The sequence below is a fragment of the Lissotriton helveticus genome, chromosome 6, assembly GCF_964261635.1.
Source record: "Lissotriton helveticus chromosome 6, aLisHel1.1, whole genome shotgun sequence".
Lineage (NCBI taxonomy): Eukaryota > Metazoa > Chordata > Amphibia > Caudata > Salamandridae > Lissotriton > Lissotriton helveticus.
In genome coordinates, this window is record NC_136067.1 from 682,847,758 (window position 1) to 682,919,846 (window position 72,089).

The following is a 72,089-nucleotide window of genomic DNA, read 5'->3' on the forward strand; positions in this document are numbered from 1 at the left end:
TGATGTCATCATTTTCCTCTGTACCAGCCTTGTTGATGTTCTTACTGGCTAGGAAGTCTTCTTTCCTTGTCATCGGCCGCTTCCTGCTTCCCCGCTGGAGGGCTGTGTCCGGCGCTGCAACCTCCTCCACCTTTCTCAGACTTGGGTTCAGGCGGTGATGCTTCCTGCGGAGTCGCCTGTTTTGGCATTGGTCCGTCTGTTTCTCTGCTTCTTCCTTCTCTTTTGCTTATTTCTGGCGCAGAGATTGGGACCTGACCTGACTCCATTTCTCTGTGATCACATGTCCTACTCACTGCTATCTAGGGAGCGCAACATTACTGGGCTCTTGGAGCTGACCACAGGTCCTTGTCGAGCACTATTTTGCGCTCCTGGTGAGCAAAACAGATACCAGCACACTGGTATCCCACCTCCTGCTTTGTTAGAAGTTAGTTGGGCCTTTTCTGAAATTTGGATACATTTGCATAACATGCTAATTTACTTCGACTCAAAGTCCCTAAATTTATCAAAATTACTTCCACTAATAGTGGTTTCAAAATGATAAGAACATATACTACACTTGATTTTAGCCAAAAGGCCAGGTCAAGGCTGAGGCTCCTGGTGTGGTGGATGAAGGTGTAAACACCTCCCTCAGGGGTACATCTCTGGGCTCCTAGGGCTGCTGGGATGGGCCTTCCACGGACCTGGCTGAAGATATAAGGTTGGAGGGAACCCGGAGCTTACCTCGCAGGAGCTCCATTTTGGCGGTGACATGTTCAGCAGTGACCTGTGTCATTAGATGTGCATCAGATGCCAAAGAAGCCCAAGAGAAGTTGAAGCAACAACTATGAGGTAAGGCCCCAGTCCACAATCTCACCTCCCTCCGACCTGCTCGAAAATTCCTGGCTCTTTAACATCTAGAGATAAAGATACGTTGGTGCGGTTGAAGAGACAGACTGCTGAAAGCTGCAGTGTGGGAGCTTGGCACTTGTTCCTGGCATCCGCAGTCTCCCTGTGGCAGAATGGACAGAGCCAAATCCTGTGCCTTTTTCGATATCTAAAAGGGTACAAGGCTTGTTTCTCGCTCGTGGTGCATTGCCGCTTGTCATTGCAGCAGTTGGACTCAATGACGTTAGAGCAGATGCAGTCTTCTTTGTTTAATTTACAAGCACCTATTGAAGGCATGACACGTCCGATATTATCAGCCTTACAAGGGACCAACATACGCCCATTCAGAGGTGGTGGTCAAGGCCACCTTCTCTAAAATGTCAGAAGCTACTAGGGCTTTTGATTTTTTGGAGTGGGGAATCTTGTGAGGGGGGAAGAAAAATAATGTGCTGTTTTTAGTGGAAGAGTTTAGGAAATGAGAATTCAATGAGGCTGAGAGATCCATTGAATGTGTACAGGAGTTCTCAAGTCGAGGTATTTTTGTTGTTTCCTTCTCTAGTGAATCTGTTGGTAGAATGTTCCAAAAGAATGCTATGCTGCCCTATCCCCTCTTTTTTCATAGCCACAATGGATCCATTAGTCTGTATTTTACCGGATAACCACGCACATCATGGACTACAATTAACATATGGTCCCCTGATACTTTCCCTGTATGCAGATGATATATTACTCTTCATTTGGCACACACAGGATAACCGCCCCCCATTAATGCGAGCAAAATCACGATACATGGAACTATCAGGACTCCGTGTCAAGTGGAGGAAGTCAGAACTTTTTCTGTTGACGGACACCTCTAGCATACCACCCTCTGACCTCCCCTAGCAATGGGCTGCATAGGGCACTAAATCTCTCAGTGTGCGCATACACAGGGACAGGGACCGGGACCAGATTCTGCAACGTAATTACAGCCCGGCCGTGGCCTCTCTCACAGCTCAAGTGGACCAATGGATTAAACTACCCCTTTCCATGGCAGGACTTATAGCTATAATCAAAATGGTAGTTCTCCCCAGGTTCCTATACTTATTCACGGTCACCCCATCCCACTCCCGCAGACATTCTTCCCCATCTTGCGCAGCACTCTACAATGCTTGGTATGTGCGGGGGGTCACCCACAAATTCGCTGGGACATCTCGTGCTCCCCTATGATCGAGGGGGATTCGGGATTTTTGCTTCTATTATCATGCCGCCCAGTGCCATTGCACTTATTGGTGGTACAACCCTGATGCAGGCATCAGGGCTGTACAACTAGGACTACTCCATTCACAGATACTACCCAAGGGAAAACCACTGGAGATCCGAAACATCTAGACTGTCCACGACATGCTGGGCTTGGTGCAGAATGTCAAGATTAATGGGTGGGGGCCTTTTATACTCTGGAGATCTTCCCCTTCCCTACAACCCATGGCTCCCCCTAACTAAGGAGACACTGGCAATACGCATGCTAGACCGTTATTCATTGCATATAATGGGGGATCTATTTCCAAATGGACATGTCCTACACTTAACTGACACCATACCAGCACAATATATTTTTTTAGATGGCTCTGTTCGTCTTTAAGAGACTACACAACTTTGCATTCCCTCATGCCCAGATACCCATTACCACCGGATGACTTTCCATCCCTGCACATATTGAGCAGGGTTGCAGACAGTAGCCATATGGCATCTAGACTTGCCCATTCCTGCATGGTGCCACCGCACGAGCACTGAGCAAGTGGGAGGGAGAATTAGGGATGCAGCTCACGGACCAAATATGGAGCAACTGCTGCAACCAAACAAGAAAATGTTAATTAACCAGAGGCACAAGCTATTGCACTTTAAATACTTGCATAGGTATTACTTCTCTCCAGGCAACATGATCAAATTTGACCCCTCCAGATACGATCGATGTAAAAAAACGCGACGCCCCCTAGACGGATTTCGCATACCTAACCTGGACGTGTCCAGTAGTGGCCACCTACTGGACGGCTGTATACTCCCACATTTAAACTATGTCCGCCAATGACATGTCCCCAGACCCTGTAACTACCCTCCATGGGATACACCCAAAACATCCTGCACCCAATACCGTATCTGGTTTCTCTGGTGCTAATACTGGGTAAAAGGACATTACCCTACATTGTGGTAGCGCCAGGCCACCCACTATATCAGACTGGCTAAATTGCATGAGCCATTGCAAAGGCATGGAGGAGGAATATGCCAATCTGCAACCTCCTGCATCCCACCCTATCGATATCTGGGCACCCTTCCGTGCATATCTCCAAACCTTAACATTAGGCATTTCTACTCAGTCCTCTTCCCCTGAACCACCACGAGAGACATACTCCCCACATACCTCTTAACAGACTCTCTGGAAGATACCACAGCACTGCATTAACCAGGTTAATTGTACAGTTTACAGAGCTGGCAAATATATTATATGTCAACCATATGTCTGTCTATTTTCATGGGATAATGCTGTGAATGGCTGAGATTTTGCAAAGTATAAATAATCGAGAGACACCCTTCAACCAACAGGAACTGGGTAGAAGAAGCGTAACAAACAAGATTCCTATTGGTATTTTTGTTATACTGTTGAACTTTAGTCTAATCATGAAAAAATTATGAAAACATTATTTTTTAATTCTCCGTTAAGTTATGTCAATCAAACACAATCTTCTTGTTATTAGTAGAACCACAAAGGCACTGAAATTTGAAAAAAGTCACTGTACTTTATTATATTAAAAAACAATACGCTTAAAATTGTATTCACAAATACATCTATGACTGCTATTCTCACTGGGGATAACAAAACATACGTTTTCCTTTATTTACCTTTTCCCCCACCAGTCAAAGGATTGTTAATACAATGCCTAATGCACATATACAATTGTTCAAAAAAACATTTATCATTATTGTAGTTGTATACTACACTAGTAACACACAAATATTGCACATTCAATTATCACACCATTAAATTAAATCCAGAGGTTTTTACGTCGACGCGTTTCGGTGGACCGGCAGATAGCCCCACCTTCCTCAGGACAAATTAAAACACAACAATCTGTGGATAAAAAACAGGTATAAGAAACAAGTATAAAAATACATATATGGATACAGGCTTTCTCATAATTTTCAGTGCATTTTTTTACCCTTAATCACACCCACCCTCTTATTCAGGTGCGTGCTATTTGTGGTCCTACTTATTATTAAATCCTTTATACATGATGTGTTTATAATTAAAAAAAAAAACAACCCTATTCACAATTGTGTCCACTTACTGGGCAATGTCTCCTATATCGGGCCCTGGTTTTAGGTTCATTAGGCTGTTTGCCTGGGTTAAAACCAAAATTTATCTATTCAGTTTATAGAAGGTTACATACCTTTAAAGACCAATAGCCATTCGTCGTTGTGCTGGTCTATGTGACTCAATTACGAGATAAACAGTATGATTAAAACCAATCCCTAGGGAGGACAAAAAGTATTATTTAATATTGTCCTAATTAGTCATTTACCAAAACATAAAGATTTTTACTGCAAAAACTCACCCTTCAATTTTGTCGGGGGTACATATATTCCATTACACTATGCAGCTCCTGACTTTTGTTTTTGATTTACAGGTCGCTGTATATCCCTGAGTGATATTCTGCTTTCTGTGGAATGATGTAAACCAATTTTTAGTCATATTATTCCTTTGCCCTATTTCTCTAACTGTATTCAGTGTTTAAAGGGCGCTTACCTTTTGCTTATCTTTATCTTGATTATTGTTTATATTATGCCACTTTGTCCATACTTCGTGTTAATTCAATTGTCCACGTCTTTTAATCTGTTGGGACATATTACATCGTCTTTATTATCTCAATTTCTTTGCATCTTAACTTTTTATATCAAGTTATTGTTAATAGCGGCTATCTTTTAAGTGAACCCTCGCTCTTATTCTGTTTACAATTACGTAATGATTGCTTTCTCAATGTATTTATTTAAAGTTTATATGCCTGCTACAAATCATCCGGGGTGTTCTCACTGTGGGCATTTGTCTCCCGAGCTTACGATTTACTCTATGTCTATGCACCCCCTCCTTTACAATTTCACGAAACAAGTACTTCTAACATACACGCGAGAAGTTTCTTCTCTCATGCCATTACTGGACAGGTATTTAAGAATTCAGTACCAATTGTACGTTTTTAAGGTTAACGTCTCTGTGAGTAATTGTCTCCCGTTGCCCTATCTACACTCACCCTCCTTTACAATTACGATGGTGTGGTATTTCACAAACCGAAGCGCAATAATCGCTTACCTCAAGTACGCTGTGCTCTTTGCGCAAAAGCAACCGTGCTCTCAGGGGTCAAAACAACCGGCGGGGGTTGAACTCTGCGTTTTTCGTTGGCATGAGAGAAGAATCTTCTAGCGTGTATGTTAGAAGTACTTGTTTTGTGAAATTGTAAAGGAGGGGGTGCATAGACAGAGTAAATCGTAAGCTCGGGAGACAAATGCCCACAGTGAGAACACCCCGGATGATATGTAGCAGGCATATGAACTTTAAATAAATACATACAGAAAGCAATCATTACGTAATTGTAAACAGAATAAGAGCGAGGGTTAACTTAAAAGATAGCCGCTATTAACAATAACTTGATATAAAAAATTAAGATGCAAAGAAATTGAGATAATAAAGACGATTTAATATGTCCCAACAGATTAAAAGACATGGACAATTGAATTAACACGAAGTATGGACAAAGTGGCATAATATAAACAATAATCAAGATAAAGATAAGCAAAAGGTAAGCGCCCTTTAACCACTGAATACAGGTAGAGAAATAGGGCAAAGGAATAATATGACTTAAAATTGGATTACATCATTCCACAGAAAGCAGAATATCACTCAGAGATATACAGCGACCTGTAAATCAAAAACAAAAGGGGCAGCATAGTGTAATGGAATATATGTACCCCCGACAAAATTGAAGGGTGAGTTTTTGCAGTAAAAATCTTTATGTTTTGGTAAATGACTAATTAGGACAATATTAAATAATACTTTTTGTCCTCCCTAGGGATTGGTTTTAATCATACTGTTTATCACGTAATTGAGTCACATAGACCAGCACAATGACGAATGGCTATTGGTCTTTAAAGGTATGAAACCTTATATAAACTGAATAGATAAATTTTGGTTTTAACCCAGGCAAACAGCCTAATGAACCTAAAACCAGGGCCCGATATAGGAGACATTGCCCAGTAAGTGGACACAATTGTGAATAGGGTTGTGTTTTTTTTTAAATTATAAACACATCATGTATAAAGGATTTAATAATAAGTAGGACCACAAATAGCACGCACCTAAATAAGAGGGTGGGTGTGATTAAGAGTAAAAAAATGCACTGAAAATTATGAGAAAGCCTGTATCCATGTATGTATTTTAAACTTGTTTTTAATACCTGTTTTTTATCCACAGATTGTTGTGTTTTAATTTGTCCTGAGGAAGGTGGGGCTATATGCCGGTCCACCGAAACGCGTCGACATAAAAACCTCTGGTTTTATTTTAATGGTGTGATAATTGAATGTGCAATATTTGTGTGTTACTAGTGTAGTATACAACTACAATAATGATAAATGTTTTTTTGAACAATTGTATATGTGCATTAGGCATTGTATTAACAATCCTTTGACTGGTGGGGGAAGAGGTAAATAAAGGAAAACATAGGCTTTGTTATCCCCAGTGAGAATAGCAGTCATAGATGTATTTGTGAATACAATTTTAAGCGTATTGTTTTTTAATATAATAAAGTACAGTGACTTTTTTCAGACATTGAGATTTTGCAAAGACAATACATTTTTTTTTAAGTAGTAGTCCTGGGAAGGATATTAAAAAAGCAACGGATTGACATACAGGCTGCACTGCGCTCCTCCACTGAGACAGCATGGAAGAGAGACCTGCAAGAAAGGGCTTTAGTGGCGTAACTGCATATTGAGATAGCCAGATTGAACTACAGAGCAGTAGAAGAGATATATGGTTGGGCAGAGATGACTAGAAAGCTAACAGAGTCTTAGGAAATAGAGGGCTCTCCACCCTTTGGCCCACACAGAAGTTGAGTAGATTATATTAGAAACAACTTTACATGGGCCCAGTCAGTCTTAATAATGTCATATTAGAGAATGCCATGGGATGAATACCCCAAAAGGTACTGCGTCTATCTACATGAATAACAAACTGGAGCTATGGAATAATCATCAAACTTCTCCCCACCTGTTCTTGAATATGTGATAATGAAAGGATGCATACATATAATGTTGGCATAAATTCATTTGAAAGGTTTATCATGCAATGTTAAAGTTTATAAATGCGGATAAGAAAAAAAAGAAAAGAATGCTACACTGCATAGATCTAACTAGACACTAAACGGACTCACCCCGACACACGTTTGCCCCAAAAGAAGTGGTGTTAGCAGTGTATATGTACAATCTGTTTACCAATCCCCGCATGATTTACATGTTGTTCAGTTATTATTGCTCAATCATAAAAGGGAGGTCAGAACATTAAAACTGTGGCATGTGGGAAGGCAAGAGGAAATACGTAGTGACATTTAAAGCTGACCCAATTAAATAGATGGGTTGGATACCCCATCTTACCTGTTACCACTAGGATTCCGAGGAGAGTAACAAGTGTGCACCACAAACCACAGAAATAAGTGACAGCCAGGTAATTGGCCTGGAGACGACTCTTAATCTATAACTCACTATCCATAATCAATTCAGACTGTGTAGTATGGAAATGATGGCTTGTTGGTGTAGAAATCTTCCCCAGAATAGTAGATATGGCTTACTCTCTGTTTTTTATCATCATGTCCGTAACAATTGATTCCTGAAATGTGAAGGGCATGGGTAAGGAGTTAAGGTGGGATATGGAACTCGATTACTGCAATGGTTGCGAGCGAATGTAATCTATTTGCAATAATGCCACCTAGGCTTCCAGCAAAATTACAAAACCTTGTGTGAAGTATGGCAACATGAGCCATCTATATGGTCAAAAGGATTTAATAAAAATTATGGGGTTGTGGTCTTATCCAAAAACAAACCATGGCAATTATTGGATGAGAAGGTTCTCTGCCCAGGGAAGGTCATATTGCTCTCGCTATTAATGGATGGTAGCCCTTTGAGGTTATGTAATGTTTATGCATCCACTACAAAACCTGAACTTGAACAATTATTTCAACCAACTTTCAAAAGGTGCTATCCCGCTTCTCTTAGTAAGAGATTTTAACTGCGTCACACACAAAGATAGGCAAGCCGTTCAGGTTGTGTACACTTTGTGATATACAAAGGAATAATATCCCTCCTGGTACTGGCTTTATCTGTGAGACAGATCATGGTCAAACTAGGTCCCATTTGAACTATTTTTGCCTCAAAACCATTTTGTGCTGAGAGGAGCTTGGTCCACCCTGGTACCGTTTCTGATCACAATCTGGTGACACCAATCCCGGTGTCAGAGAAGTCTCAGCAGGCGCTGGGGTCCTGGAAGCTAAACTGCAAGCTTCTTGCTAATGCCACTATTTGAACAACATATGCAGCCTGACCAGAAATTGGCATGCTATAAATAAAGTTTTTCCAACACTTATCAATGGTAGTGCTAGGTAAAAATAAAAACTAAGGCCTTATTAGAATCAAGGACACCTAATACACAAGGCACAATGGAATGATTTCCCAAGGTTGCAATAGTGACTTATCTTATTACAGCAACTAGTAGAAGGGGGAAGGATGTGAAGAATGACATCAGCTAAACCAAAATATATCTGAATGCATGGTTGAAAGGCAAAAGCAAGACCACAATGTTCCATTCCAGTGTGAAGAACTACTAAAAAGAAAAACATGCACCTTCTTTTTGAAGAAGGCGGTCACCTCACATAAGCTGCTGAATGTGTTACAAAAGAAACATGTAGCCAGGCTTTTGAGGGTGGATGTGTGCCTACACATTTTAGGGGGAACTTTATGCATGCTCACCTGATACAAGATATAGATGACTATTGTGAAGTTTTGTCAGAATGCCTCATCAATGCAGGGCCAGCACTAGGCAAAGGCAGTGTCGGCATCTGCCCAGGGCACCCTCACTTCGTGAAAATGTGGTCTTTCAAAGTGAAGTGGGCCTCCTGATTTTCAGCAGTTAGCCCACCTGCTACCCAGGGCCCCCTCACCCATCCGATCATATTACAAATCTATATTTAAATGTTGTTGTCTTGACCTTGCTGCAGGGTGTGATGGCATTACTGGGAGTGCAAAGCTTGAGGGAAGGGGGCAGAGAGTGGGGAACGTAACAGCAAGCAGTTGGGACAGCCAATATGTTCGCCCGCAGTTTTTAGGGGCGGGGAAGCGCCTCTGTTAAATACCTGTCATCTTGCCCTTTGTGTAATCTGTTTCCATGGCAATGTTTGTTTCCATGATCTGCCAGACACAGATAAGGAGAGGTGGGTGTGAGAAGGAGGGAGCGAACAGATCATCTGGCTTTTGTTAACCTTTGCATTCACCCACACCAAAGGTTTTTATGCAAATAGGTATATGCATTTTAAATGTATGCAGAACTGTCATGGTAGGGCAGTTTTTTTAGGAGGTGTCTTGTTACTGCTCTGCTGCAAAGCATGGGATCAGGCTGCAAGGTCCAGTTGTATGTCCCCCTTCCCTGGGCTTTGTAGCCATAACGTAGTGCTGCAAGGCCCCGGTAGGTAGGCCCCTTTCCTGAGCCTCATAGCTAGGGTTGTCACCTGGACAGCTTTCCACTGGTGGCACCAGTATTTTGAGATCTCACAGGTACAAAAATGAACAAAACCACTTAACACTAGCATTTTGCAGCCCTTATCCTTACATTATTTAAACAGAATATATAAATAGAAAGCCCTTTTAGATGTGATCAGGAGCCGCTTTGATGATCCATGTCTAGTCATTAAACAAAACAATTAGAAAAGTTATGTTACAAATAAATGCATTCAATTTTGAATCAACAAGAAATGGCTGGTATTTTTCTTTATGAAAAAACGTGGCAACCCTCCTCGAACAGCTCCATCAGGCAGCAAGTTTCAGGTGTGGGGCCTTCTACCCTGGGCATTGTAGCTAGGGTTGCTGCCTGGCTAATTTTCTACCAGCGCCACCGGTATTTTGATCTCTCACCAGCACAAAAGTAAACAGAACCACCTGACACAGGTATTTGTTAACTATTATTCGTGCATAATTTAAACAGCAAATATACATAGAAATCACTTTTAAATGTATTTTAGAGCCACTTTAATAACCCATGTCTATTCAATGAACAAATAGAGAAAAGTCACGTTACAAATTAATGTACACAATTTTGTAAGAAGTCCTATTGAGTAGCACATACCAGCGTTTTGAAACAACAAATGAGCGGTATTTTTGTCTTTGAAAGGTGACAACCCTATTCCCAGTTCTCCATCCCGCTCTATGGTCAAGGTTTGAAGCCCCTTTCCCTGGGCCTTGTAGCCATTTTGTAGTGCTGCAAGGCTGCTGCAAGGCCAAGGGCAGGTGGGCCCCCTTCTCTCGCAGCGCTACTATGCAGGAACCAGGTTCAAGTCCTGGCGTCGGCTCAACATCCTGTGATTTTTGTCAAATCACTCTAATCACCATATCTAAAAGAATATTCTTACCTTTGGTAATGTAACTGGTGTCCGTGTAAAGCATGCCAAAGACCTTGGGCTGAGTTTGTGATATATAAACTGGAGGAAAAAAACACCCCAAAATGCTGTTTGCCAATAACTCCTGTCCTGGCACTGTTGCTTCCACAGTACAGACCGATTGGTGGCTGGGAACTTAAGTGAAGGATTTAATTTCTGTGCACATTTATGGTGTAGGCAGTGCAGTGGACGTCCCATAGTACAGGTGTAAAATGTGCCCTCATAACTACGCTAATAACCCTGCTGTAGTTCCAAAGTGAATGGGCATAAAGATGGCTTTACATTTTGCCTTTATCTTGTTTCATTTGCTTTGTATTCAAAGTCAAAGGTCAAATGTAAGACTATGTCTTTAGACAACTTGCTGCTTATTTTTATTATTTTTTTTAAACAAGGAGAGGGGTGTTTACTGTTCTTTCTCTTCAGTGCAAAGTGGGAGGATTTTGTAAATTGAACTATGGGACAATATCTCTGGTAAGAAAGGAAAGTATGGTCACTAATGAGCCAGCCCTGCCAAGTTTCCCAGCTCCATGCATGACATACTGATCCAGGCTAGGTTTATTATAAAATTATAAAACAGGACTGCAATTCCCAGAATTCTAAAACAAAAATCTGGATTTTTAATTATTCACAACAATATCAATACTGTAACTCATTTATCTGATACTACTAACAAGCAGTGGTAAAGCCTATAGGCAGGGCCACTGGGATTATGCAATTGGGCAGCCTCAGCAATTTTCAGATTAATACATTTTTTGCTGCTCATGCCACATAATCCATCATCTGCTGCATAATCTGAATATTTAACAAAAACGTTTGTTTCTAGCTTGAGCATATCAAAAACTACTAAAAATGCAACAACATGTGTTGCAGTGCAGTGGAAGGCCCTTTGCAAAGCTGGACTGATCACCTTTCTGTTACATATTGCTATATTTAGATGTTAAACTGGTATTAATGGGGTTCAACCAATGCCCAGAGAGTGTTACCAAGTTAAAATGATGAAATAATGAAAAAATACTATTACAAAAACCGCGGCATTATGTTTCATTATTTACCTTTTTTTTTGCTGCATAATTTACTCAACACTGTTGCATAATATGACCCTCTTCTGCTGCATAATCCAGCAGCCCTGCCTAAAGGTCAGGTGTGTAAAACTTTATTTTGACACAATAACAGAAATTTCACAGAGAGACACTCAACTACTGGTCTGAGGGCATGTTTTCTGTAGCACAGAATTTCGGTTTAAATGTCTTGGATCACTCCAGTAATTATATAGGACACACCACTTATAATGATCTAATACCTGTGCTTCTTTGGCCTCGCCTCTTGTAGAGACCCCTTTTTTCACCCCACTTAAAGCTCTACATGCGGAAATCATCAGTGCTTTCAAAAACCTACTGCCTTTAATCGCACAACTGAAATCCCTTTATCTGGAACTTCTGACAACATGAGTGTGCTTAGTTTATCATGCGCTCAATCAGAAGCCCCAGTTCTTAATAATCAAAATTGTTCAGAATGCAGCTAAACCAGATTACTGCTCACAACAGTCGGACAGAAAGGGGCGCACAAGCCATACGGAGGGTGTGGGAGGTGTACACAAGGGTGGGTGCATACTACAGGTCGTTCTCCTGCCGGAATAATCTGGTGACGCTTTACTCCTGCTCCACCAGGACATGAAGGCAACAATGCCAGCGCGGACACAGACGAGGAGCGCGCACGCAACTCGGGAGGGGTGGGGAGTTGGGACAAGGCGGGGAAAGAGAGAGTTAAATATACACACGGTTTCTGCTGCCACTGTTATTGTTTCTTGTTTCATATATACACTATCTGTTTGCATGCCCAAGATCGAGGGTCAGCCCTGGACCGCACTGACCACTGAGAGGTTAGCACACCGGCCCTCATTGGTAGCCTCCGAGTCTGCATCAGGACTGACGTATTGTAGTTCAGTTATCCCCTGGGTGAGCATCCTTTGTTCTATACATAGTAAAGCTTGAACGCATGTAACATATTATGACCATGCGCTAATGTATTATCGAATGACCTGTATATGACTGTGAGCTTTTTTAAGTGATGCTTGTGCTGTAAAGTGTAACCTTAAAACGATAAAAACAGTTGACCAAAAAAAAAAATTCTGCTCCACATCAGGCTGAATTTCAGAACATTTGGTTAATGGTAGAGTGCCCTGCCACTGGATTCAAGTTATCCTGGCTGATAAGGGGTGTTACCCCGAAACCAGTCCCAGGATGGTTGTTTCCGGTTCAGGGAAGACATGGCTTGGCAGTTCGGTCTGGACTGTTCCCATGAGTCACAGGGTCAAGACTGATTTGCATATACTGAACTGGAGTGGCGAAGTGAGCTAAAGAACGATGACGGATTCAACCCAGATCTGTGATGGTGGGTGAGTGTCTGAAAAGTTTCAGAGCTCGGTCCATCATCTCATTGTGTTTACTTTGTTAGCCCTACATTGGCAGGGTATGTCAAGACGTGGGTCCTTAGCTCACTTTGTCATCTCCTTGTGTTTGTTATGCCTCTGTATTGGCACCACACCTAAGAAAATGTTTCCTACCCGGAGGGTGAATGTAGAATGTGGCTCCCCTTAAAGGCACTTAGGGCCAGATGTAGGAGCCAAAATACCGGTCGGTAACGGCCGAATTCGGCCGTTACCGACCGGTATTTGGGTTTTCAGATGTAGGGGCATATATTTTACAGAATCGGTAAATTTACCGATTCGGTAAATTTACCGATTCTGTAAAATACCGAATCGGTAAATTTACCGATTCTGTAAAATACCGAATCAGTATTTTTACCGATTTGGTATATCCAAATGTAGGTGGCACTCCTGAGAGTGCCACAGGCCTTACAGATTCGGTATTTTACCACCCAATCCAATTGGGTGGTAAAATACCGAATCCAGGTGTGCATGCACACCTGTGCCATGTGCCACACAGACATGCCCTTAGGGCATGTCTGTGTGCCACATGGCTCACATGCCCGTCTTTGGGGTGCTAGAGGGTGTCAAAGTGACACCCCCTGCACCCTTGCTAAAATCGGTATTTACCGATTCTGTAATTACAGAATCGGTCTTTCCCATTGATTCCTATGGGCTTTAAAGCCCATAGGAATCAATGGGAAATACCGAATCTGTAATTACAGAATCGGTAAATACCGAATCTTAATGATTCGGTATTTACAGAATCTGTAATACCTACATCTCCCCCCTTCATATTTACCGACTCTTAAATACCGAATCGGTAAAATTCGGTATTTAAGAGTCTGTAAATATGAATTACCTACATCGGGCCCTTAGGGGCCAGTAATTCCTTATTACCAAAAAGACTGAACTTTGGAACTAATAGACCTATATTGAGGACTATGCCAATTGGGCCTCATTCATTCATCTATAGGATAGTCTAGGTTGAACGGTGCGTTTTTGTACTAAATATTTACATTGGTTTCTTCTTTTGCTGTAGAACTCACCTTATGTATAGGTCAAAATATCTGCTGAGAAGGAGCAACCTAACTTGGGGCCAGATGTAGGTAGGCATTTACTGGTCGGTAACGGCCGAATTCGGCCGTTACCGACCGGTAAATGCAATTTGAGATGTAGGGCCCTGTATTTTACAGAATCGGTAAATTTACCGATTCTGTAAAATACCGAGTCGGTATTTTTACCGATTCGGTAAAATTGATATGTAGGTGGGACTCTTCGGAGTTCCACAAGCATTAAAAAAATCGGTATTTTACCATCAAATCCTATTTGATGGTAAAATACCGATTCCGGTGTGCATGCACATGTGTGCATGCACACCTGTGCCTTATGACAGGCAGACCTGCCCTTAGGGCAGGTATGCCTGCCACATGGCACCCGAACCCGTTTTGGGGGTGCTAGAGGGTGTCAAAGTGACACCCCCTGCACCCTTGTGAAATTCGGTATTTACCGATTCGGTAATTACCGAATCGGTAATGCCCATTCATTCCTATGGGCTTCAAAGCCCATAGGAATGAATGGGCATTACCGGTCGGTATTTACCGAATCGGTAAATACCGAATATTACCGATTCGGTAAATGCACATCTGTATTTACCTACATCTCGGTACTTCTATTTTACCACTTCTTAAATACCGAATCGGTATGATTCGGTATTTAAGAGGTGGTAAAATTAAATTACCTACATCTGGCCCTTGGTGAGGATCTGGTTAATTGTAGACTACACTTATATTAGAGTAAGTGCCCGCAGGTAGAGGATAGATCTAGGTTGAAAGTCCTTACATATGTCAAGGGACCTTCCTCAAACTGTAGCCTCTTATCAGTTTGTTTTCTTTTTTTTTCTAATGTTTATGTAATGTTGAAGAGAGGTAAATGTACACTATTATTAAAACTGGTGACAGCAACATATTTTAAAATATCTTTATTACGTTTTTCAAGAATTTTTTTTTTACCCCCCCCAGCAAGCATATCAGCATATATGTACATCTCACAAAAAAAAGCGCCACATCTTACTCATGATCAGCAATCTTCATGCTACTCCATAACACACATAATTTTAAACATATGAAAAGCAGGAAACCAAGCTAAGAAGAGAAAAGGAAAAGAGAAAACAATTGAAGGGACATTTAAACAGAATATCATCACCCTTAAATTCTTCCCCAAACTGAAATAATCATTTTCTTTTTCTTTCCATTTTAATAAAGGAGCACAGATGCGCTGTCCCAATATTTCGATTTGCTACCCTTTCTGTCATAAATTGCCCTCTCTATTGTATATGTAGAGGGTAGGCGAGCCAGCCATTGCTGAAATGTGGGTGGAAGGGGATCTAGCCAGGCAGAAGCAATTTTGATCCTTAAAACAGCCATACCGACAAATAAAATCCGATATATGTTCTCCACATAGGCCAAACTACTAACTCCTAAAAGAATTAATTCATGGGTTAACTTAATTTCCACCCCCAAGTGACCGATCTCAGTAGCTCTTGCAAGTGGGGACAAGATGCAAACATATGAACCAGATCCGCATCCACCCCACCACACCTGGGGCCGGTTATCCCTGATGAACCGCCCCACTGAGCAATTCTAGCCGGCATGTAATATAGTGAAAACACAGTTCTGTAATGCTGTGCCTGAAGCCCAGCGGAGCATAGAATCGACTGACCTATCTCTAGAGACGTTAGAAGTGCATCTGGAGCCGTTCCCACTCGCTGAGCCCACTTGGCCTCCTGTTTAATTAAATCATCTTCCTTTAACCTTATTAGCTCTGCATATATCAGCTTAATACCCCCCTTATTCCTTCCTTGCATGATATCGTCAATAACATTACTTTCAAACCCGCAATGACCCCGTTTTTTTACCAAAAAAAGGACGAATCTGTAGGTACTTAAAAAAATAATGATTCTTCAATGAAAATTCCATCTGTATATCGCTAAATTGATGAAAACCATTAATTCCATATAGATCCCCAGCCTTATGGACGCCCTTGGCGTCCCACCCTGCCATCGTATCATCCGAGAATATTTCTGGCAGTGCCGGGTTTTTGTATAATACTGTAGCGAAAGTGGTAGCGGCACATGTAAATTCCATCTTATCCAACTACATTGATGAGCATAATATCTTTGACCCATCCCAACACGGGTTCCGTCCTCGCCATAGTACGGAATCCGCTCTTTTGGCGGTCACGGAATCCATCCGTAGTAGGTTGGATGTAGATGACTCTGCGGCCTTGATCCTGTTGGATCTAAGCGCCGCGTTTGATACGGTGTCCCATGAGATTCTCCTTCAGCGCCTCTGGTCGATCGGCATTAGGGATGCTGCCTTGGAATGGTTTTGGTCCTTTTTGGCCGAGCGGTCGTTCCAAGTGTCCGTTCCACCGTTCCATTCTCACAAGCATGCTCTGGGCAGAGGAGTTCCTCAAGGCTCCATCTTGAGCCCACTTTTATTCAATCTGTATGTGGGACCTTTGGCGGAGGTGGCCAGAGGCCAGGGGCTGTCCTTGGTGTCGTATGCTGACGACACCCAGCTAGTGATTGCCTTTTCTAAAAAAATGCAGGACTAATTTGGAGAACTTTAAGGAGGACCTATCGATCATCTCGGCCTGGATGAAGGCTAATTGCCTCCAACTAAATGCCAGCAAGTCTGAGATTTTACTGTATGGGAAGGACCAGGGACTCTGGTCAGAGCAATGGTGGCCTGATCATCTGAAGCCCGCGCCGTTGCCGAAGGAGACGGTGAAGAATCTGGGTGTCTGGCTCGACACCGGATAAACATTCTATAAGCAGACAAAAGCTGTAGCCGCAGTCTGCTTTGGGCTTCTGAGAGGACTGAGACCTTTGCTTGGTTTCTTCCCTCCCAGAGTGCACCAGACCATCTTGCAGGCTTCCATCCTGGCGAGGCTTGATTACGGCAATGCCTTATATTTAGGTGCCAATAAAACTAGCATCAAGCGCCTGCAGAGGGTCCAGAATGCAGCCGCACGCATGTTAGTTGCTCTCCCAAAATCTCACTCTGTGGCCCAGGTTCTTGTGAAGCTGCACTGGTTGCCAATGGAAGCACGCATACAGTTTAAGGTGCACTGCATTGCGCATAAAATCTTGGGGCTCCAAGCCCCGGTAGGGCTATTGGGCCTATTGAAGCCATACCTGCCTAGTCGAGCTCTGCGTTCGGCTAATCAAGGTTTGGTCTGTGTCCCCCGTGTTAGGAAAGCGAGGGCAGGGGCCGTTCGTTCGGCCTCTTGGTGGCCAAACTGTGGAACTCCCTTCCAGTAAATATTCGAGCTACCCCTAGCCTTCTGACGTTTCGCAAATCTCTGAAGACTTGGCTGTTCCCTACTCTGTGATATCTGTCGCTCGCTGCATTTCCCTGCTCTTGTCTGGTTTCTGGTTGCGCTGGGACGCCTCGTCGCTGAGGCAGCCATGCGCATTACAAATCCTGTAATAATAATAATGATTGACTCTGCCCAGACCAATTTTCTTCTTTACAGCCCCCCAGATCTTAGAAGCAGCAATCAGGGTCTTAAACTTAGTTTTTTTGTAGTAACTGGGCTCTGAGAATTTAAAAAAACACCTCCCCGCATTTTCCCCCAGTAGCAATTTATAGACATCAGGCAGTTAATTTCCCACTTCAATATCCGGGGGACATTCCCCTGCAAGTATCCCCATGTATTGTAGAGCGGCAGCCCAGTAATAACTTTTTAGTTCAGGGACCGAAAACCCCTCCTCTCCTGCGGCAAATATATAAACTGTAATGCCCGCCTTATTTTACCATGTGCCCACAGAAACCTATTAAATATACCTTCTAACTTGATGAACCAAAATTTCTGAAACTTCAAAGGAATCGCTCTAAATAAATATAGAAATCTTGGCAAAAAGATCATTTTAATAACATTGCAGCGCCTCACCAACGATAAGTGAAGATTGTTCAACCTGCCTAAATCCAGCCTAGACTTTCTAATAACTGGTTCTATATTTTTAGCCAGTAATGTCCAAAGATCCACGGAAATCCGTATCCCAAGGTATACAGCCGAGTCAGTAACACGAGGATCCTCAAAGTTGATTAAATGGTTCGCGATTATTTGGGTCTTAGATTCATTAAGTGCCTAATCAGAGAGTATACCAAACTCTGATGCTAATGACACAACCGCTTCCAGCGCACCTTTCGGATCTGAGGAGACTATGGCCACGTCATCCGCATATGTGAGGATTTTTGTTTCAATCCCTTGACTGACCACAGGGAGGATTCTACAATTAACCAAAAATAAACAAATAAAAGGGTTCATATAGATAGCAAATAATAAAGGGGATAAGGGACATCACTGCCGCATATCAAACAAAGTAGCACCCATGTTGGCAAGGATGAATAGTTTTTAAAAAAATTCTATTTAGCCGCATAGCCAAGACTTTAGAGAATACCTTGACGTCACTGTTCAGAAGCGTAATTGGACAGTATGAACCCGGCTCCCTAGCTGGTTTATCTTTTTTAAAAAAAATCACAACATCTGCTCCTGCCCATGATTCTGGAGCAGGCCCCCCTTTTTGTGCTATTGTCAACACCTCTATTAAATCTGATCCTACATCATCCTTATAAATTTTATAAAATTCAAGCGGGATTTGATCGGGGGCCAACAGCTTTACCCGCAGGCAAATCTAGCAGAGCACCCATTATTTCATCATGAAAGAATGGCATCCCCAACTCTTCCCTGTCTTTATGATCTACTTTCTGGTTTAAAATTCCGTCTAAGTACCCCCGAATATCCTCCAGCGCCACCCCTGCCCCGCCGGAATACAACTGATGATAAAAAAAACTAAAGACCTTCCTTATACCTTCTGCTTCTGTAATAACCCTCCTATTAACATCAAAAAATTCCAAAACCTCGCCCGCTGAAGCTTTCTGCCTGGTTCTAACGGCCAAGATATCCCCCACCCGCTCATTAAATTCATAGCTCTGTTCTTTCTTTGCCATATAGATCTCAGCGGCTTTATTGGCATTGTGATCCCCTGCTTCTGCTTTTTTCATAGCTAATTGCACTATTAGTTCATCAATCGCTTCACCCGAGTTGATCGCCATCCCCAGTGCTTTCTCAAGCTTAACCAACTCCTGCCTTATTTCGGCATCCCTTAACCGCTCCAGTTTCTGTCGACATAAGCTGTAGCTCATTGTCTCCCCTCTCACAGCAGCCTTGAACGTATCCCAGACAATTCCAACCCTAGAGGAACTCGATTATGCTCCCAAAACTCCATAACCCACACTTTCATATAGAAGATATAATCGGGGTTGTATAATAACCTACGTTCGAAGGTCCACACAACATTCCTTCTATCCAGCTTGGTAAAATTGACGCTCAGCACTAATGGATTGTGATCTGAAATAGTTCGGGGGTGCTTCTCGATCCCTGCCTGGGAGATACACTGATTAGACACGAAGAAGAAATCCAAATGGGAAACAGCATTGTGTGGGGCAGAAAAAAAAGTACTGCCTGCCACCAGTGGTTTAGGTACGGCCATGTATCAACTAGACCATTATTGCAGACTAAATTAGACAAGGCGTAACCCACTTTCCTTTTTCCCCTATTTATTTACTAAGCAGGTCATCCCAGCGTACCCCCAGACCGTTAACATTAAAGTCCCCGCTGATAATTATCGGGGGAGGCCAAGTTGCCAGACTAGAATCTAGACCTTCCAATATCTCTGCATCGTCACATGTGGACCCATATACTGAACCAAGTGTAAATTTAAAATGATTTAACGCGCATTCAACCAAAACCCAGCGCCCCCATTGATCAGCAGATTTTCTAAGCACCATAACATCCTTCCTCCGGGTTAATATTGCCACCCCCGAGTTCGTGAACCCTGCGTTGAATGAACCAATAGTTTCTAACCAAGCTGTTCTAATACCCGTGCTCCACCACCCTCAATTTGCGTTTCCTGAATAGACACAAAATCCACATGTAGGGTTTTAAGCAAAATTGCTACCTTGTTCCTCTTGCCCTGGTCGTTAAGGCCCCATATATTTACTGTAAAAAACCGTAAGGTCATATTACAACATTCTGACTACCATCGCTGCTGCTCCTATTTACGCTGGCTTTCTTGCCCTTTATTTGGCTTTCCATATTACTAGTTGCTTCATGTATTACATTAGCTGACCATCTACAATTGTTTTGAGTCCACCCATACGCTCCCTCACAGAGTGCCCCTTGTGAAGCTGACTGCTTGCATACCAACATCTCATGTTCCCACCCAAGCCCTCCCCCCACCCCCCTACTACCCATACAGGCAGCTAGGTCAATCATGACCTAGATATGATCGTTGTGATTCCTCGACCGTCAGCACCTGCCCCCCCTCCAAACCCCCCATTGCCCAACAAACCCTACTGAGCAAATGCTCAACACCAACCTCCACCCATATTCCCAATGCTCTTTTAAACAAAAATCCATTACACATAGCTCAGTCCTTTCCAGAGGCCCCCTTTCCAATACATTGCCAGGAGAATTTCCTGCTCTTGAGTCTATTATTTCAGTAAGAAAATCTTGGGCCTTGATTTCTGAGAAGTAAATCCTAACTTTTCCCTTATGTATAACTTTGAGGTATGCGGGGAAAAAGCAGGAAGGCTTCAAAGCCTGCGGTCTGGAAGGGGGTAATTAGTTGGCACAATCTCCACCTCCGCTCGACCGGGGTGTGACAAAAGTCCGGTCGAGCGAAGAATGTATGCCCCTCAAAGGATCTTTTAGAATCCGGCCCGACATGATCCACAATTGCCTGTCTTAGCAGGAAGTTGCCAACAAAAATCAGGAGGGCTCTGGGCTGGGCACCTTGGTTTTTGGATTGGGCCTTTTTAAACATTGGAAATCGATGTGAGCATTGTATTTCTGATTCCTAGTTCCATTGTGCTAGCTCTGGGAAGGCACCCCTCAAGAGTATCACAACAAAGGTCAAAGCATTATCCCCTTCAACTCCCTCCTCCAATCCAAGAAGGCGAATATTGTTGCGGCGCTGCCGATTTTCAAACTCTTCCAGCTTCCAGTCTATATCCCGAACGTGTTTCTCCTGAGCAGCTTTAAAGGTTTGGATTTTCTCAACTTCCTCCTCAACAGCTGCTGTGTGCTTTTCTACCCGAGTAATTTGATCTGCCATGTCCGAACAAAGTTTATTCGTCTTCCTGACAGCCTCTTGAAGCTTTTTGGTAGCGAGCTGCGACCTTTTACTCTCCTGCCTTGCCTCCCCCTGCATTGTTTTTAAAGTTGTGTATAGTAATTCCATTGTAGGTGTAGGCATAGTGCTGCTTGCACTGCCTCTATCCCCACCACCAAGCTCTTCAGGGGTATTGCTATTCCATGCTGTTAAAGTAGGTGCTGAATGATCCCATTCAAGCTGCCTTGTTGCCGAGTCTGGGGATCTGCCTTTGGCCCTAGTTCTCCAGCTTCAGCTCGCGGGCTTGCTATGAAGTCTTGGTAATGTATCCAGAGACTCTTCCCCACTTTCAATCTCTTGCGATGTCTCTGGATCGCTGGCCTGGGATGTGTCAGTATCATCATTTACGGAGAAAAACGTATCCCCATCAGGGGATAGCGGGGTAGCATCAACCCATGACAAACTAGCCCCTTCATTATGTGCCGAATTGCATACAAAATAAGCCTGATTCTTGCTAATCTCAAGGCTCTGAGAGGGGTTAAGGTACGTTGCCAGTTGCTGCTTGCCTAGAGTCTCATTACTAACATCCTCCGCCGTAGGTGCTGCAGATTTAACAATAACAATGGGCTCAGAGGGGTTAATGGGCTTGATATGATTAAGGTCACAAACAGCTTTATCTCCAGCTTTCTCCCCTTCCCCTTTCTCACCGTCAATCCTGCTTTCAGCGATGCTTATGGTCGGCAGTTGAGATAGTTTGCCCGGAGTAGCAGCAGTGACCACGCCTTCATGCTGACCCAGGATACTACCAACCATTCCTACAGGCATTGCTACAGAACTACCTGTCTCAGAATGCACCCGGTGCTCTCCCGGAAAGTCCAACTGGACCAACTTCTGCTGCTGTTTTGTGTTGAGGGTCGAAATTCTAGCCGAAGGAATCCCAGAGACACCCTGAGCTCCCACCAGAGGTGCTGCCGAGGTAGGACATGAGCTTCCAAATGCTTCTAGTACCAAAGGCTGCCTCATTGTGCCTTCACACGCATAAGCTGTCCGCAGCCGTGTCCCACTGGCAACAGTACCTTCGTGATTAAGATAATCTGTTTTCTTTTTCAAGCCATCCCGCCGAGGCAGCCCCAGTTTACCCGTTATGTCAGTGGTGTCAGAGGTCGGGGGCTACTCTTTCTTCCTGTTGCAATTTTTTCCCTCACTTGAGCCATCTTTAGCAGCCCCAGCTTCACTAGCAAGTGTTTTACCAGCATCTTTCCCGGCAGTCATATCCTTTTGATTTTTTGAATTCTTTGGAGCCATACCAAGCCGCCACAGTCTCCTAAGATGCACAATAGTTTTATGGGAGATGAGAGCCAGGGATGCCATCCAGCTCCTGATGATTCCTAACAAGTGCTGCTGTTGTCAGAGCCTCGAGCAAGCAAGTTGGTAGCTGTAGAGATTCATGCAGGCTTTAGATAAAACTACGATAGGGCATGTTTTGCGCAGGTTCACAACCAAATTTTTAGCATTCCATTATTCAGCAGGGTCTCAAATGAGGAGGAGGCTGGTGCCGACTTGCAGAGAGTACAGTCAGCGGCCATCTTGCCAAACCTACTTGAGAATGATTAAAGTCATTCTCAAGTAGGTTTTAGATTGAGCTGGGAAAATATTATTTATTGGTAAGCAGTAGGGAATAGCATATGAGATAAAAGATTAACTTTTCATTTTTCGATTTGCTATTGAAATTGAACCCTAGGCATTTTTCGTGAAAGGAATATTGTTTATTTGACAAAACCTCATCTTACTGTATGTTCCCATTTCTGTACATAACATATTTCATTTTATATTATTGCTGCAGGGTCAACCTTTTTGATATACAAAAAAATAGCTAGCTGTGACCGTGATGTTGGAGAAAATATACCTCTGGTGCATTCAAGAGGAAAAAGAAGCAGGAACAGCTTGAAGAATATAAAAGTCAGCGGGAAGCATTACTTAAGTTTATGAGAAGAGGTATGTACAATGAGAAGGAAAAGAATTCCAACACAGCAGTCTTACACTTCTAAAATCAGGAGCTAGAGAATCCACAGACCCAACACCAAGCACCAACTGCCACTAGGGTACTCATTCAATATGACAAAGCGATGAAGAGCATTCTGGGTCTACATCATAATCACATCACTACTACCACAGGCAGTGTAGTCTCCAGTTCCAAAGAATGTGACCAGGAATATGAGCAATGGGTTACAAAAGGACCTGTATCACAGTTGCAAGAACCTGAGGACCAGCAGCAAGAAAAAGCCAGAGAAGTGCACAAGCTCCAATGATAGGTACAACCAAACTCTGGGGTGCAACAGTAAGTTAAGGTCACAATTAAGATACAATTTGAATATTGTGATCAGGGAGTAAAGAACCATTATGGCCAGCGGCTGGACATTGTAAAAGTACGAAAGACGGATAGTGATGAAACTACTCGCGAAACTGCTGGAAAGTTTTTTCCACCACATTGAGGATGACCATGTGGAATGATCTACTAACCAAAGTGATAAAATATGTTGCTACTTAGAAGAAAGAGGAGCTATTCAGGCTATACATAATGTATTTGATTATTTCCCATGTGACTCTCAAAATCGATCCTTTAACCCTACTTATTTCAAAAGAGAAAGGAATTACTGCCAGAAAAGTAACCCGCTGTGGCTGGTTTATTTGATGTACAAAAATGCAGCATTTTGTTTCTGCTGCAAATTATTTAGCATTCCGTTCAATAGCACGCTTGTGAGCAGCGGTTTATTTGACTTGCACCATCTTTGAAAGCATGTATATGAACATGAAAATTCTCAGGAGTACCTAAAAAATGTTAGGAAGTGGAAGGCGCTCGAACTTCTACTTCAGAGGGAATGCACAATTGTTAAGCAAAAGATTGCTCAAATCCAACAGGAGAGGATGCATTAGCGAAATGTCTTGGAGGCACCTAGCAATTATACATTACATACAGGAACATAATTTGCCATTCTGGGACTTTGTTGACCAGCTGAAACAACCCCACAATTGCAACAATTTCGGGCTGGTACAACTTTCAGGCAGATATGAGTTGGTTATGATTGAACATGTTTGCAGAGTTACCACAAAGAGATTCATACACATTATCTTGTCAAACGCATTCAGAAAATATTTATTGAGCTGGTGTCTGAGAATGTTCTCAAAGAAATCCTACAACATGTCCAAAAAGCCATATATTACCTGGTGCTCCTTGACTGTGCTGATTGGAGTCATACGTAACAAATTACATTTATTTTGAGATTTGTCAGTTCTACAAACTGATGTGCGTCTATTGTGGAACATTTTATTGGATTTATTCCCCATGAAAAGCAAACTGGACAAGGTCTTACTGATGTATTGTTGCACAAGCTGGAGGCACTGAAACTTACTCTTGCTGATTGGCGTCTGCAAGGTTATGACAATGGTGCAAATATGCATGGACAATGCAAGCTTAAATCTTAAAAGAGAACAGACTGTTTATTTTTTATAACATGCTCCTGTCACAATTGGAACCTGGTCTTAGGAGATGCTGCAGCTTCATCTACATATGTTGCCAAGTTCTTCAGTATTTTTCAATGGCTTTGCTCATTATTCTGCACATTAATAAAAAGATGGAATGAAGTAACTGAAGCTGAAGTGCTCCTTTCCCTCAAAAAAATCTCTGCAACTTTGTGGGAATGCCTTCTGGAAAGCGTGAAAGCTGTCCGATATCAGATGAGTATAATACAGGAGGCATTTCTGCAGGTGTCTGAAATGTATAAAGATGTGAAAAACAGAAGTGAAGCAACATAACTAGCATCAGAACTTGCATCATATGAATTATTGCTATATTTGATAATACAGTATAATATTTTAATGAGAATCAACACTGTCAGTAAACTGATGCAGAGTGAGAACATGCAGATTGATGTAGCTTTGAAACAAGTTCAGGAACAACATGCATTCAAAGTATCGCCATGAGGGATTTACAGCTGCATTGAATTAACTTGCAGGTGTATTGAAATTTCCAAAAGAATTCAAAGGTGATCTAAGGATATCTAATAAAAAGAAAATGTTTGGAATTGAAGGACCTGATATGCCAATAACGGACCCAAAAGAGCAATTTCACTTCCAGTTTTTTTTATTCGCTTATTGATACAGCAATTGTGTGCACTGACAGGCGATTTGAACAGCTGAAAGATCACCAACAACCATTTGTCTTTCTTTATATTATTACCAGCTAATAAAACAGTGGAGACCCTCAGAAGCGCTGCAATGATCTGCAACATGTTCTGTCAGACAGTACAGCTGATGGTGTTATATCTTTTGACAGATCTGATTGAACTGTTCAAGGAGATTTCCTTTCTTCCTCAAATCCTGCTTCAAAAACAACATTTCTTAGAGGTCCTTCAGTATATTTATATGAACAGATTGGAAGACATCTACCCAAATTGTGCGGGTGCCCTAATGTTATGGAGCATTTTAGGACCCTAGTGTAATTTTCATATAGGTATAAAACACCATATCCTTATATAGGCATAGAAATCATAACCATATTTAGACTTAGTCCATGCAGTCCAAATACGGCATGTCTACTTCCACTAGTTCTGAAAATCCACAATGATTTCTTGGAAAACTCGCCTTCAGCAGTCAGGGACTTCCCCTTGCTTGAATATTGATTTGTCCAAGAAACTCAAGGAGTTTCCAAAGAACTGCGAGTCTATGATGATGTAATTATGTCCAACCTTACGTCAAGCTCGGCACCTTCAAGGTATAAATATGTCCACACTTGCCCTAGCAAACACACTGTGGTTTGGAGCAGTTCTACTATCTACTTGCCCGACGCATCTCGCTACATCAAGTGCCGAAGGAAGCCGACCCTCCAGCAGACGCACTGAGAGAGACGCTGTCTTTTCTCTTGCCGAGAAATCCAGCTCCAGTGTTTCCAAGCTACCCTTGCGGGTTGTTGGGAAATCGAGTCCTGAGAGAGAGATACCAGACCTCCTACATTCTAAACCAAGGTACAGAGATGATTAGACTCTAAGAGAATTCCTGGATAGATTCTTGGCAAAGAATACTGAAACTAAGCTACACCTCACTTACTTCTTCCCTCGTACTAGACTTAGGTTAGGTACACAGGGGTAGGCATATTTTAGAAGCACCAGTTGAGTACTTTGAGTCATTTTAAATTATTTATGTTTGTTATTTTATATGGCTTTGAAACCATACCATGCTTTTACAGTATTATTTTATAATACTCTTCTTGCTGTACGCATTATACTTTACAGCCAGTATTACGATTGTAGCAGTTCATTTCTTCTGCATGAGAAAGAAGACTGTTCAATAAATACTTTTTATTGAAAATGTCTGCCTCTCTATTTCTCTGCACCTCTGGTGAAACGAGGCATGCACGATTGACTGAGTGAAATATCTATCTATTGTTTCCACGACTCTAGAGATACATTTCTTATTCTTGGGAAACAAAGTTGTCATGTTTATGCGGTTGTCAGAAACGAATCCCTGATTGTTTATTCGAGAAAGTTTCTAGTGACCTCTGAGCTAGCTGGCACTCACAATTAAGTCTAATATACTCGATAGAGACCTAGTTGACCTCAGTCCTACGTCTAATGTATAGGATATATTATTCCAATGCGCAGAGCCTATTGGGAATATAGGAGCTACACTACTTGGCACCCAATGTTTGCTAAGACGATAATTTAACGCTAGGTACTAGAGAAACTCAGTCGTGCTTTTCACATAGACCCTTTTTCCCGTAAAATACTCCAGTAGACGTCTGGAGTGGGTGAAAGGATAATATCCGCCAAAACGGAGTAGGAAGAAAAATCCTATGTATTAGTTTTTGGTTTGTTCAACGTTGAAGGATACAGTGTTCCAAAAATACTGTGCACCTTATCTTTGTTTCCTTGAAACTTGCTCTGCAAAACCTTCATAGAAAATGACGGATAGTGAAGAGGAAAGAGCTGCTGCAGCAGCAGCAGCAATCAAACAAAACCTAGACACTACAGGTTTTAATGAAGATGACCCGGGTGCTATACTCATCCCGGCAAATGTAAGAAAAATTATAACTTACAAACTTATAAATAATGGAGTATCATCAAGAGGTTGTAAGATAATATTTGTCATAGAGGCACATGAATATCGGCAGACAGAGGTATTCTATTCATGGATTCTGTTTCCAGCAGCAAATCCAGTAACACATGAATTCCACTACTACAAAAGTGGAGGAACAGCCAGTGGAATACTTTCCTTTTGAGGACATTGAAATTCCATTAACTTACCAAGAGCATCAGCTCTTCACATTACCAGGCTCGGTCCACTAGGTAGACCAGGAGAAACATGGCCGGTACAAGCCAGCTATACACCACATCCTGACATTGAAAGAATGACAGGTCCAGAACTGTTAGCTCAGCTGAAACAGTTAATTAAAATACATAGACAGTTGGTACAATATGTCATGCAGACTTTAACACTCCAACCAGCTTTAAGGATTCCACAGCACACCCCTCACCAGGGGAACACAAACAAAATTACACCACAGACTATACAATCAGTCATTGGTAAATTACCCGCAAAATGAGAACAATTTCAATTCTGGTTAGCTCAAAACATTACTCAAATAGACGCATTATTTCCCGATAGTACACCTCATGAGAAACACAGAATTCTAACCATCGTTTGGGATTGCACCACATGTGGAGGACTGTGACACTAGGGGTACAGTCTTTGCTTCAATCTACACAAAAACACATGGTGTCCCGTCTATGGCGGTAATACCAGACGTTCTGAGACAGATTCAAAATGAATACGGACCAGAACCAGCTTTGATTCTTGGTATGAAATTACTAAAAGATTTCAAACAGGTCTCGGCTATATTATTAGCTAACATTAGAGGTGAAGCAGCATCTGTGTCAATCCGCCAAAAGCTAAAAGAAATAGATGTAACTGAGCAACCGTATGAACTTGCAAGAATTATTGAAAAATCCTATGAAGAACTAGGTAGAGATAGTTTGGGTGGGAAACCAGTAAAACCCCAACTCACAGAAAATCCTGAAAAAGTCTTTATTAAAAATAATCTCACTACTCCTAAAAAGAAGTGGGAGAACACCAAACAGACACTTCCTAAAGAGAAGCGTTCACAGTCCAGAGGAGGGTCTCCTCAACAGGAGCCTTCTGAAAAGAGGTATAATCCTCAGATATAGGGATCATTTAAGAAAACCCTTCCGCTGAACTGGAAGGGAGCAGTTGTAAAATCTCTTTTGAAAAAGCCCAATTTAGACCCTCTTGACATGGCGAATTACAGGCCTATTTCCTTGCTTCCTGGACTTAGTAAAATCACGGAAAGGTTGGTGAATTTTCATCTATCACACTTTCTTGAGTCCAATGGCCTGTTGAGAAATTCGCAAACAGGCTTTCGGCCGGGACAGGGCACTGACACCTCCCTACTGGCAGTCGTTGAAGAAGCCAGAAGCATTTTGGATTCGGGAGGATCAGTAGCAGTGATCCTCCTGGACCTCAGTGCAGCTTTTGACACTGTTAATCATCAAGTGTTAATTCAACGGCTGTCAGATGTAGGGGTGACTGGGATGGCATTGAAATGGCTTAAGTCATTTCTTAGCGACCGGACCTACCAGGTATGGGAAGGTAGCGCACGATCAGTATCAATCCCCCTCCACTGTGGTGTGCCACAAGGCTCTTCCTTAAGCCCCACATTGTTCAATGTGTATATGGCCCCCTTGGAGGATGTGGTTGCCCCATTTGATATCAAAATCGTGAGCTACGCTGATGATACTCAGTTGGTGGTCGCTTTATCCCAGTTTGCCGAAAGCCCAGACACGCTGCATTCCTGCATGTCCAAAGTTTACACCTGGATGTGTGAGTCAGCACTGAAGCTGAACGGTTCAAAGACCGAAATAATGCTTTTAGGGCATAAAGGTTCTTCACTCCCCTCGACTATTCGGTCCAGTTGTCTGGGCGTACTCCCGAACCCTAAGGAGGAGATTAAGAGTCTCGGGTTGTGGCTGGAGCAAGATCTCTCCTTCAGGACTCATGCGAAAAAAATGGCAGGAGTCTGTTTCGGTCTTCTCCGGTCCACTTGGAAAGTTCTGCCCCTCCTCTCATCGTTGTCCAGGAATCTGCTTATTCAGGGGCTGATTGTATCAAGACTGGACTATAGCAATGCTATTTTTCTGGGTGCCCCTGAAGCAATGTTTAACAAACTACAACAAATTCAAAACGCTGCAGCGCGGCTTCTTAAGAACATCCCAATGTCATGGTCGGCTAAACCTGCACTGAGGGCACTGCATTGGTTGCCGGTGCGTGAAAGGGTCAAATTTAAGTCCCTCTGCCTTGCGCACAAAATTCTGCAGGATAAAGGTCCTCCGATCCTGAAGAATCTAGTTATACCCTATAAGGCCAATAGAGCCTTGCGCTCTGACCAGAAACATTACCTCAAGACTCCTAAAGTTAAAAAGGCACGTACAGGGGGAAGAAGATTCTCAGTGAATATAGCTATTCTCTGGAACTCACTCCCCCTAAGTTTGCGTTCTGAGACCTGTCTTCTCCGTTTCCGCAAACGCCTTAAAACACATCTTTTTTCTAATTGATGTCTCTGAGTATGTTTGACTGTCACCTTTCTTTTTCTGGAACAAGCGCTGGGATGCTCCAGGGTAACTATGCGCTATATAAAACTCGAAATAAATAATAAATAAATAAAATATCAAGAAACTGATACAAGTTCCTCTCATACCTTTCAGACTTACTCGAAGAAATCTGAAAAAGGAGGACGATCAGAACTAAAGGAAGAAAGCGTGAAGTCCAAAGACGATCAACACGTTCCTAAAAATAAGAAAACTCAATTCACCAAGAAGAAGGTAGCAAGTGTCAAAATCCGACATGCCGAGGATCTTGAGGACACAACTCAGGAACGGGGAGTGGGCCCAGACAATGCTAGACAGCGCGGCAGAAGCCACCATTGCTCGCAAGATCTTGAAGGATCATCTGGAGACAGTGGACTTGAATGAATGCATTCAAGTTGAAACTGCCGACACCAGGGTTAGTGTACCCCATAAGTTATATGAAGTAACACTCTGGATGGAGGGGGACATAATTAGGAAAATAAAAGCACTCTTTTGGGAAAAGCTATCTAAGGGTTACGATATTCTTCTAGCTGAACAAGACTGGCCACCTGAATTTGTTATGGAGTGCCCACATGGCGAAGAGTTAATTATGCCAGCCTTCTCAAATCACATTCCGATTCATAAAAAATACACTTATGCCAAAAAATGGGCAGTAGCCCAGGCTCCAGCATTATATAAAAATCACATAGGATGAGATGAGGACTCTCCACTCCATAAAATCCAGTTGAAAAATCATGGATATCCTAGTCCCCCCCAACTACTGCATCATTAGACTTGACAGGTCCAGCAAGACAGGCGGTGGAATCGCATGCATTTACAGGAGCAACCTTTCAGTTAATAAAGTCACCGCCCCCTCTCTTACCTCCTGTGAATACATCTGCCTTGATGTCATCAGCGAAAACAAACCTGTATGTTCACTACACATCATCTACCACCCACCCGAGGACAACCTCACCTTCTCCCAACAACTCATGGACACAATCTCAACCAATTCAGGACTGCAAAACACTCAAATTTTCCTTGGCGATTACAATCTTCACTGGAATGATTGCAGTGACTCAGTGGTAAATAGCCTCAAAAACTTCCTTAACGCTTTTGACCTCACCCAAATATGCAACAGTCCGACCCATGACAAAGGCTCTATCCTCGACCTTATCATCTCCAAAGAAGGCACTATTCAACTTGATTCAATCCAACCTGTGACTGGTCAGATCACCATATTGTCACATTCTTCATCAATGAAAAAGTTAAACTTAACCCGGTTCAATCCTCCAAGCCCAAAGTTTGGAAAAGAGACCTGAAGAAACTCAACCCAAACTCTTTACCCCCTAACAGCTGCAATCTCCTACTTCCCCCTACCGGCGTTACTGACGTTCAATACTTAACTGACCACTATCTCAACGCTATGACCTCAATAATCAATGAGGCTGCACCCATGCAACTGAAAAGAGTCTCCACTAAGATCTCCAACCCATGGTACGACGGGAGTCTCAATGAAGATAGACGGGCCATGCGAATGGCAGAGCGCACCTGGAGATCTGCTCCCTCGGCACTGCACCTAAAAATTCTGAAGAAAAAGAGAAACGCCTACTTCAGAAAAATAAAACGCTCAAAATCAGATTTCTTTAGACTCCAGCTCGACCAAGCAAAAAAAGTCCAAGAAAACTGTTTGAGCTAATCAGAACACAATCCAAGGAACAACCCCAATCAGTCAGCACTATGGGCGATGCACCTTCCTGTGAAGACTTCTCTGCTTTCTTTAACCAAAAAACTGACAACATAAGGAGCGATCTCCTCATTGACGCAAGCCTTTACTCCAAACCCCACTGCATAACACCCACTGAACCAAAAAACAATGCGACATGGTCATCCTTTGACACTTACTCTGAAGAAGAAATTGACAGACTTCTCAGCACCTTGAAACCATCCAATCACCTCACTGACCCTCTTCCTGCTAGCGCTGTAAAAGACTTCACCCACTCTGGACTAAAATTATCAACAGCTCACTTCAACAAGGAACCATCCCTGACTCCCTCAAAGTGGGACAAGTCACACCTTTACTAAAGAAACCAGCAGCCGACCCCACCGATCTAAACAATTACCGTCCTATTACCAACATTCCCACTCTCGCCAAACTGTTGGAAAAATGCGTTCAACTACAATTGACAAAGCACATAACAGTTTGATCTCCTCAACCCTCATCAATCAGGCTTCCGAGCAGGGCACAGTACCGAAACTGCTATGACTCACATAATTGACGACGCCCTCCAAATTTTAGATCAAAACGATACCTGCCTCCTCATCCTTCTTGATCTCTCTTCAGCATTCGACACTGTTAAACATGAGAACTTACTCAAACTCTTATACACAAGAATGGGTCTTTCTGGGACTGTTCTCCAGTGGTTCACTTCCTTTTTACACAACCGGTCTCAGAAATTCAAGAGCAACAACTTGATGTCCTCTCCAGTACCTGTATCGTTAGGTGTCCCCCAAGGATCCTCCCTATCCCCAACTTTGTTCAACCTAGTTATGGAACCTCTCACCACCTTGCTACAAGCATCCAATGTACACTTTCACATGTACGCCGATGACACCCAACTATATCTCAAATTACAATCCCCCAAAGACATTATGCTTCTGAACTCAACGATCAGAAGCACCCAATCCTGGCTTGCCGATAACCACCTCAAACTCAATGCTCTGAAAACTGAGTTCCTTCTGATCTCACCTCCCGCGAAAATCTCTACCACTCAAACTTGGCTTAAGCACCTAACTGCACTCAATGTCCAACCGACCATTGTGGATTCAGAAAAATCTTTAGGCATAACACTTGGCGCCAATCTCAACATGCAACAGCATATCAGCAAGGCAACTAAGGGAGCGAACTTCCAAATAAATACCTTGAGGAAACTTAAACCCTTCCTCCCAGCCAAAGACTTCCAAACTGCAGTACAAGCACTAGTCATCCCTCGCATAGACTACGGCAGCATCGCCCTCTGCGGTCTCCCCCTAACTACAACTGCACCCCTAAGAGCTTCGCTAAACGCGGCAGCGAGACTCATCACCGGATCTAAAAAACACTCACATATTTCCCCTGACTTTAAATCCCTGAACTGGCTGCCTTTTGAAGCCAGAATACATCTGAAAATTGCCTGCATGACGCACAAGGCTGTACACCTGAACTCACCCGGCTACCTCACTCAGAAGCTGACAATTTCTGGCGGCTCCAGAACCACCAGAAGCACAAACAATCTTCTGCTGAAGCCTCGAAGATTCCGGAAGAAAAAAAACTTACAAACGCTCCTTCTCAGGAATGGCGCCTAGGATCTGGAACTCACTCCCTCCTAAAACCAGGCTCATCTCCTCCACTCCTCTTTTTAAGAAAGAATTAAAAGCTATCCTCATGGCTAAATACACTTGAACTATTACTTTGGACCTTTTAAGACTCTGCGTCGATCTGTACTAATTGTTTGATCTCTTTGCCCATTTGTATTACTTGTATTATCGACTTACCGGATTGTCCATGCTCCCTCTTATTTGTACTATTTGTATTACTGACTTACCTGCCTAACTATGCTCCCTCGTGTACCTACCCTGCCACTCACTTATTACCTACAATTACGCTATGCCCAAATGCCTGTTAGGCACTCTCCTGTTCTTACCCCTTGCCTTTGTAAAGCGCTCTGATATCTGCAAAGATCTTGTTCGCGCTATATAAAACTTTCAAAATAAATAAAATAAAATAAATAAATAAACCAACAATGCATAGGCAATATCCTGTTAAACAGAAGGCTAAAAAACAGGTCCGGGAGATCTTAAATCAACTTGAATACCAAGAGGGGATTGAAACATGCACCTCGTCTCCAAACCTGACAATACATATCGTCTAGTTTTGGCCTACAGACATTTAAAAACTCTTGTTGCAAAACTTTTGCAGTATAAAATGCACATAGTGCAGCACTAATGAATAACATTGTGCACAAAAAATATAAAACCACATTAGATATTTCCAACGGTTTCTTCTGTCAAAATATTGTACCAGAAAGCAGGTACTTGACCGCTTTTTCAATCATGGGGACACAGCAACAATTTTGTCGTCTCCCCCAGGGATTCAAGAATAGTCCAGGGTTATTTTCAGCCAGAGTAACACAGTTAGTACAAACGTATGATGATGAGGCAGTATCTTATGTCGATGACATCTATCTTACAGATGATGATTTAGAAAGACACTTGAACAGAGTGAACACCATAATACTTGGATTAACCTCTGAAGGGTACAAATTCAATTTTAAGAAATCACAAATTGCCCATCTCAACGTCCTATTCTTAGGATACGAACTTTCAAGTGAAGGCAAAAGCCTGGCAGGCAACTTTGTAGAAAAGTGTGCGCTGCTTCAACCTCCAAAAATGCTGAAAAACGTTGTTAATTCTAGGTTTCCTGAATTTTGGAAGAATTTACGCTCTAAACTACGCAGAAAGGGTTAAACCTCTCTATGAACTAATCAAACCTGATTTTAAACCAACAAATTGGACTCAAAAACACACAGAACTTTTGCGTTCAGTGCAAACAGACATGTTAGCAACAACACATTTACAGACACGCGTAAACGTACGCAACCTTGTAATCCGAATCATCCCAGGGAGATACAGATTCACATACCTAACCTTTAATGAAGGTGAAAAGGTACCAATAGCATTCAAATCACACTTGTACACACAAGCTGAAATGAAATTCACTTCAACAGAGAAAATTCTGACAGCGGTTCAAACTGCAGTAGCAAAGAAGAGAGCCCTAGCGCAGGGTAAACGCATAATGATCGTTACACCTGTACCTGCATTGGAGGCAGTAACAAAAGCGAGCATTCAAAATGCTAATGCTTTACATCCAAGATGGATACAATGGGTTAACTCTTTTGCTGCAAGAGAGGTTGAATACGTTTTTGACCCTTACTTGAAAACACAAGAATTTCTACAATACGAACAAGAATTTCCTCTGCCTATTGAGATTATACCTCTTGAACATTACGGACGTATAATTTATACAGACGGATCAACACAGCCCGCTATTGGGGGCAAACAACCTTATAGTGCTGCGTGGGCAATTGTTAAAGGTCGCTGGCGCGATGGCAAATTCAGACCAATGGTCACAAAAACTCAATCACTAGGAGACTGTACAGCTCAGCGAGCCGAACTACAGGCTTTCAAGATGGCGCTGAAAAATACTGATCGCGAATTCCCCACACTCATAGTGTGCGATTCGTATTACTGCGTTCAGTCTTACAATAAATACTTGCAGAACTGGGTTCAAAACGGTTTCAAAGACGCCAACGGTGGCACAATTAAGCATAAAACGCTTTGGGAACATGTAGTTCTAATACAGAAGGAACTACAAAGGACTCACATGATCCATACACTGAGTCACAAGCATGATGGCGTTCACGTTGAAGGGAATTCATTGGCTGATGAGGCCGCAAAAGCAGCTGTGCAAATGGCTTCCGTAGCTGCAATCACTCCTTCAAAAACAAAAATAGACTGCGAAACACTGCTAGCTGTTAATGCCACAAGCAAGGACAGCGGTGCAGCGTTACCTCAAAACTATCCACTCAAATATAGATACATAATTGATGCAAACTCCGTTCTTTTTGCTCAAATCCCTGGAGTGGGGGAAAGAGTGATCCCAAACAGGAGGCAGAGAGGGGCTTTGATACAAGAAGCACATGTGGGAGAGGGTCTGATACATCAAGGGATCTCTGAATCTATACTAGAGTTAAAAGAGAAGTACTGGTGGCCTGGGATGAGTAGTCACATTCACTCATTTGCATTAAATTGCCATAACTGCAATAGAGATCGCAGCAGAGAACGCCCCCAGATACCTGACTACAGTGTAGCCAGCCCAGTACAGACACCATTGTTAGACAGCATTAGACTATCTACATGCGGACGTCCGGAAGGACAGATGCAGTCCCTCCACTATTAGGACAAGATTCATTTGGATGTGGTCACAGCGCTCGGCTGACGCCAGAACTGTTATAAAAGATTTGCGAGTCTTTATCGGCACATACGCAATCGGCACGCTACATTCTGACCAGGGTCCTGCGTTTAGCTCTCGAGCTTACAAGGAGGCCATGGGCAGCTTGGGCGTTGCATTGCGGTACTCAAGTCCATTCCATCCTGTGGGAAATGTGGTAGTGGAAAGAAAAATCCGTGACTTAAAGCAATCTATAACAGCTAGGGTATTAGGCTCGGTTGACGGGTGGGTCAAACTTCTAATAAGGGTCCAACGTAGTCTTAATAATCTGCCAAGAAATTCTCTGGGTGGAATCACTCCATATGAAATACTTTTTGGTACTAGAATGCTAATACAGGATCTTGATCATCACACTTCAGTGAATCAACAAAAATCCTTTGATATCAAAGACCGTTTGACTGTTTTGCAGGACTTAAATGAAACAAGAAAGAGTCTGAACAACACACAACAGAAGCCAACAACCACTGAAGAACAACCACCTGTCACAGCAAGGCCTGTCTGGATTCCAAAGATTGGGAATCTAGTCAGAGAAAAGATCACGGACAAGAAGGAATTTTGGCCTTCTTACAGAAAGCCAGTACCCGTCTTAGCCATCCACGGAACAAGAACAGTGGTGCTGCCGCCCCTTGCTGGAAGAAAGGAGAACAGGTCTGTATCCATGGACCTGGACAAATCCACATCATGTGGCCGATAATAAGTAGTAGGCCCAGTGGATTCCAAAGATGTAGCAGACAACCTAATCTTGCTACAATCCAAGAGCTTCAAACTGAGAGCCTCATCACCTTTGATAAGCCTGCAGTAAGAAAAGAAGGACTATGCAACAAAGCAATGGAACTTGTGCCTCTTGAAACCCAAATTACAGTTTGTCAAGGCACTCCTGTCTACAAATATATAGCCTCTGACTATACAAATATGACAAAGGAAGAAGCAGCTCCAACGATTCCAAACAATCCTGATGCAATTCCAACAATTGACAGAACTGCCTCTGGCTATTTCATTAATTTTGATACGTTTTCTGAGGATCCCAGTGTACCAGAAACAACGCCAGCAAATAAAAACGTCAAAGAAAAAATAACGGAACTCTTTCATCAACTTGAAAATACATATCTGGTTTCACCATGGGTTGAATTTTGGATTGTGTTAGGTGTACTTTTTCTCCTACTTTGGCTCATCCTTGTTTTAAGTTTGGGAAAGATGATAGATGGAAAATACAGTACAATGGACACAGCAAGGAAGAACATCAACTTGCTCCTGAAACCTCACAAATCATCTCATCGTGAACGGAGAGACCTGTCATCAGTGAACATCACATCACAGCTGCTTGTCGACCTCACCTTAACCCAGAGGTCTTCAAACATTTTTGCTCTGAGCCCCCCTAATGAAAATGTTTTGAAGTCGGGCCCCCCTCCAAACTTTTATGCCAAGACTTGGGGGAGCGGAAGTGGTAACGGTGAGCACAGGGTGCTGGGAGTACGAGATCCTTTCAGGGGTACTTTTCTGTAGTTCACATTAAACACTAAATGTGAGCAGTATAAAATAAAAAATATGTCACACAAAAACAAAAATTGACCCAAAAACTATACCCCACATTTTTAGGGTATTGTTAGCACCTTACACACCTAGGCCCCAAAGCAACTTTACTTTACCTTACCAATTGCACTAATGATATCTGCATCCCTAAGTATTAGGCTGCCTCTCTGTCTTTCCCCCCCATGCCTGGCCATCATTCCAATCCTTAAACAGACTCTCTGTCCCTTTCAGAAAAAAATTAGCCCCAAGTTGCCCCCACTCTGCAAAATGTTTTCCTCAGCTCTAATGCTAGCAAGGCCCTGGGCCTCTTTTGGATTGTAAGACACTCATGATCTGATGTACTGGGCCTCTCTATCCCCTGGGATCCAGAGCCACTTGACCTGCTGCACTAATGATAGCTGCTACCTTGCAAAACAGGCAGTCGTCTCAGCTCTTTGTTAAAACCATGGGCCAAATATTGAAACATACCCATTCTGTTGTCACTCTGAATCCCAAGCTAAGCTGTCTCTTGTGCATCAATATATTTACCTCCGTTGGGCAATTGGTATGAGGTCTAAAACACTGGCACAGCAAGGGTGCATGGGGCCTAGTGCAAGCAAGGAACAATGAAGGAAGGATAGTAAAGCAGCCATAATTGGTATTTAGTTGCCCCCTCACACCACTAGGCCTCAGTACCACTGCACCTGCAGCACCAATGATTCCTACAGCCCTACGAAACAAACTTCGTTCTCTGCCCACTACACAGAGCTATTGCTCCTAGGCCTGAGGCTCAGAGTAGACTGTCCATTTGTGTAATACAAAAAGGGAACAAAGCCCTGTATCTTGCCCCCCCTTCCCTGGTGCTGGGGTCCCATTCCATGTGCCACATGGGTGCCCTGGGCCTTAATACTAACAAGGAAAATGGGACTTCACTCCTTGCTAGAAAGATGGGGGTGCAGTGGCCCCCTCACACACATGGTCCCAGTGTCACTGTAACTGCTACAATAATGGTAGTCTGGCCTTTCATGAGAAAACAGCCCCCATATGTTGCCTCCTTCCACAAGTCATCTCTCTAAGAGTGACATGTTTCTGTCCATTTGTAGATGGAAACATTAGCTCCCAGATAGCACCCCTCCTTTGATGTTATCCATGGATCTCACTCTTTTCCTCTTTCCCCTGGGCCATTACTCTGAAGACCCTGGGAGCACAGACGATCAGGGAACTGAAAATGAGACCCTGCAGCCACCCTTCAATTTACCTGAAATGACGTATGAATGTCAAAGTGGGCAGGATCTGTGGTGTCTGAGGTGCCTATATTTGTTTGATTTCTCAAAACTTGTTTCCACACTTTTTGGTAAACAAAAAAGAAACAGCCATCCCTGAATAGTTAATGTGGATGTAGTGGTGCCTCTGGGTGAAAGTGGAAGGGGAGAGTGTGGTGCCCTCATGTGTTGTCAAGCCGAGGGAATGACAGCGACCAAGGGGCCTGCTGCCTGAAGGAAATGTAAATGTGGAATTGGTTAATCACCAAATGTAAGGGCTGCTTAGGATCCAGTATAAGCCTTAAATGATGGAGTCATTTCAAGTTTCATGATGACGTGTGACATAATGGTGTTGAATTTTGGAAAGTGTCATTTTAATGGATACTTATCGAAATGCTTGCACTAGGTACAGTCTGATTACCTATTAATAAAGACATGCTTTGAAAGCACTTGTTTTATGTTAAATATTAAACCCAGATCCACTGGAATTATACCATGATGTTTTTTTTTTAACATAATTAGCATTATAAACCATCACCTGGTGCATAAGCTTCAGATTTTAGAAAAAAAAATATTTGTAGCTCAAAATGATCAAAAGTTACTAAAATGTGGTAATGTGTTCTCACGCAGTGGAAGGCCCTTCACAAAAGTTAACTGGTCACCTTTCATTTGCTTATTTCTGTATTTGGTAAACTGGTACTAATGAGGTAAAATATTTGCCCAAATAGTATTATCATGTGTAAAAAGTACAAAAGAATGAATTACTAGTGTACAAAATATGCTGCATTGCCTTTTCTTCTTGCATAGTTTCGTAAACACTGCTGCATAATTTGGCGCTCCACTCACATAATTCCAATGGCTCTGACTAAACCATTCTGTAGGATCCTATCTTATACTGTGTATATAGTTTTCACATAAGAATTGACATATTCACATTCACAGTGCTTTATGTACGAGGCTGGGACCTGTAGCACTATATATACACACACATGCCCCTTTTCCCCACTGCGCCCACCAGGATTCAATTATGTGGCTCTTTGGCCTTACACAGAGACATTAACAAATTGAGGTTACAGAAGTACTAATTTAAAATTATTTTCCATTTCAAGCGTGTTTTATGTTATCTACAGTTACCTCCAGGTGAAAAAAACAGAACAAAATAGTTAAAGAAAATGGTGTCCTATTTGAATCATGTAATTGACCCTCCCATGCACTTCAGCTGCTGCTTGTAAATGAAGAAAGCTTGGAAACGTAGTAAATAAACATATTCGTGTTACCAGGCCATTTTCAGTTACAAGTTCTTACTGAGGCCTTCGCGCCCCCCTCGGACCACTGCCAGGGCCCCCCAGGGGGGCGCGCCCCACTGTTTGAAGACATCTGCCTTAACCGCAGTGATTCCCTTCAAACTTCAGTGCTTAGCATCACACAATATTTTTTATTGTAGACTTGATCTAAATATGGGCCTGCACTCTGTTTTTCCATTTGCTCAATTTATTTCAGGCCATGTACTAAATCTGGGTGCTGTAATTTCGGTCTAGTGCAGGGATTTCGGACAGTTTTTCTTCGGTCCAGGAGCTCGAGGTGTTGCCGTTTATAACTCAACGTGACACCCTGCCCGTTCTGTCCAATTCCAGGAGCACAAGGTCTTGCCATTTCATACTCAACGTGGCATCCTGCCCGTGCTGTCCAAGCAAATTTTGCTTGCTGTTCACTGGAGACTGTCCACGGGAAGACCAGGGTCAGCGGGGGACTGGAATGTTGCTGCCACCTAGCGGTTGGAGGTGTGAGGAGTGCGAGCATAGCAGGAGCAGAACCACCGAAGGGCCGTAGCCGCGGACGCAGACACAAACGTGCCCCAAGTGAAGGCAGCGAGTGGCGGGCAGCGGTTCTTTCGGCATCTGCGGCAGCGAGGGAGGTCTTGCCCGCATTCCCCGCTGAAGCTGTCGGGTCTTTTCTGCCTCCACGCCGGCACCGGGACCAGGACCGCAAAGGAGGTGAGGCTGCCTCCAAGGGAGGGGGGAGGAGAAGGACGCGAGCGCGGCTGCCGATAGAGGCAGCCACGAAGTAAGAGCCGGGGGGTGACTTAGGCGGATCTGATTATGTCCGATTTCGCCCGCGGTCCTCCCTGAGTGCTCCGCTGGCAACTAGCTCCTTCGAGCTTTCGTGGGCTTCATTTACAGCCCCCTCACTGCCCTAGCTGCCAGCCACCAGCAGCCGTGGGGGGGCCTTATTCAACAAACGGTCCCCACCGACCAAACACCCACCTCGCCTCATAGGAAGAGCCCGGGGGTGACTTAGGCGGATCTGATTAGGTCCGATTTCGCCCGCGGTCCTCCCTGAGTGCTCCGCTCGCAACTAGCTCCTTCGAGCTTTCGTGGGCTTCATTTACTGCCCTAGCTGCCAGCCGCCACGGGGGGCCTTATTCAACAAACGGTCCCCACCGACCAAACACCCCACTCCCCTCACAGGAACCCTGCCAGCGGCCCCATGGTGGGTACAATTCAGTCAAATTAGTCCAATAGGACCTACAAACCTCATTAATCCGACTAAAACTGCTATTGAGGATCCAGGTATTAAGAAAATAGGAGCAAGGCTTCAGTGGGCCATATCATAAGTGTTACATCATAAGGATCATCAAGGCTAACAAGCCTAACAAGTGACAACTCATCCAACTCATTGTACTTTTTCTTGCTTTTTCTTGCTATTAACCGACCGACCAGACCACAAATTCAACCAACTAAACAACCAATTAATCAATAAGGAGAATGCGATCGGGAACAAACCGGCAAGCGCCATCAAGTAAAGCCCCACGTAGTAAGAAAACAAAAAAACCTAACCCAGACAAGTCCCTCAAAGAAAGTCTCTCCCCAGCGGCAGCCCGGAAGGGATGGGGGGGTTAGTAGCCCAGGGCGCGAGCGTGACTGTAGGACCTGCTTCGACACTTGACAAATCTGGACCAACCATAGGAAAACAGCAGAAGATTAATAAATTCTTCTTTTTGAAAGACCCGGTATCCGCACTCTTTGCAACAACAAGGGAGGCACTGAACCTACCGAGCGCTACCCAGCCCGACAAGCCAAAACCATCAAATCAGTCGGGAAGTTTAAATCTGGGCAAGCCAACAATGGAACCGATACTCGACGACCTTATCCAGTTTACTCTCCGAACAATCGAATATACAACACCTATTCCATTTCGTCGGCAAGCATGACTACACACTCAGATGACCCAAAAGGGAGCATAGGCAGTCAAGAGCCCAACGTACATTGGGGGAACGCGCTAATAAGCACACTGGACCAAGCCATAAAGGCGCTTAATTACCAGTCCGACAAAATGGAGGTCCAAAGCGATCTCATAAATATTATCGCAGAGCACAATGCACACATCAGCTCCAAGACCGACTCAATAATATCCTTATTGGAAAACAAAGGAAGCATGGACGATCTCACAAAAAAGGTTTCAACCAACAAAGGAACCACTGACCAACTTCCAACTAAACATAAACAAAGTACTTGTGATTGTGGGAGTATTATTGAGAAACTTGCGTCTCTCCCAGAAATTCTAAAAGACATTCTCTGAGTAGTAAAGACAGCGAACAAGCGGATGGACAACCAATACCCACCAATAAAAAAACCCAGCCAGGATAAATTAATTGTTCCAATTACCGAAACTAAACAAACACACAGCAGAGAGGGAGACGTGAAACCCAACCTAGAGGATCATATTGAGAACCAGAAAAAGGAATCAATTGATTGATTGATTGAAAACTCAAACAACTAAACCTCCGGGCAACACAGACCTTCAGCCTCAAGATAAATTAACGCAAAGGAAACGAGCAAGAAAGGCAAGGCCCAAATCAAAAGGCAACCAAATGTTTGCTACAGATAATCTTTTTTCAATATTCAAGAACAACTCGAGACAAGAAAGAGTAACGACAAACAAGTCACCAAACGCTTCTACCAACAGATCGGAAGAACCAGAAACTGATCGGGCAAGCTTCTCGTTCGAGAAACCAACAACTCCGTAACAGTTCCATGAACTAGATCTAATAACTCTTGAAGGACCGAATCAGGGCACGCAACCACCAGGGACGTGACCGGCAATGCATAGCACTAAGTAAAACCAAGCTCAAGTCAAAAACAATCAAAATTCAAACGGAGGACAGGTACTCATCGAATGGGGGAAGACGGCCACACAGGACAGGTGGCAGCCAAAATCAAACCCAGCCCAGCAAGTGGAAATGAACCTCCCGGAACCGGCCTCCCGAGGAAATGAAAAGATTTCCCTAGACGACATTGAACCAATCCTGTCATTTAAACCCGAATACGTAACAAAGGGCAGGCAGGACATTCTAAATAGAGGGAACTTAATAAAAATAATTAAGGCGAGAGCTAAGGGGCATAGTCTCTCAAGATATGGTAGCAGTGGAGTTCCGTCAAAACAAAGACATCTTAGACATTGAAGACTCCGTGACCACCTGGGCCTCCAAGGAGTTAGCCGCCAAGATCTTTGCTAATAAAGGTTCATTCGAGAGCTGGGGAATAACCCTGAAACAACACATGCAGCCTAGATATCCATACCCCCTTTTGAAAAGTATATCCCACATAAAATTGAAACCCAGGACAGCCTAAAACAGGGCTGTGTCCTGGCCCCATGTCAATTTAACCTGTACCTGGCAGACTTAGGCAGAAATCTAGGATTAATCGAAAGTCACGCTCCTAAACTCGGCAACGTCCTAATTCCAATTCTGCAGTTTGCCGACGATATTGTCCTATTAAGTAAAACGCCAATAGGCCTACAACGTTTCATGAGTAAGCTTCAATTCTATTTAGATCAAGAAAACCTGGAATTGAACAGGGAAAAAACAAAAGTATTGTGACTAATGGGGCATAAGAACCTTAAATTCAAATGGACAATTGACAACTCAGCTTTAGAAGAACAGAAATCCTATCGGTATCTAGGCTTGACTCTCGGGCAAGAACACACTTAGGCAATAAAAGCAAAGTCACACACGTTAATTTACGCTTACAGGCAACTTCAACTAAAAATGGATGGCCCCAACCACACTCACCTCCTAAAAATAATGGCTGCACAGATCCTTCCAACACTGTCATATGGACTAGTAACATGGCTCGGAGGGGAGGCCAAATTACTAAACGAACTACAAAACAAAATATACAAAGCAGTGTGCAAATTACCTAAATCAGCATCTGTGGCTCAAGTCCGTCTAGAATTCGGACTACAAAATCTAAAATTTTGGTCCATGACAAGGTTTGTAAAACTATGTCACAAACTTCGCTCAGCCCAACCCGAGCCAATGAATCACACCTGTTGACAAGAAATAAATGCCGAGGACAGCGAGCCTTCAAGAAATTCGTGGGCAACCTACTTGAGAACCTGCCTGTCTGAACTGGATCTACTAGAAGTATGGAATAAAAAAATAGATCAAGCATACTTTAGTAAAACAGCCAACATTGCAGCAAAAAGAAAATCACTATTAGAGGACAAAAAAATATTGACTAACCAACGCCATGCCAGGACTGTAATTTCCTCCTATAACCATCAAAAACAGCAGGCTTATCTAGCCACCCATTTAAGTCTACATTTAAAAAAGATCTTCATAGACTTTCGAATGGGTTTAAATTATTCCAAGGACCGGAGGCCGACCTGGAAATACCAAGAAGAAAGCCCCCAATGCAGACTGTGCGGTTACTACAGTAAAACCCTAATTCATTTGTTTAGTGTGTGCCCAGCTCTCATGGCACTAAGACAGTACCTACGGGATACCTTGATCCAACTGAACATAAAAACATGCCGGCAAGTGGTAATAAACTGGATGGGAGGTTCCTCTTCAATCCTGGCCTGTCGGGGTCTTAAATTCATGAATGAAGTAGGAAAAAATCTCCAGGACATTCATTGAAAAAAAAAAAAGCAGTATGACTGAGAATAAAAGTTTGATAGTGGCTGGACATTCACTAACGTGACCTCAACTTCCTTATTCGTTCGCCCAAGACCCAGTAAATTAAAAGACCTGCCCATGGGGGAAACTAAGAAACGGTTTTAAAATCACTTTTATGAAGTTTTTTAATGAGAGCATGCTTTTGTAGTGCGTGATCTATTCATTTTTTGAACGAAGATTGTAATGATTTTTATTAATCAAGCAATAAAATTGAACATATATGTAAATCTGGGTGACAAAAGATGATGCAGTGAACAGGAGACAGAAGGTTAACGGAGCCTGAAAGGTGGACATTTGTTGGGTGTTTTTTTTTGCGTGTGGCAGTAGTACTTTGGAATCATTTCAAATCTACCTAGCATTGAGGTATCAGTTTGTTCTTTACAAATTAAAGGAGCTCAATCGCCGACCACTTCAACATAACCACAAACTGACAGCAGCATTCTTGCCTTCGCCATGTTGTTTGTACATGCCTGATGGGAGAGTGTGCTTTACTGTCATATTTATCAGGCTGTCTGATCTAGTTAACACAAAGGCTACCTTTGGTGAAATACCATTTAAAATCCAGATAATTCATTGGATAACGAGCTCTGCTAGCAATGGCCTGAGCCGGCTTTGTGTAACCCTCTCCGTCGGTTGTTAAGGAATGAGGCTTCAGCACACAGCTTTAGAAAAATATTCCCCCCCCCCCCCTCATGTGAATAGTGTTGTCATTGTCAGAAGGAACCCAGTACACAGATCCTTCATTTTGTTCTCTGCTGTCACAAGTGCTATGTGTTCAGAGGACAAATATCAGGCTGCGTCTTTTGACAAAGTTCTGTCTAGTGACAAAATATTTGCTTATACCTTTACCATGTGGATTGGTGTTCAAAAAATTCCTAAACTTCGAAGTTTAAACATAATAGAAAAGTGGACTAGTTGAGGATCTTGTTCTGGTGGTACTGGCAAAGAACATGTCAAAACAACAGAGGAAAGAAAAGGGCTGCCATGAAAATGACCTCAGGCACTCAGTTGTGCACACAAGCATGTGCAAAAAGGGTTGATGGCCTCTTAACAGCCGGGCCTTATTGTATACTAGGGATTTATAGGTAGGTTTAATCCCCCTACATATAATCTACTAGGGAGTATTAGGGTAGGTCATGCCAAATATAAGTGCACCTTTTTATATAGTTTACCCTAATGCATGTGTGTTTATTTGAATTTTCAACTTAACACTAAGCCTGATTAGACGGAGCCTTTAAGACTTCTTCGGCTTTATTGAAGTCCTTCTATTCCACCATGGCCAGGGTGCATGAGGGGGCAGTCCAGTGAGTGAGAGTAAAGTAAGCACATGATACGTTTTATTTTCTTCATTGAATATGGTATGAATCTACATATAAAATGTGTTGGGTATTGTCCAGAGTACTTTAGGGGAAAAAACGAAATGTCTGATTATGAGACAGGTGAAGGTGCTGCAGAAGAATTCTTCACATCGGATAGCGGGGTATATTCGAATGCAACATCTACCTTGCAGGCAAACTCCTTGCAAGAGCCACCCAAGAAACGAACAAAAAAGTGTTTTGTGAAGTACAGACCAGAATGGGAACTTTCACACCACAACATCCGGAAGGTGTCAGAAGATGTGTACGAGGCCAGGTGCAACCTCTGCAATAAAGACTTTTCCATTGCCCATGGAGGAGAGTAATATCAAAACCCATGCGGCAGGAGCACAGCCTAAGAAAAATACCCAAATATGGCCACAATTTCATCTTACCTGCAACCCAGCTTCCAGCCAGAAGTATCCAAAGTCATTGCTTGCTTCATCATAAAGTGACGTAGGTTTTATGTAATTCTTGTACACTCTTCTTGCTTTGTCACACTCTAAGACTCTCAAACTGAATAGGCAAGCCATCTAACAATTTTCTGTTGCTTTCTTTAAATGTGCAGCAGTGTTTATTAAGTCAGATTGCCTTTACCGTGCTTTTTTTCCACTCTGTTTAGATTAAAAGCACATTATGATTGCTTTTGAGTTACCAGCTGGCACTTTACTTTAAATTTGCAGTTCTAAGTCCCAGTGTGGCCACTATTTCCTTCACCCATGGAGATTTTCTTTGCGTGCTTATACCCTTGTGTTTTTTTTTCTTCATTTTATGTCATGCTGCAGAGGTGACTCAGTTGTACCATGCTGTGAAGCATCACATTTCCTACCACTCCCTGGATTGTGGCATCAAGCTAAGCAAAGTAATGTATCCCGACTCATTTATTGGGATGAAAGCATCCTGTGGCCGCACAAAGGCTTTGAGAATCTCTATGAATGTGCTTGCACCTCTATTGTTACGGCAAGCACACAAAGACTTAAAAGATGGATATTTTTCCATTTGCAGTGATGCCTCAAACAAAGGTAACATTAAACTCTACCCCCTTTTGTTGCTGCACTCTAATTTCACCTCCGGTGTGGCCTACACTCTGCTGGATTTTTATGAGGATGCCACAGGGCCTGCTACAGCTATTGCTCAGCAGATGTATCCGGATGTACTGAAAAATTTCCGGCCAATTTCTTTACTACCAGCCCTGGCCAAAATACTCGAAGCTCATCTTAACCACCATCTGTCCCTATATCTGGAGAGGGAGAATCTTTTAGATATTTCCCAGCATGGGTTCCGGGCGACCCATAGCACAGAAACGGCCCTCACGATGGTAGTCAATAACATCAGAACGGAAGTTGACAAAGGTCGAACCGCTCTGCTTGTGTTGCTTGACCTAACAGCAGCGTTCGACACCCTGTCCCCTTCAATCCTGGTTGACAGGTTGAGGTCGATAGGGGTTGAGGACAACGCTCTGAACCTCCTTTCCTCTTTTCTTCACCAGAGATGGCAAAGAGTAAAACTGGGAATATTTCTATCTCCCTCCCAGGCGGTGCAATGTGGGGTCCCACAGGGTTCGGCTCTTAGCCCTGTATTATTTAACATCTATCTGACCCCTCTTGCTAAAATTATAAGATCTTTTGGGTATCAAGTACTCTCATATGCCGATGATACTCAGATAATTGTCTCCACTTCCCGACCGACACAAGACTCTGCTCCTAAATTTAGAGCATGTATGGAAGAGGTATCAGTATGGATGATACGTAATCATCTTAAACTAAACGGAGAGAAGACTGCGATCTTGGTTTTTGGTGGGAGCCACGAAGTGTGGAATGAGGATTGGTGGCCTGTCTCTCTAGGGGAATGTCCCCAACCTGCACAGGCAGCCAGGAATTTAGGTGTCATAATTGACCCGGCCCTTTCATTTGACCGTCAGGTCAATAAAACAGTGGCCACATACTGTACCATTATTCGAACTCTAAAAAAGATCGCCTCCTGTCTGTCCCCGGAGGCACGTAAACAGTCAATGGTCGCCCTGGTATCTTCCAGGCTCGACTACTGTAACGCGCTGTATGGTGGTATTAATACTAAACTGAGTCAGCGACTTCAGGTGGTTCAAAACGCCGTCGCTAGGCTGGTTCTTAATCTGCCTAGGCGCTCATCTGCCACCAAGGCGAGAAAAGAACTTCATTGGCTGCCTATACAGGCCAAAATTTCTTTTAAACTCCTCTGTCTTGCCCACAGGGCGGTTTTTGGACCAGGGTCTGAAGGGATCAAATCCCTAGTTAGCCCATATATCCCCAACAGACCACTTCGCTCATCCACTAAAAACTTCCTTACCGTCCCGAGATTCAACAAGGTGAGATGGGGTGGAAGAGCGGTCTCCTTCCTGGTGCCCAAACTATGGAATACCCTACCGTCTGAACTCTCTAGCCAACCCTCACTGGTGGTTTTTCGTAAACTTTTGAAGACATGGCTTTTTTCCCTGGCGTATTAATTAATTAATTATGACTACATCACCTTCTCTCTTTGTTATGATTTTCTGTCTGTTACCTGCGCCTTGATGCCCTTTGGGGTTAAGTTTTTGCGCATTATAAGACTCACATTCATTCATTCATTCATTCAGATCACAACAAAATTAAATAGCATGGGTTCAAAATGGAGCACATCACTGCATATGTGGGTACAATGCACGTATCAACTATGGACGACCACAGACGACCTCATTCTGTGTTCTGTTCCAGCTCTTGAAGGAAACAAATGAAGACATTCTGCCTGCAAACTGGTCTGCCCATATCCTGCATGACTGATTTTCAATGGATGTAGAATCCTTTATTCTAAAAGTCTACAGCCTTCCCTCTTCTTTCGCAAAAAAAACAGCAGAGTTGAAAGAGTTTTACTCTTTTGTGGACCTAGAGAAGCAGCCTTTGTTTCGGCATGTCCCAACACAGTGGCTCACGTTGTTCCCAGCCATTGCACGACTGTTAAAGTGCTGGACAGCACTAAAATCCTATTTACTATCCTTTGGGACAGAAAAAACACCCAGAGCAATATGGGATTTTCTAGGACTTGAAAGTGAGGAGGCCACTATGCCACAATGTGAGGTTTACCTTTTTTTGTGTACGACATTTTGGTCATTTTCAACACGTGTATCCTGCAGCTGGATAAAGATGAACTGAGCGCCCCGGATGTACAAGGTATCTTCAGGATATTGAGGAACAACTTAACGGACAGAGTGGGAAATCTGTTCTTTGGTTTTCCATGACTGAGTTGAGCGCAAGCATGAAGATTGATTTTTTGAAATGTCTGGAGTGCTCCTTAAAGTACTTAGAAAAATGGTTTGATTTTTCAGAGAGCCATTATTTGTCAGCAATAGAACCATGCTGCTTAAAAGAAACTCTTACTTTCCAGTACCTCTGCAATGCTGCCCATGTAGTTAACTTGACCCGGTACCTGGAACTGCAACATTTATTTAATGAGTACAGTATAATTATTACTATTTTGCGAGCTTTGGTAGGCACCAACTTGCCATGTGTGCAGAAAAAGCTGAATGCTTTGTCAAAGTTGCCTTGTGATGTTCATAGCATAAGAAAAATAATATCATTTATACTTAGCCTGTCGGGAAGTAATGCACTTACTGACTGGATTTCTTCTCAGTTGAAGTTCACCTGGACTGACACACGAAATAGGTGTGATGTGGATCTTGTCAAGGCAGAATTGCAGATACAGGTGAACATGAAACATTTGTGTGCTGACTTCTACCAATTAGCTCTTAGGAAAAAAGAACTTCTGAAGTGTGCTAGTTCAGAGAAAAAGTATCATTTCAAGCACTAGCACTAAAAGTAATATTACCGGGCTCAAAATCCTATTATTTCCGAGGTCAAATTTTGCCTGGTGTGCTGTACTTCTTTTTAACCTAAAATACATTTATTTTGTCTTGTAGTTATGTTTGTTGTCTATTTACCTACATACTATTGCACAACCTAATGTGTAGTGTCTGTAAAACCTGCTCTTTGACCTGAATTTTTGTCCTGAATTCTGACCCTTACCACTGAATTTTACACTCATCCTGAATTCACACCCATTCCAGTTGGTTACCCTACATAAGAGGTTGTGTTAATGTTTGTACTACTGTGTGTTTCATTATGTATGTATCTCTAACTCATCTCTCTGCTGCGGATTGTGCCCATTTCTTTGAACACATCTCTCTCCACTGGTCACGGAGACCCTTTATTAGGACAAATCTCTGCTGCTGTGAGTTATTTTTTTCTTTGACATCTCTCTCTGCTACTAACTGTGCCAATTTGACACCTCTCCCTGCTGCTGACAACATTTCGTTGAACACATCTCTCCCTGCACCTCACGCTAGTTTGTTTGAACACATCTCTTTGCTACTCACAATGTCCATTTCTTTAAACACATTTCCACTGCTCAATGTGCCTATTTATTTGAACACATCCCCCCTCCGCTGCTCACAGGGCCGGTTTCTATGTACACATCTCTCCCTGCTGTGCATAATTCCAGCTTCTTTTCAATGAGACGGCAGCTGAATGGCAAATAAAGATGCCATGGAAGGGAAGTCACTATCCAAACTCCCAGCCTAGGAGGTACGGATATTGCAAGACACTGACATTCACACCAAAATGTGAAGAATTCACCAGCCGATAGCTTACAGCCAGCAGCAGATGCGCATGAAATCTGTCACACCAGCCTTTTCACATAAAAATGTGCAGCACCATATCAAATCTTTAACATGCCAAGCCTTAGTATAAACAGAAACAGTAATGAAACTGCAGGAGCACTTCCTCCACAGCTGTAAAATACAATATAAACCCAAATGCTCTCCTTTGTAGAAGTGAGACCAGCCCTCTTTAGATGAAAGGATCTGCAGACTTAACTCGGGTGTTTCTAAAGGAGCCACACATGGTCTGCAGTCTGTAGCATAGTCAGTAAAAATGTAGTGTCAACTACTATAACAACTATTACAAGTCACAAACAATAGTTAAGTAGTAGGAAATATTAGTTCTGGTGATGCAGAAAAGAACATGCAGAATGAAATGGAATGTGCCATGAAAACAACTGCAGTGATCTCCCGAAAATAAACAGCTTGTATAATAAGTCACAAGTGAAGACTGTCCCGGTGTCAATGTGTGCCAGCCAGTGTTATGTACACAGGAGAGGGGGAAAGCTCTGGATGGCCTGGCAGCCGCCAAGAAAACAAGCAGCCGAAGTGAACCAGGTGGCAGACATAATCAAGAATCCTGCTCACCGCTAGCCCTCTCCTGTGGCAATCCAGATCGCTGTGACGCCTGCAAAGAGCAGGCCTGATTCTGTGCAATCCCGAGCTCTTTGATGCCTGCACACTGCTGGCCTGCTCCATGAACGGAGCAAATGGAGAGACAGGAGGAAGTGAAGTACAAAAGGGCAATATAAGACCATGAAGAGAGCAAGTGACTACGTAAAACAAGCACTCACCGGCTGAACTGCACGTCGGGACTGCATGCCCGTCCCTGCTTGCTCCCGCAGCAATACTCATGGGAATGAACTTCCCAGAAAAGGTGGACATGCACCCACCATTAACCATTTGCAGACTCCGGTTTTCAAATGACACCCAAAAGCCTATCCACAGCGTGGAAGGAGCCAGACTCCACAAACTAGAGATAACTGATCACCTACAGTGCAAGCGCTGTTTAGGCACGACCCAAAAAAGGGCAAACTTCAATCGCCAGAGTGTTAAAGGCCAATATCCTTATTGGACTCTGTGGTTAAGCTGGTGGGGAGAGGGGTGCTGGAACGCCTTTTTAGACTGGGTTAGGGAGACTGACATTTTGTTGAAGATCCAAGATAGGTTCAGTGAGAGCCTTGGCATGATGGAACAATGCCATAATTTGCACCTGCTGATCAGCAAATAATCCATCATCAAGCAGGGCCTCGTCTGCCTGGACTTTACAGACATTTACTGCACCTTTGACAGAGTGGTGAGCTCGAGGGTGAATCGGTTCAGTTTCTGAGAGTCCTACATTATGACTTCTCAGCATCAGTTAAGTTTGGCCCCTTAGGAGAGAGGGCAGATTGTTTTAAGATAGAGTGAGGGGTACACCAGGGGTATGTTCTAGCCCCATTGCTGTTACCTCTGTATATTACCGGCCTAGGTACTACTCTGTCTGCTAAGGTTTGACACCACCTCCAATGGTAGAAAAAGGTCCCTATCCTACTATATGCGAATGACTCAGACTTACTCTTGAGAACTCCTAACTACCTTAACATTTTGTTTTAAGAATTTGGCACCTTTATGGGCTCTCATGGTTTGCCCACCAATCAAAGTAAAACATGTATAATGGCAAGTACTCCCAAGCAAACCAAGATGCGGGCTGACTCACTACAAGGTCATCTCGAGACTCTCACTCAGGATTTCTCCTATATGGGTGTCGTATTTGATGTGAAGGGGAACTGGGATCTTTGCACTGCTAAAGGCTACCAGCAATTCGTTAGCTTGGGAGGATAGGTTTTCAATCTTGTAGTAGTATTGGTAAAAAAAAAAACAGTGGCCCCATTTTTGGAGATTTATAGAAGAAAGTGTCTCCCCATCTTAATTAACCCTGGGCGTAGTACTTCGCTATGCCCACGGAGTGGGCGTAGTGTTGCCTACTTCGCCATTTACAAAGTAGGCGTAGCAGGCAACACTACGTCCACTCCGTGGGCGTAGCGAAGTTGCCCGCCACCCGCCTCCCTCCCGCCCTCCCTAAATACTTAAATAACATTTTAAAAAAGAATAAAAACCACTTACCTTATCAGCTGCGTCTCCGGGGCTTGCCCTCGTAATCGCGCCGCCGTCTCGGACACTAATGCGCATGCGCATTAGTATCCAAGATGGCGGCGCGATTACGAGAGCGAGCCCCGGAGACGCAGCGGACAAGGTAAGTGGTTTTTATTCTTTTTTAAAATGTTATTTAAGTATTTAGGGAGGGCGGGAGGGAGGCGGGTAGTATTTAGGGAGGGCGGGAGGGAGGCGGGTGGCGCGTAGTGGGGCTACGCGAAGTGAGTAGGTGGACGTAGTTTCTTGCGTAGCCCCACTACGCCTACTACGCCCAGGGTTAATCTTAATGTATGGGCCAGGTATCTGGGGCTATATTGATTTAAATTTCTTCCAGGGGGAAGAAAACAGTGTTAAGGAGACTACTTTTTTCTCAAAAGGACGTCAGGGAAGTGAACTAGGGGAAACTGTACCACCTTAGCAAATGAGAAAAAGTAAGTTATTCTTATTTTTTCAGTTACATTTTGACCAAAAAGAATTATATGTGTAAAGTATAAAACTGTATGGGTGGATGTACCTGAATTGCCATTATTATGAGGACTGGCTACTGAGGTACAATGTGTGACTAAAGTGTGTATATAATGGGAGAAACAAAGAATGAAATGATTAGCAAAAAATATATAGCAATATCCTATCTGTATTAAGTAGTTTGAATTGCCAATGTATTTTTAGGAATGAGTAATTATCAAGTGTAATTTATACTATTTGTTTTTAATGATATATCCTGATGAAGGTGGTGAGAACCAAATCTAAACCCACCAAGACACTGTCAGCAGAAATTTGTGAATTTTTGTTAAATATGAATATGCAAAAAGATTGTGTTTCGGGATATCAGATTTATGTAAAAAAATATTTTTATGATTGGTAAACTTTTTTTAATATGTAATATGATGTTTTTATTATGTTTAATGAGAAAGTGATTTTATGTAGGCTTAAATGTTAGAACTGTACTTATGGAAGGAGGAATAATTTTATACGAACATTTATTTATTAATTTATTCATGTAGCGCACAAATACCCAAAGGTGTCTCGGCGCTGAAAGACAGTAATACAGAGCAGTTGGAGTGATTAATTACTGGTTGAAGAGCCACGTTTTTACTAACTTCCTAAACGTAAGAAGAGAAGGACTAGCCCTGATATAAAGGGGTAGGGTGTTCCACAATTTTGCCGTGGCAACGGAGAAACATCTGTCTCCCCATGATGATTTCTTTGTACGTTGGACAGTTAGAAGGCGGGCTGAGGATGAACCGAGTAATCTATTGGGAGTTTAACGGCATAAAGATCTTCTTAGGAACTCAGGTCCAGAGTTGTTAATTGCCCTGTATGCAATACAGAGTGCCCTGAATTTAATGTGGTTCCTGATCGGCAACCAATGAAGCTGGCGTATTACCGGGGAAACAGATTTAAACTTGGGCGTGCCCGTCAGTATTCTGGCTGCTGAGTTTTGAATTAACTGCAACTTATTCAAAACTTTTTCCTGAGCATTTAAGAAAAGGCCATTGCAATAGTCGATCTTAGATAAGACCAGTGTGCACATAAGGGTTTTTCCTGCGCTCAAAAGAAGAAGTTTCCTGATCATTTTGAGAGTGAAAAAAGATGAAGACACCACAGCATTTGCATGGTGTGAAAATGAAAGCTTATCATCAAACATCACTCCCAAATTCCTAACCTTGGTGACAGGAAGCGGGGGGGATCCCATCTCAGTTGGCCACCAAGTTGGGGACCAGCTGGGAACTAAACTACCGAAAGTCATTATTTCTGTTTTATATGAGTTCAACTTCAGGCAGTTACATGACATCCAGAGACTGATGTCTCACATCCCTTCTTGAAATGTGCTGCCATTTCTACTCCGTCATTATGGACTGCCAGTACAAGTTGGGTGTCATCGGCATAGGAGGTTAACCCCATCCCATAGGTTTTGATGATACTGGCCAAGTCCGACACATAGATATTGAATAAGGTCGGACTTAGGGAAGAGCCCAGGGGCACTCCACATGGCAGGGAGAAGACTGGAGATTGGAATTCACCCAATTTAACAGACTTTGTACGGTTTGCAAGAAATGAAGTTAGTAAAGCCCTGACCTTTCACTTGATGCCAATGGCAGAGACACGGTCGATCAAGATGGCATGATCGACCATGTCAAAGCTGTGGACAGATCCAATAGAATAAGGACAGCCGCTCCACCATTATCGAGGATCATCCTGATCTCGTCCGAGTTAATGAGGGCTGTCTCTGTCCCATGCCCCTTCCAAATTGAGTTTCATCGAGCAGATTATTATTGTCGACGAATTGGGCTAATTGCCTGTTCATTATCTTTTCAATGATTTTTGATGGGAAAGGGAGACATGCTATAGGTCTATAATGTTTTGGGTTCTAACGGATAGAGATTGTATTTCTTGAGTAAGAACTAGAGAGAAATATTTTTGTTTTAGGCTATTATCACCCTGCCCCTTTCGGCATATAATGGTGACTCTCCCTTTTTGTGGGATTACTTATCACAGAATCACTTCTAACAACATCATTGACATATTATTGTACTTATTGATATATTATTTGGTTTGAATTATTTTATACGTGGATTTGATATTGGTACACACCAAAATCCTCACCAAGAATAATAATTTTCCTCTGTACAGGGTTTTTTGTGTTGACTGGTTTCACATAACATCCAATCATTTAAAAATACAGCATTTCTCGGTCTTCCCATTATTACCCTTCCCTCTCATTTGTGGTTGACCAATTTCAACCTAATTTTACTGCAGTACATAGTGGCTTTCCCGTGAAATTTAACAGTAGACATTACACATGATGTAAATGCCACAAATGGATCTTAATGTAGAGCACACATTTCTTTATTTATGGTTTCAAAAGATTTAAAGCACATACGCTTACAATAGCGTCTTCATAGCTTTATGCATCACATCTCCATTCTCACACAACAGAGCAATAAAAGTTGTACAGATAGCCAAGTGTCCCTATCCAGCAGCACTGAGAGGAACGAAGCACCATATACCTCCTAAACTGTGCCAACCGCAAATAAATATTTGCAAAGGAAAAAATACACAACATGCACCAAAACCACTCTCTTATTCAGTCAACAAAGTGCAAAACGCCTTAAGAAGGTCACTCTCCAGCAGCACAGATTAGAAATGGAACACCACACAGCTGTTCTACAGCACCAAACAACTAAATACCTGCAATATAAAAGAATCCCTAAAGGCACTAAACAACTCTCATATAACCAACAACGTACAAACCGCCATAAAAATGGCAAGGTTTTTCTGTTTAACAGAATTGGGATGATGAGAAACAGAATACTATTATCTCCTCTACAGCATCACCCATAAAAACACACTAAGGCCCTCATAACGAGTTGGAATATAATGGAACTCGTAATATAGTTGACGGGATATCGGTCATGTTTGTAATGGAGTAACCTGCTCAAAAAACTTTAATCAGGCTCTAAATGTACCAACTTCACTCCCTCACACAACCAGCACAGTACCAAGTGACAAAGCCTAGTAAAATATCATGCAAAGTTCCTTGCGTAAACATGGTTGAGTGAAGATGGTGAATTATAAATAAGGATGTTTTTAAATTTAGTTTTTATCTTATCACATTTGCCTTGTGTTCAAAGATAAAGGTCAAATGTCAGGCTCTGTCTTCTGACAAATTAATGCTTATTCTTTTAACATGTAAATTGGTATTTACTTTTATTTCACAGACTGTAAAGTTACAGAATGTTGTAAAGTGAACAAGGTAATCTTGCCGGGGTACAAGGAGTGAGAAAATAACTAGATTCGTACTGATTTTGCTTTCAAACCGCATTTAAATACCTGTAAACAAACCGAATATTTCAAAAAGTAACAACAGTTTGGAAAGCAGTAACAGTCTGATGGCAACAGAGCTTTAAATAGGATCACAACACATCAGTACACATTATTTGGTGATGTGAGTGGGGAAGCAGTGCAGGTGAATAAAGCATCAAAGCACTTTGTGAAGAACAAACCAGAATGAGAACTTACACCACCCAATCTACAGAAGCCCTTAAAAGATGTGTACAAAGCAGGCAGGTTCACAACATAGGAAAAATGCCTCCATCAGGGCTAAGATGGCCAGAATTAAAGCAAACCTGCAACCAAGCTACCAGCCAGAAGTATCCAAAGTAAGCCATTGCTCGCTTTGTAATAATGCAACAAAAGATTCATGCACACTCTTCTTGCTGTGCCACTCTCTTTTTAAGACTACCGCGTTGATTAGGTCAGTCATCTCGCAATTTCCTATTACTCGTTAAATGTGCAGCTGTGTTTACCAAGTTAGGTTGGTTTTAAATTGCTTTTCTTGTTCTGTTCATATCAAGAATATATTATAATTGGTTTTGGCTTGGCAACTAATACTTTAATTAGAATTTGTAGCTCCCTATTGTCTTAATTCTTTTCTTCACCATTGGAGATCCTCTGCCTGCTGTTTATACCTTTGTATTTTCATTTTGTATATACAAGGTCACAATTGCAGAGGTGATCCAGAGGTGATCCAGATGTGCCATGCTGTCAAACATCAAATTTATCTCTTTGGATTGTGGGTTCAAGCTGTCCAAAGTTTTAACTCATCTACAAGGATGAAAGCATACCATAGCCGCAAAGGCGTTGACTATCCCAATAAAATGTGCTTGCAAATCTATTGTTGCAGCAAGCGTATGACGACTTGCAACATGGATAGTTGTGTTTGTAGCAATGTCTCAAAAAACAAAAAAGGAAACATCAAACTATATCCAGTTTAGTGAGTTACTTTAATTTCACTTCTGTTGTGACCTACACTGGGCTCCGTCTGCTCGTTCGCGCCGTCGTCGCCGCCGTCTTGGATACCAATGCGCATGCGCGGCCGCCGGCACATATGCATTTCTCGCGAGAAATGCGCATGCGCGGGCGGCCGCGCATTGGTATCCAAGACGGTGGTGACGGCGGCGCGAACGAGCAGACGGAGCCCCGGGACGCAGCTGACAAGGTAAGTGCCTTTTATTTACTTTTATTTCAGCATTTAAAAAAATTAGGTGTGTAGGGGAGGGCGGGAGGGAGGCGGGTGGCAGGCATTTTCGCTACGCCCACGCAGTGGGCGTATTGTTGCCTGCTACGCCTACTTTGCAAAGGAAGAAGTAGGCAACACTACGCCCACTCCGTGGGCGTAGCGAAGTCCTTCGCCCAGTGTTAGTTTAAATAAGCAGTCCCCCCAAAATACATAAAGACCTACAGTGTCTCTATGGCTGTGTATTGTCTTGAAATTTACATGTCAATAATCTTGCATTTCAGTGGCTTGGATGGCCATGAGAATTTGTGCCTTTTTGTGATTCGCAATAAAAATATTTTTGAAAAAAAAAGACCTACAGTGTAAAGAAACTGTAGTTAGTCAGTGCTACAGCCCTAAAATCGGAAGTGATGTATCGGGAGCACCACCCAAAAAGGAAACAGGAAATAAGAGTGACGCAGGAAAAAACCAATAGCAAGCAGCATGCGGGATTACACTCAGTACAAGTGATTACAGCAGATCTTCCAGACAGCGCAAGCATGCTGATACTCGATCTAAAAATTTATAAAATGAAGGATCATTTTTTTTTCAAAATCAAACTGCTTTAGAAATCTGGGTGGGAAGTAATTTTTAGCACGGAAACAATTTCTTTGATGCAATGCCACATTTTTTTGGGTAGTAGGTACTACTCTACTACCCAAAAAAATGTGGCATTGCATCAAAGAAAGAAAGAAAGAAAGAAAGAAAAAGAAAGGAGTAAAACCCATAGACCTGGTCGGGATCAGGGTAAGGAGGAAAAACAATTAACAATATCCCAACAGGTAATATTCAGTAGGCAGTTACATAGGTATGCAAAAAGCATTACACGAACGGAAATAAAGGAGACAATTATTCAGTTGGTCTTGTGTCGTTATTCATAATGTATTTAGAAAGGAAATAGTATACTGGGTCATAATTATACAGTTTAAGCAGCACTGTATTTAGACAAATCATATGACAACCGAGAATATACTTGGTGCTCAAAAAGTGTACAAGTGAACAGTGGCGACGCAAGTGGTAAGGTGGACAGCGTGAACGGCGCAATGTGAACATAAGTATCATACAGTGGGTGGCTGGGTGAAGGGAACAAATCATGTGACTTGTGTTCAATTCACGATTAAGCAACAGCCACAGTAGAGAATGCGCCAATTAATGTGCTGTAGAGTCGATGGCGTTTCGATCCTCAATTGTTTGGGATCGTCATCAGGACATGGTTGTCTTTAGTAGTAGTGCTGAGTAGTAGTGAAAAGGGATCCGCTCCGAATGGTCCCTGGGGAGAGGCAAGCGTGGGAGGCGTCTTGCTGGAGTGATTTGTGTGGATCGAAGATTTTTAGGATCCACGGGGTGGGGACGCGTTCTTGAGTCTTCCTGCACTGATTTGTATGGGGCAGACGTGAGCGCCAAGGTCAGGCGTCTGGCTCGTCTAGGCGATCGGGCTGATCGTGTCGTTTGCTGGATCTGGATAAATCGAGGTCTCGGTGGGAGTGAATCCCGTGGATGCTGTCAGCAGCGAGGTTGGGTGCCACACATTTTCTTTTTGAGCGTTTTCTAAGATTGCTTTAGGTTAATTTACAAACCTTGGAATACTTTACAGTATCCAACATGTAGAAATACAAGCACTGGCAAAGCAATAGGGCTGTCCTTGGCAGGTCTAGTTTTTGATATTTATTTTTTGCAAACGTGTACTATGAAGTAAAAGTGTAAAGGTAAACAATTGTAAAAATGCTGCTGTCTAATGGTGTTGTGTCTTGAGTTCGCCCTTTTTTCCCCTTACTTCAATGGAAACACAAAATGGCGGCTAACACTTCCTAGTTGCAACCGCTCGCAGCAAGCTTGTGCTCGTAACGCCCCTGCCAATCAGATGGCAGAATTCCCAAATCAATATCTGTAAATTTTGATATTTCTCTAAAACTACTGAACAGATTAACACCAAATAAACAAAAGTGTGCTTTCTAGACCAAGACCATTCTCCCTGCCAAATTTGGAATAATTCCGTTCACCCTTCTGACCTATACCCTTTTCTAAAGTTTTCTATGGAAATTAACATGGAGATAACACGTTTTGGGACCCCCCTTTTATCTCGGCCCCCTTGATGAATCACCTTTAAACTGTCAACATAGGAGCTGATATGAACAAAGAATTAGTTTGGAGAATTTCATGAAGATTCATCAAACGCCGCCAAAGTTACAAGCAAAACAAAAAATGCTCTTCCTATGGAAATGTGGTCCTAACTATAACTACCTACTGGGGAGGCTAATTGCACTTGCACTTTAAAAAGTGGAAAAAATGTCTAGGATGTCTCATGTGATCAAGGGCGGGATCGCCTGAAATGCGTCATGAGACATACTTAGAGACAGTGAATTGGCTGCGGAGGGGATGTTTTCAGACTTTCCCCAAGAACCGCAAGGGGCCAGCAAAGAAACGAATGAGGAGTCAAGCAATAAGGGCAAAGGGCTCAAAGCAAAGATAATTTTCATGTACTTGAGAAACGTATACGCCAGGAACAATCCACATGGTGGGAGGCAAGATCGCTCCGGAGATATTTAGATGTGGAGAGAATCCGTAGAGGTCTCCGGATAATGATTGCCCCAGCTATGAAGCACCCAACCCACTGCTTTATATGATCTGGATGCTTGTTTTGAAGGTTATTTTTGACTAAGTGAAGGGCTCTGTGGACCTTTGTGTTCACTTTTTCTCTTCATCAGCAAAAGCTCTATTTCCACTCATTAACTGAAGCATTTTGTTTCTGGAGAGAATATTGTTGGCTGTAATGCTGCTAAAGTTCTATTGATTTACACTAATCTCTGAAAGCACACATTTGTGGCCCATATTAAACAGAAAGGATGGCAGGTTTCAAAAACCATTTTCACACCTGCGAATCATGTGCAGAGAAACTTGACACTGAACAGACAAAATTACAACAGTGATTTGATAGAGTCAAATGTTAGAATTCTGTAGCTGTCACTTTCAGCTTCCTAAATTCAGCATGCATGCACCATCATCTTCAGTCTTATATGAGTATTCCCTAGGTAGACATGCATGAGAAGGTTGGGGATGTTCAAAACTTTCAACACTTTAGCTCTTTACTTGGACTGAATTCCTTGGGTTTACTTGCGAGACACACTCCCTCAAAGCATCGCACATTTCGTCATAAAATGACATAATTGCCAAGTGTGCTAAGAAATCTTAAAGGAACAAATGATGGACGGAATGATGAACATTGCAAACATGCATCCCCAATCACAAGCAAAAAAACAATGGATTTAGGCCCAGATCTCTGTACTGGAATGAATGTAAGACATTGTTCTGAATTCTGTCCATTATAATGGTTCTTATTGCATTTGTTACCCTGAGTTGGACAGGTATGCCCAGACCTGGGTCCCGTGCTCTCCATGCCAATGGGATCAAGCTATCCTGGCTGATGAGGGGTGAAACCGGTCCTAGGATGCTTGTTTCCTGTCCAGGGAGGACAAGGCCTGGCAGTTCCGGCTGAACTATATACTTTGGGCACAGGGTCAAGACTGATTTGCATATGGCTGGGTTCAAACTGGAAAGGCATGGGGATCAAAACAATGGATTAAGGCCCAGATCTCTTTACTGGGGTGAATGTAAGACATTGTTCTGCATACTGTCCATCAATTATTATTTTTGAAGTTGCTAAGAAATCCGACCCTCTCGATGGGTATATTGAAATGACTGTGGGCACCCTAGATAAAGAAATCCTCCTTCCTGAGAAATAGCTTTCCCTAGCCTAGTTACAAACTGATTGTGAAGACATTGCTAGCTCTACTTGTCAAAAGTCGGTGGATAGAACCCATCCAAATAAATGTTTCTTCCACTCTTGTTCATACTGTTAATCAAGCCCTGCAGTTACTGCAGTTACATACAAAATGGTAAAGAGGGGGTACGCTCAAAACGACTGTCAATTATGCCAGGCCTACATCTTTTGTGTCTCCAATAGTGAAATATCATTTTAATTGCAAAGAGTCTATTGAGCAATTCAGCAAGTAGATTGTCGATCTCATTGAGTCTAAGTTGTCAGGGCTGTATGACTGCCTGGTCCATGGTCAGTTGGAGGAGATTGGGGAGCAAAATCTCTGGGCAGAGAGCCCTGCTATTAATTTTACCCCCAGTTCGAGGGAATATGAACCACCTGACACACTAGTGGGGGGGAGGGGCATCTCAGTAGGAAACCCTATCCATCCTGTTAAAACCATGGGGTTAACTCCTGGTTGTGCCTTTGAGTGCGACCTTCCTCTGGCCCAGTGACATTTTGTTATCAACATGGAAAATGTCCCAAAGCTTCTCCCTGAAGCATATGAGACCACGCTGTAACTTGTTAACAAACACTGGATTAAGTGGAACTCCAAGTTTTTCTTGAGGTCCTCATGAACAGAAGGGTGGGCTGGATTAGTAAAATGCATATGGAATTCCAAGGGGATTGCATTATTTTTACCTTTAGGAACCCCACACTGGCTAGGGACCTAATCTGGGCCTCTCAGCAAGGCCACCTTTAGAGAGTCAACATTAAGATCCTGCCTCTTTGTTTTATATAGAGATCTGGCTTAAAACATCCCCCATCCAACTCCATCTCAATTATCTCCTTTCATTATATCCGGTCATAGTAGCTTCTCCCTTTTGGGTGACCTTTCACAAAATGATTGACTTGGATTCTGCAATGAGGAAATCATAACCCCACTCAGGAGATAAGCTATGGTCTAGGATAATCAGTTGCCCCTCCTAGTATATCTTACACCCTGGAGCCCTTCTAGATCAAGATTTATCTTAAGTGCAAATAGATACTCAGGTCACCTAATGAGATAAACCAAACAACCCTGTGGACCCAGCCCATGATGTGAATATTCTTTTCTTGCCAGCAAAAATGACTGACATTTGCAACTAAGATATTTGTTCCAGGACATTTGGCCAACTGAGGTTATCAGTATGGATGTATATTACTCTCACATGGTCCATGTTGTTCCTTCCTCTAAGGGCAGGGCCAGGATGGGCCAAATGACCTGGTTCAAAGTTATTCAGCATTGTGGTGTCACCCAAATCCTCTCGGATAGTGTGTTTCATGTGTTTTTATCTATGTCGTCCAATGGTTTGATTATCGTTTTAATACATTTTTATAATGGGTATTTTGCCACAGACCGTACTGCTAATCTAAATGTGTGGTCTGATTTTATTCTTGGCCTGATGTACACTTAGCTTTTTTGCACAAAGGATTATTCTAGGTGGGGATTTTAATGTTGAACTAGGGCAACCAAGGTAGAAAAAGAGCTGACCATGTTTGACTGCCTTAGCATTGGGAGAGATAGGCACCCCAGGCAAAAGAGGGCCCAGGTTCTCTTCCAAATCATTAGAATGTTCGATTTTCTTAATGTTACTCAACTTTGTGATGCACTCTACACAGCTAAAGCTACTTTTGAGCGGAGGGCAGGGGAGTGATCCTCAGTTGTAGGTTACTTTTCTGTAAGCCACGACTTGTGTATCAGGCCATCAAGGACTGCTATTAGTGAAAGTGCACACAACGACCTTATTCAGTTAAGTCTTGACCTACGTATTCCTAGAAGGGGGAGGCCCTAAGATCATGGCTTCTCAATCCCTAGAAGTCAAGAACCAGGGATTGTGGTTGGCATGGAGAAATGTGGGCATGAGCATCCTTTTAGAAACAATTTGCACTAACCACCTACCTGTAGTATTTGATTGTCTTAACATGATTGAGTGACTGGTTTATGTCTACCCAATTTGTTGAGCTGGGTTTAGTGTTAAGTATCCTCCTGATGAAACACGGCAGACCAGAACAAGATGAGTGTAAGTAATTTGACCAATTTTGCAACTTCATGAAGTCCTGAAGGAAACACCTAAGGACACTTATAAAGTGCACCATTTAAAGTGGACTACAATGCCACCCAAAGGACAAGATGGAGAGAACTCCAATACTCTCAGCAAACACTGGGGCAAGCTGGTCATAGCTTGTCGGATGAAAGATACAAGTCTTCTTGGCCTCTGCCACAAATATCAAACCGGAGGGTGCAATTCCCAACTCTGTAATTACCTCCATCAGTCAAGAAACCTAGGTCAACCACTTTAAAGTAGTTTATGGTTCCACTGGTGCCACAATGACTGACGGAGTGGAGGTAGCATGTCCCCTAGCTTTGGAATTCAACCTAGATGAGGTGAGGGAAGCAATAAACAAAAGACCACTAAGAAAGGTCCCCAGGTCAGGACGGGGTTCCCATAGATTTGTACAAATCTGCACAAGATCTGTGGCCTCCCCAGTTGTGCAATGGTTATAACACCATTTGTAAGGCAGGCCTCCCTTAATCATGGTGCGCAGTAGTTACTGTCCTAATATTTAACAAGCATTTGCAATACAATTGGTCTCGCATTTGCGAGATTGAGCTATTGACTTTGTAAATGATAATGCCTTTCTATTTATGTGTTTACAAAACCTGCAAACGGTGGGCTCTTATAGCTTTTAATGCTCTCCTTGAAGAGCTTGCCAGTGCCAATTTTGTTTTGCTCTGAAGAAATGTGCCAATTTGAAAGCAAGAAAGGTAAATTAATTTAAGCTTTGGAGATTCACTTGTTTGCACGGTGTAAATGAAGGTTGTTTTTTTAAATATTAAATTAATTGCTTACGATTACTGATTAATTTTGCAAATGCATGTACCTAGTGATGCTTATTCCTAGCCTCTCATTTTGTTAATGGTCATTTATCCAAGATGTACTTATCCGAGTGTGGGTTATATCTAATCATGGTATATTTGTTCCTCGTTATTGATTCTAAATTGAAATACCTCATCCATGATGATAGCTGGTCAAAGTATATTTTATGCAGATCACGGTTACCCAGAAATGAAAGGGTGATGCCTCGTAGTGGTCTTAAATGGTAAAAGGATATCTAGGCTGCAGAATGGGTGTACAGCTTTAAGTCCAAGTCTGCAAAGTATGCATGCAGATTACCAAGATGGTTGGGTGCTGGGTGCCGGGTGCCACATTTCTCGCACAAGCACCCAATTCTCTTGAACTTTTAGATTCAGCTCTGTGGCATTAGCATACAAGTTAATCCAACTGTGCAACTGATGAGGACAAACAGGACCATGTGACAGGATTGGTGAAAGAGTCAAATTGCTTATTTCTCACACTCAAGACTGCAAACACAACTGCAGATGGGATTAAAACTACTTTGTCACATCCTTGTTGGGGAGATGGAGTTTTAATTGTTGTCAATTCGCCCCAGGTGTTACAAATTAGATGTCCAGAAAGATGCAAAGTGCAACCCATGGTCGAAACAAAACAGCGGAACTACAAAAAAATAAACTGAATAAAAAGTATTTCTTTTGCTTAGAAGGAACATAACTTATAAAACTGGATCAGCATCGGAGTCATACAGGGCCCGGGATTATTTTGCCCATACTACCCCGTTAGTGGTTTGAGTGAAATGCTCAGATCAATGGGCCCTTTGGCTAGAAGGGACACTCAAAGTATAACAGAACTTTGCACATGGTGGGAGTTATATCACAGTTATGGTTTCATCATTTTGCCAATAGAGGCATGACACATAGAATAAGCGTTGGCAAACCGAATGGGACTCATTTTTATTAAATACGCATTAGAAAAGCCATCTGGCTTGTTCTCAAACATGTTTCTTCATTGACTGGTAAGTCTATGTGGTATTTTGCATGAGTATGAATGCAAGAATGAGTTTAAGGCTGGATCCATGGATATTGCACAGATTGGATAAGTGATAGTCGATTGATTAACAGAGCACTGAAAAAGTAAACAGGTTTGGTTGGTTTTACATCTATGTGATCTGATGTAGTGGTGCCTGTTGTCTGCTATTTTTGGATGGAAAAACAAATAACATTCATACACACCTAAACACCTACAAGTACATTGAAACACTCATGAATTCAGATAACACATTTGAGAATAGGCAGACAGTGAATGATGGATGCATGAACGGGTTGAAGATGTTCATGTCTGTGTATATGGATGGATAGATGGCTGGGCAGCTGCATATGGATCAGCAGTGGTTTGGTGGGTAGATGGATGCAAAGGTGTGCGAAGATTTACATACCAATGTGTTTGCACTATTTGTATAGTGTATGACTATTACCATGGTATGTGTTAACACAGGAGATCTGGCACATATACTACTCTTAAACCACCATGTGCAGCAAGGGTCATGGGTGATATTCAACAACCAGGCCCAGGATGAGGGCCATAAGAACACAGGTGTGTGTATACCAGGGGTCAGAGGATGATGAGCTCCAGGGAAACAGTGCAATAATCACTGTGGGCCAATATGTGGTATCCATGAGGGGAGACCCGGCCGATGTATGGGGTGACAAGGGGACCTCAATGAATCATTAGATGATGTAAAGTTCTGGGGCAGAGAGGCAGCAGGGGTAAAGTAGGAAAAATGTAAATGTCTTCTTTCATTTAGTCCTGGGATCACGGACTGCATCATTTTGCATGGTTACATACGTAAACCTGCACTTATATTGGTAAGATCAAAACACAAATGCCAAAAGCAAAATCTGTTGACTACAAGGCCAGAGCTGGCTGGTGGGATCACAAAGGCATGGCAATAGGTAGGTAAGCACAAGGATGGAGAAGATAGGTGAAAACCAATACTTTTTGTTAGGCAGACAAACGGGTGCTTCGTTTTGGTGGTTGAATTATTAGCTTTTTTCTTCGGTGTGCTTCATTGGGAACAAAACCAGAATTCCATTAGAAATTTCAACATGTAATTAGAGTCTAGTTAAAAGCATCCAGTCATCTAATACTAAATAAAATATGCCAACAAGACACAGGAGAACTGAAAATATTTTGTTAATAAAAGGCATGAAAGACACAAAGTAATGTCTCAGAGGTGCTGAACTTGAATAACGACAATCGTGTGTACACAAACACACACACACGGTGAAAATACTGCATAGTAGTAGGGTGACGAACCGTCCGTAAATTTCACGGACAGTCCATAATTTCGGCCGTGCATTTGTTGTCAGTGAAGGATTCTATAACGGACGCCATTTGTCCATAATTTTACCTGCTGTTGGGTGACAGCCAATATTGTACCTTTCTATCACCAACCGTTGCTCCGATCTTTGCTGTGGAGAACAAACAAAGCTATCTGGGATTGGCTTGAAAGCAATCAGCCAATCCTAGAGCTCGCTGGTACACTGCAGGAGTGTTCTCATTGGCCCCAATACCTTAGGGCCAATGAGAACAGCTTTAGGGTACCCAGTCACTGTACTTCTGGACGTGCAGAGAACGTTTCAAGCCTTTTGTTTTTGCCTTTTTAGGAATCGGACTCTACGCCTTTGTGTGTGTAGGTCTGGTGTTGGCCTGGATGTGTGCTGCTACTGCCAGAGGAAGACCAGGACCACAATTCACCAGTCAGCCATGGACCCACCGGTCCCCAGCAAACATTTCAATCCAATTTGGTGATCCCGTAAGTTCAGTTGCTTCAGCTTGCTGCTTTCTTTGCCTCATGTAGCATGATTTGCATTTAATTCAGCGTATGTTGACTATGGCTCACTTTCTCCACTTACCAGAGACTGAAGCTTAGTCTGAAGGGGAATCAAGGTGTTTGTGAAACTTAAATGTGTGTGGAGGGCGAGAGAGACAGGGGAATGAGTCTCCTCACTCCAAGGTCTCTCACTCTCTCCTCCCATGTTTGTTTAAATGTTGCAAATGTGGTGATTACCATTCATGGGAGGAGAGAGAGAGAGAGACACTGTGGATTGAGTCTCTTCACCCAGCTCTCTGCCACCAGATGTAATGTGAGAATGGGTAGATGGATTGACCCCCAGTTTCTCATCTTTAAAGAGAGAATTATTTTGCTTGTGTAGATTTTTCACTTCAGAAACAAGGTCATTCAGGGGAAAAGTCTCTCTGACCTATTTTTAAAACTGTACAACAATCCCACACACAGCTGAATTCCATGTTGGGTTGCCTTGAGTAACATGTATTTTTCTCTTCTATAGCAGCTGTAAGCTAGATATTGTGTTGGGCTGGCTTCAATATTCCCAGGTCACACTCGGGCAGCAGGAGTTTTGGATAAAGCAGGACTGGGCCCTGTCCTAGATAAGTGCACTTATTGTGTGTATTCGGTGTTTCATCCTTATGCCTTATCATGCTCTTACAGCAGGACCGTGAAGAAAAATTAGATTCATGGAGAGAAAGTAATGTTCCCAGGATCAACCAATGTATGCAGAACTTGGGCAGGTTTTATAAACACATGAGGCAGTTTTCATTGAAGAATATTTTAAGATACTGGCACGAAAGGCGCAATAGTACCACATCGCTGGCACAATTAAAGTGATAACATTAAGAGTTGTTAAACGATGTCTGTTTGAATCTCAAATCAGCCGGTCTCTCAATTTCCCTAAAGACTAAAGTTCCCAACCCCAATTTAGGCCGGTCAAGGTTATCTGCATTTGAGAAAACTTAAAATGTCCCTGTAGGCCAGTCCGCCTCTTTCTCCTTATCCCACGTTTAAGTTTGTTTAAATATTTAAGTTTTACACATGCTGCAATTCCCCTATGCCTCAGTTTCTGGTGACCAGGTCAGCCTAAAAACATCTGACTCTCCGGTCACAGTATTATGTTTAGGCCTAATTATGTTACTTGATAGTAGCATGCACAAGTTGTGTCACCTCAACCAAAAATGACTCCACATATTGAGTGCCTAAAGTATTGCAACTCAGCAATCTAGTCTGCACAATGTAATGAGTTTTAATATAGCATAGCATGGCTATATTAAACTCACTAGAGTTTAATACATTGTGCTCACTAGAGTGCTAAGTTGCTTTACTTTATGTGGAGTTTTTTGTTGGTTGAGGTGACACGTTGTTCAGTGTTTGGTGATGTCTAATTCAGTTTATTTAATTAGGTGAGTTACATTACGTTTTTTTGAGATTTTTATTTTCATATCCTGTGTCATATTACATTCTTCCACGTGCTATTTCAATTCACAATTTAAGGATTTGCGGGCCGTGGGCTAAAGGAATTTTGGGGGGGCCCTTTTCACAACAGCTTTGAATTTATTATCAATATCAGCTCTTTCATGCTCTATTTGGCAAGGTCACTGCAACAGGCTGGCTGATACAAATTGTAAAAGTGTTTACATCTACTGTTCAGGCCAGGAAACTGATGTTTGTTTTGACCATTATAATTCAGCAGCAGGTCACTAATGTTACATAGGAACATGCCACTTGCCACCCAGCGTAGCACTGAGTCTTGCCATGAACTTTACTTACTTATATCTAAGGATGTTTTTGCTTGCTGCTGCTTGTCGACCTCACCTTAAGCACAGTGATTCCCTTCAAACTTCAGTGCTTAGCATCACACAGTATTTTTTATTGTAGACTTGATCTAAATATGGCCTGCACTCTGTTTTTCCATTTACTCAATTTATTTCAGGCCATATACTAAATCTGGGTGCTGTAATTTTGGTCTAGTGCAAGGATTTAGGACAGTTTTTCTTCGGTCCAGGAGCTCGAGGTGTTGCCGTTTGAAATTCAACATGGCACCCTGCCTGTGCTGTCCAAGTACAGGAGCTCGAGGTGTTGCCGTTTGAAACTCAACGTGGGACTCTGCCCGTGCTGTCCAACCGAATTTTGCTTGCTTTTCACTGGAGACTGTTCACCGGAAGACCAGGGTCAGCGGGGCACTGGAAGGTTGCTGCCACCTAGTGGTTGGAGGTGTGAGGAAAGCGAGCATAGCAGGAGCAGAACCACCGAAGGGCCGTAGCCGCGGACACAGACACAGACACAGCCGTGCCCCAAGTGAAGGCAGCGAGCGGCGGGCAGCGGTTCTTTCAGCATTGGCGGCAGCGTGGGAGGTCTTGCCCGCATTCCCCGCTGAAGCTGGCGGGTCTTTTCTGCCTCCACGCCGGCACCGGGACCAGGACCGCAAAGGAGGTGAGGCTGCCTCCAAGGGAGGGGGTAGGAGAAGGACGCGAGCGTGGCTGCCGATAGATGCGGCCGCGAAGTAAGAGCCCGGGGGGTGACTTAGGTGGATCTGACTAAGTCCGATTTCGCCCGCGGTCCTCCCCGAGTGCTCCGCTCACAACTAGCTCCTTCGAGCTTTCGTGGGCTTCATTTACAGCCCCCTCACTGTCCTTTTTGCCAGCTGCAAGCCGCCGCGGGGGGGGCTTATTCAACAAACAGTCCCCACCGACCAAACAACCCACTCGCCTCATAGGAAGCCTGCCTGCAGCCCCATGGTGGGTACAATTCAGTCAAATTAGTCCAATAGGACCTACAAACCTCATTGATCCAACTAAAACTGCTATTGAGGATCCAGGAATTAAGAAAATAGGAGCAAGGCTTCAGGGGGCCATATCATAGGTGTTACATCATAAGAATCATCAAGGCTAACAAGCCTAACTAGTGACAACTCATCAAACTCATTGCACTTTTTCTTGCTTTTTCTTGCTATTAACCGACCGACCAGACCAGAGCACGAACTTAACCAACTAAACAACCAATTAATTAATAAGGAGAATTCGATCGGGAACAAACCGGCAAGCGCCATCAAGTAAAGCCCCACGTAGTAAGAAAACGAAAAAAAACCTAACCCAGACAAGTCCCTCAAAGAAAGTCTCTCCCCAGCTGCAGCCCGGAAGGGGGGGGTTAGTAGCCCAGGGGGCGAGCGTGACTGTAGGAACAGCTTCGACACTTGACAAATCTGGACCAACTGTACGAAAACAGCAGAAGATTAATAAATTCTTCTTTTTGAAAGACCCGGTATCCGCACTCTTTGCAACAACAAGGCAGGCACTGAACCTACCGAGCCCTATCCAGCCCGACAAGCCAAAACCATCAAATCAGTCGGGAAGTTTAAATCTGGGCAAGCCAACAATGGAATCGATACTCGACGACACCACAACAGCCTTATCCGTTTTACTCTCCGAACAATCGAATAAACAACACCTAGGAAAAAAAACGGAAACCGTGCAGGCCCTGGTCTACAAAACAAATCAATCACCGACTGAAATCGAGCCGAAACTGAGCCGACCAGAGGAAGGAAAACTACAAACAAGGAAGTCAGATATGAAGAGCGAACAACAATCTCACTGATTTCCTCAATATCCCCCAGGAAAAGAATCTCTGGAGAACATTTTTAATAATTCCGAAAATAAAACCAGTATGAGGGACAAAAACTATGTCAATCCTCAGAAAGATCCATGTAAAGAGCCACACTCACCGATAAAGCATGGGCTAGAAGGGGAGGGCGACTGGTTATATTCCCTCCCAGCACCTAGCGACTTAAACTCGGCCAAAACTACAAAAAGACCAGCATTAGGAACATCCCTGCAAGGGCCTATCCCAGCACAGGATCTAACCCCTAAGGAGCCAAGGCTGGGCCTAGGTACATCCACGCCACACACAATTTAACGAAAAACAGTGGCAACAAAAGAATCTGGATAGAAGACAGTTTTAACTGCGGAGCCGAAGTAAGTAAAGGAATCATGCAGACGCCAATCTCCATTTCGTCGGGACGCATGACTACACACTCAGACGACCCAAAAGGGAGCATAGGCAGTCAAGAGCTCAATATACATTGGGGGAATGCGCTAATAAGCACACTGGACCAAGCCATAAAGGCGCTTAATTACCAGTCTGACAAAATGGAGCTCCAAATCGATCTCATAAATATTATCGCAGACCACATTGCACACATCAGCTCCAAGACCGACCTCAATAATATCCTTATTGGCAAACAAACGAAGCATGGACGATCTCACAAAAAAGGTTTCAGCCAACAAAGGAACAACTGACCAACTTCCAACTAAACATAAACAAAGTACTTTTAATTGTGGGAGTATTATTGAGAAACTTGCGTCTCTCCCAGAAATTCTAAAAGACATTCTCGGAGTAGTAAAGACAGCTAACAAGCGGATGGACAACCAAGACCCACCAATTAAAAAAACAGCAAGGATAAATTAATTGTTCCAATTACCCAAATTAAACAAAAACACAGCAGAGAGGGAGACGGGAAACCCAACCTAGAGGATCATATTGAGAACCAGAAAAAGGAATCCGTAACTCTGGAAACTCAAACAACTAAACCTCCGGGCAACTCAGACCTTTAGCCTCAATATTCAAGAACAACTCGAGACAAGAACGAGTAACGACAAACAAGTCACCAAACACTTCTACCAACAGATCGGAAGAACCAGAAACTGATCGGGCAAGCTTCTCGTTCGAGAAACCGACAACTCCATGACAGTTCCATGAACTAG

At 42.9% G+C, this 72,089-nt stretch overlaps 1 non-coding gene and 1 pseudogene across 1 annotated transcript; one reads left to right on the forward strand and one right to left on the reverse strand.

The window, feature by feature from the left end:
• Positions 1–393: 393 nt before the first annotated feature.
• Positions 394–583, reverse strand: LOC144764553 (U2 spliceosomal RNA). The gene has a single exon (XR_013596609.1). It is a non-coding gene; the product is annotated as a U2 spliceosomal RNA (small nuclear RNA).
• A 45,442-nt stretch (positions 584–46,025) lies between these two features.
• LOC144762448 (uncharacterized) lies at positions 46,026–49,210 on the forward strand (annotated as a pseudogene).
• Positions 49,211–72,089: the final 22,879 nt, after the last annotated feature.